General features: G+C 29.7%; 6 protein-coding genes and 2 pseudogenes across 8 annotated transcripts; 4 read left to right on the top strand and 4 right to left on the bottom strand.

Moving 5' to 3' along the window:
• The first annotated feature begins 3651 nt into the window (after nt 1-3651).
• On the top strand, nt 3652-5413 carry LOC111286909 (putative inorganic phosphate transporter 1-5). The gene has a single exon (XM_022877060.2). The coding sequence runs from the start codon at nt 3780-3782 to the stop codon at nt 5382-5384; it is 1605 nt and encodes a 534-aa protein (XP_022732795.2). The 5' UTR covers nt 3652-3779; the 3' UTR covers nt 5385-5413.
• An 826-nt stretch (nt 5414-6239) lies between these two features.
• LOC111286908 (uncharacterized) lies at nt 6240-6883 on the top strand. Its single transcript, XM_022877059.2, has one exon. The coding sequence runs from the start codon at nt 6370-6372 to the stop codon at nt 6712-6714; it is 345 nt and encodes a 114-aa protein (XP_022732794.1). The 5' UTR covers nt 6240-6369; the 3' UTR covers nt 6715-6883.
• Nucleotides 6884-17128: 10245 nt separating this feature from the next.
• On the bottom strand, nt 17129-26710 carry LOC149511053 (uncharacterized; annotated as a pseudogene).
• LOC149511054 (uncharacterized) lies at nt 26373-29676 on the bottom strand (annotated as a pseudogene). The gene is made up of 6 exons (XR_016334665.1): nt 29525-29676; nt 29219-29435; nt 28897-28952; nt 27997-28125; nt 27615-27799; nt 26373-26841 (listed from the first exon to the last, which is right to left on the bottom strand). The product of XR_016334665.1 is annotated as an uncharacterized LOC149511054 (transcript).
• Nucleotides 29677-32424: 2748 nt separating this feature from the next.
• LOC149511055 (uncharacterized) lies at nt 32425-33322 on the bottom strand. Its single transcript, XM_089756667.1, has 2 exons — nt 33165-33322; nt 32425-32850 (listed from the first exon to the last, which is right to left on the bottom strand). Exons 1-2 carry the CDS (start codon nt 33217-33219, stop codon nt 32672-32674), a joined length of 234 nt encoding a protein of 77 aa, XP_089612793.1. The 5' UTR covers nt 33220-33322; the 3' UTR covers nt 32425-32671.
• A 3092-nt stretch (nt 33323-36414) lies between these two features.
• LOC111279305 (uncharacterized) lies at nt 36415-41500 on the bottom strand. 2 transcript variants are annotated; one of them, XM_089756171.1, is made up of 13 exons: nt 41344-41500; nt 41128-41239; nt 40977-41040; nt 40274-40375; nt 40108-40172; nt 39851-39982; nt 39475-39554; nt 39169-39385; nt 38847-38902; nt 37947-38075; nt 37566-37749; nt 36675-36825; nt 36415-36594 (listed from the first exon to the last, which is right to left on the bottom strand). In XM_089756171.1, exons 1-12 carry the CDS (start codon nt 41403-41405, stop codon nt 36700-36702), a joined length of 1329 nt encoding a protein of 442 aa, XP_089612297.1. In that variant the 5' UTR covers nt 41406-41500; the 3' UTR covers nt 36415-36594; nt 36675-36699. The 2 variants fall into 2 exon arrangements, with proteins under 2 accessions (XP_089612297.1, XP_089612296.1); XM_089756170.1 differs by having other exon boundaries at nt 36415-36825.
• An 891-nt stretch (nt 41501-42391) lies between these two features.
• On the top strand, nt 42392-56415 carry BGAL9 (beta galactosidase 9). The gene is made up of 19 exons (XM_022866884.2): nt 42392-42692; nt 43125-43220; nt 43339-43451; nt 43648-43714; nt 44545-44637; nt 45526-45669; nt 45908-45996; nt 46851-46956; nt 47313-47400; nt 47550-47671; nt 48441-48644; nt 49719-49951; nt 50623-50738; nt 50953-51050; nt 51548-51658; nt 53332-53442; nt 54307-54515; nt 54718-55066; nt 55932-56415. The coding sequence occupies exons 1-19, from the start codon at nt 42504-42506 to the stop codon at nt 56070-56072; spliced, it is 2679 nt and encodes an 892-aa protein (XP_022722619.1). The 5' UTR covers nt 42392-42503; the 3' UTR covers nt 56073-56415.
• A 1597-nt stretch (nt 56416-58012) lies between these two features.
• LOC111279926 (WD repeat-containing protein LWD1) lies at nt 58013-59423 on the top strand. The gene has a single exon (XM_022866996.2). It carries the CDS (start codon nt 58143-58145, stop codon nt 59181-59183), a length of 1041 nt encoding a protein of 346 aa, XP_022722731.2. The 5' UTR covers nt 58013-58142; the 3' UTR covers nt 59184-59423.
• Nucleotides 59424-60948: the final 1525 nt, after the last annotated feature.

Below are 60948 nucleotides of genomic sequence, written 5' to 3' on the forward strand. Positions count from 1 at the left end.
ATATGGCCAAAAAAATACTCTTGAAAACGAATCACTTTAACCTTCAATTACGATAATAAGTTGAAATCATTGAATTTTTCAAGAAGCGAGGAAGCTTTTTTTTTTTTTTTAAATTGTTACTTTTATTATAATTAAATCCCTGTTTTGTCATGAGATTATTTTTTTATTTTTTAAATTATGTTTTAAATATAAGTGAAGTAAAATTTTTATATCAAATTTTAATAAATGGTAATATATAAATAAATTTAAATGCATTATTTTTTAATATAAATTACAACTTAATTATATAAATATTTTTTTTATTAAATTATGATATTAAATAATATTTTTATTAATATAATATTTATAAATATAAATTTAATAAATAATAAAATATATTCTTTTATATATCCAAATGAGGGTAGAGATAAAACATATCAAACTGAACTTGACTTAATCTAAATTGTTTAAAAAGATAAAACTTAACTTGATCTTTATTTAAAAAAAAAAAAAACATATTGATTGGATTATGATAAATTGAAACCTACTAGATATAGGTTGCTTTGTCATTTTTACTTTTATTGACTCTTTTCTTTATAAAATTTATCTCATAAAAAAATTTTAAAAAATAAAAATGACAAAAAAAACCAAATGAGGTGACAAAAAATTTATTAATTTAAAATATTAAATAATATATTTTTATTAAAAATACATATATAAATATAGAATGAATCAATAACAAAACATATATTTGGAGAGAGGGAGGGGTGGCACGTGAACACCCTCTCCTTCTTTCATTCTCTATAATATTAATTATATAAATTAGAAGTCACAAGATTCAAAAAGTATGTGTATGGCATTTTCTCCTATTTCCTACTCTAATCTCAATATTTGATTTAGTGCATGATGTTGCCATTTTGTTTTGTTTTGTTTTTTTTTTTTTTTTTCGTCTTGGATTGCTCTCATGAAACTTCTTGGAAGTGAAGATAGAGTTTCAATAGCTGGCAGCCAAACCCAACTCCAATGACAGCTGCATGCCCTATCTTCCTTGAAATGGAATAGAATACGCGTTATTGTTGATGCAATGAATCAACACTGAATGACACTTGTTATGTAATATATTATTCGTTGGGATCCGAAAGCTTACCTTTGTGATTTTGTTTTTTAAGGAAAATACATAGATAAAAAAGAAAAAAGCCAGACATATTTATTAAATCAATTATTTATTGCTAATATCACATTATCACCCTTAATTACTTCAATAATAAATGTTAAATGATCAATTAATCGTCTTCCTTTATACTAAAACAATTTTATATGAAATCAACAATTTGTAATCTGTTTGATCACTCGAGCTTCCATATAATTATTAAATCATTTAAATATCATACTTGTCAATTTTTTATCTTTTAAAGCCTTCATTTAAAAAAAATAATAATAAGGACAGCAACATATTTTATACTTACGTTGAAAATCATAATGAAAACCATAGTATTTTTTTTTTCCAATTATGACTTTCTTGGTAGTTCAATATGTATTGTGTAGATATGTTCTAGGAATCTGTTTTAGATATAGATATTCTTGTATATATAGAATTGCCAAGATAATTTGCATTAAACTATATAATTATATATTAAACATACTCCAAAAGGTGTGAAACTTACAATGTTAATTGATATTTTTATTAGATCTACTAAATTAGTGTATTTACGTCAAACATATATGAAAAATGAAAATTATCATGTCAAAATTCGTATTAACATATCAAATACAAAATTTATTTTTTTAGTTTTTTTTATCAAACATATATGATTTTTGTTAAAATTTTAATTATATCGCATTTATGTCTTTTTTTAATTGTATTACCATATCATATTTAGCATAATCAGATCTAACTTTTTTAACTATTAATAAATAATAATCAAGTATTTGTACTTAAAAATAAGAAAAAAAATGAATTGTACTAAAAATTAATAAGTTATCAAATTCATTATTATAAGTTAGGTCAATGAGCCAGCCAGATTTTCTTTCTTAACAGGCTGATTAGTTTATTCATTGGCTGTTTCTTAACAAGTTTTTAATTATAATCTCTACATTTCAAGCAAAATGTGAGACTACAAATATTATGTATGGCTAACCATTTTACAAAGTAATCATCAAATTAGTTAAATAGGTGTTTTGATGAGTGAATAGGTTGCATATTCAACTCTTTCATACGCGTTTAAATCACTTTCTTAGTACTAAGCTAAAAAAAAAAAAAAAAAAAACAAATATTATAGTTTTTCAAATCAACAAAAACACATTTTTTTAAAAAAAAAATTTGTTAACTTACTTCAAAATAATGGGTTCCGGCAATAGCAATCTGTCAATAAAATACTCGATACTTAAAATATTAAAATTCCATTTTTGACAGTACCAACATAAAAAATTGAGTTCCATCCTTTTGCAAAATTAGGAAACCATGCCTTTTGGTTCAATAGGGCAGCTGAAATAATGCCATACATCTAAATTATGCTAACATTGTTTTTTCTTTTTTTTTTTTAATTTAGAATTAGAAGTACTTGGAAAAAACTTTACGTGGTTATGTTTTATTAGTTTTAAAAGGGTGAAAGAACTTGCTTGTTGACTTCCACAAAATTTAACAAGATTTATCTAGCTGATCATCAGCATCATCAAGTTTTGATTATGATTGATTTGGAACTTCTCTCTTGTCTCCAATGGAAAAATGGGGTTCTTGATAGATGCACAAAATATTCCAAGTTGCATTTCTTGAGAATTGCTTGATCAATTTCCAATATGAATGCCCCTAAAGTTTGAACCCATCAATTGTTTAATGCTATTGTCTTTGCCACTTTTCAAAATTTGTTTCTGGTTCAAATAGCTTTGACATACATACATAAAATCCAAAACTTCTTCTTCTTAATAGATTTAATTATATGCTGGTACATTGACATTAATGATAAAGAAATAATCATTGAAAAAACCAAAAGAACAGACAAATCAGTTTGAAGATTATCCTCATGTCCATTTGTCTGCGACATTATTCAGGATACTGTTGCCGTGTGTTGGACAGAAAATGTGAATGTAATGTAATGTAAGAATAAACATATTTTATTGATGGACAGAAGCAGCAGCAATGAGAATTCTTGTCAAATTCCATTGACTTTCAAGGTAATAATGAAGGAAATATTCAAATGGTATATGCCATTATTTGATACCTTAGCTGATTCTTGGGGAACTTGAGAGATCAGATGTAGTTTAAATACCTTGACTGCTGATAACACTTTTCTCACACCTAAATCACCAAAAAACCTCAGGCCTGTTTTTCCTTTTGCCTGGGCCAAGGAGCAGGTATTTGTCTTCAAAAGGTCAGGCAGTTCTGAATCTTTAAGGAAGTAAGATGTATTACAAGGAATGCTGCATGTGAACTTGATGTTTTCCATAATTTTGATGAACAGCTGAAAGTATTAATTTGTTTCTTTAGAACGATTATTTCTTCTTGATTTGGAGTCTTATCCATTTCCTGAGTGAGGAAGTATAAAAACTGAATTGGTAAAATTAGGATCGAATCAATTTGATTTTAAAAAGGTTTGGAATTGGTTAAAATACTTCGATCCAAACCGTTGTCATCTCTATCAAGCTAAATTATATTTGTTATGATGATTTATCGGGCAGGAATAATATAGTGAAGAGCAGTAGGATCATTTGAATTTATGTTTTTTTAATTTTTTCATCATCTTGTTCAGGTAAAAATCAGCCATTTTGAGGAAGATTAGTCACAAGTTAAGACCGAGCTAGCTATGGCTAAAAACCAGCTTGGAGTTCTTAACGCATTGGATGTAGCAAGGACACAATGGTATCATTTCACTGCAATTGTAATTGCAGGAATGGGATTCTTTACGGATGCTTATGATCTGTTTAGCATCTCTCTTATCACAAAATTGCTTGGCCGAATTTACTACCATGTTGAAGGAGATCCAAAACCTGGAATATTGCCTCCTAATGTAGCAGCTGCCGTTAATGGTGTGGCCTTTTGTGGCACTTTTGCTGGTCAGCTTTTCTTTGGCTGGCTTGGTGATAAATTGGGTCGGAAACGAGTTTATGGGCTTACCCTAATCCTCATGGTGGTGTGCTCCATTGCCTCCGGGATTTCCTTTCGAAAGTCTCCAAATAGTGTCATGGCAACACTTTGTTTTTTCAGGTTTTGGCTTGGTTTTGGAATTGGTGGTGACTATCCCCTCTCGGCCACAATCATGTCTGAATATGCCAACAAGAAGACTCGTGGAGCATTTATCTCTGCAGTTTTTGCAATGCAAGGATTTGGAATTTTAGCAGGTGGAATTGTTGCTCTTATTGTGTCAGCTGCATTTGATCATGCATATAAGGCCCCTCCATATAAAATTGACGCAGCAGGCTCAACTGTGCCTGAAGCTGACTATATTTGGCGCATCATTCTGATGTTTGGAGCAGTTCCTGCTCTCCTCACTTACTACTGGCGAATGAAGATGCCAGAAACAGCCCGATACACCGCCCTCGTAGCCAGAAACGCAAAACAGGCTGCTGCAGACATGTCCAAGGTGTTGCAAGTGGAGCTAGAAGTTGAAGAAGAGAAGGTAGAAAAGATAGGGACAGCACCATCCAACTCTTTTGGTCTATTCAGTAAGGAATTTGCCCGGCGCCATGGACTGCACTTGGTTGGAACAACTACTACTTGGTTCTTATTGGACATTGCCTATTACAGTTCCAATCTGTTTCAGAAAGACATCTTTAGTGCAATAGGTTGGCTTCCAAAACCTGAAATCATGAGTGCAACTCATGAGGTTTATCGGGTTGCAAAGGCACAAACACTTATTGCACTTTGTGGCACTGTCCCTGGATACTGGTTTACAGTGGCTTTCATCGATTATATAGGCAGGTTCACAATTCAATTGATGGGTTTCTTCTTCATGACAGTATTCATGTTTGCTCTTGCCATCCCTTACCATCACTGGAGATCTCACCACGCTGGATTCCTTATCATGTACTCATTGACCTTTTTCTTTGCAAATTTTGGACCCAACGCCACCACATTTGTCGTGCCAGCTGAAATTTTTCCAGCAAGGCTGAGGTCAACATGCCATGGGATATCAGCGGCAGCAGGCAAAGCTGGGGCCATAGTTGGTGCATTTGGGTTCTTGTACGCATCACAAAGCACAGATCCATCAAAGACTGATAAAGGTTACAGACCTGGTATTGGAGTGAAAAATTCACTGCTTGTGCTTGGTGCAATCAACTGCCTTGGGATGGTGTGTACTCTTTTGGTGCCTGAGTCCAAGGGAAAATCATTGGAAGAGCTAACAGGTGAAAATGAAGACCATGGTAACGAGATCCAACAGTCATCTACTACTCAGACAGTTCCGGTCTGAAATGGCAAAGTTAAACTAGGATGTTTCAGATCAAAACATAATGTAGATTTAAAGCACTACAATAATGTCATTGCTGATAATCCAATACTTTAATCGCAAAGTTGTGTTTTCAATAATGATTTGATATTGTAATTGAATCCCCCGTATAGCCACCATTTAAGCTGAATGTATTTCTCTAAGAGACAAGCAATGATATCCTATCAATAGCAAACTCAAACAGGCTCTGTTAAACAACTCATCTACGCATTTGTAGTGTTCTGTCATAAAAAATATACACAATTTAAAGCACGTAAATTCAAACCGGTGAACTTAGCCATAACAATGGATACCACTCTAACAAGGTCTTAGGTGGTTGCGATATATTTAACAAAAAGGATAAGATTTAAAATTTTAGTAAATATTATACATAAATTTGACAAAAAAAAATGTGTTTCGTGTTTTAATGTGTCGATATAAATTCAACAAGATAATTTTTATATCGACTAAATGATCAATTTAGGATTTTTACTAATAATTGAAAAAGGAAGATTCAAACCATGAATGGCACCATATCTTATTACTAATAATTTTGACAATTTAAAAATAAAACAATATGAAAATGAGAAACGAAAAATATGTAAAAGCGACAAAACAAAAAAATTATTTCATGTTTGACATGTTAATATAAATTATGATATGATAATTTTTATATTTTAAACATATTTAATATAAATTATGGTAATCTATATTTTTTTTGTTGCGTGCAAAATCAAATAAATATGGGCCGCAAATGCATTTATAATTTGATTTGGCTGAATATGGGCCGGACACATTACGAAGTCCAAAACTATATAAAAAGAAAAATGGGAAAGAAATCCAATGGCGGTTCGAGTGTTTGAGCCCTAAATTATTTCAGCAAAAGGAATCCTGAATTCCTAGTAAAATCCAGAAATCATCATCAACCAGAAAGAAATCAGAAGGAGAAAAGCAGTGCCAAACAAGAACGATGTCGGATGCGTACGAGAGAGTGAAAGGAGGTAGACTAACCTTCAAAGGAGGAAGCTTAGCCACTCGCAAATCCATCGACAAAGGCAAGAAGAAGCACAAGAAGAAAAAGAACGCCGACGACGAATCTCAGCCTTCCCTCGACGCCGCTGCCTCTGCCGTTGAAGGCTCGGAGTCTGGAGGAGATGTGTACACCATCGATGCAGCTAAAAAGATGAAGTACGAGGAGCTGTTCCCTGTGGAGGCTAAGAAGTTCGGTTACGATCCCCAAAATCCTCAAGCCAAATCCGTCGAACAAGCCCTCGATGATCGCGTTAAGAAGAAAGCTGATCGTTACTGTAAATGAGCTTCACTGTTGTTAACAATTAAAGTTATGTATTATCATACAATTTCTTAGAACTTAATTCAATGATTCTGTTGATGGTTTCAGCCAATTAAAGTTCCCGAATTTTGATTGTTGTGGTTAGGGTTTCAAGCTTTCTAGTGAAATTACAAAATTATCACTCCGTTAAGTATTCTAGGGTTTCAAATTTTTGTTCCTGAAACTTGCCTTGGCCAAGCTCTTGCTTTGCACCGTTAGATTCGTCTGTTGAACATATACATTTTTTCTGTAGCTTTCTGGAGTTAATATGGTTTTTGTAAAACATTGATTTGGTAGACTTTTTGATTCTACAATCTAAAATCAGTTAAATGGATTGCTTCAATTGCTTTCATCCAAGATTTCAGAAACTAATCGTTAAACTCTTGGGTTTCTATGACTAGTTGATGATCATGATCACCATGACCAAGCTCTTGCTTGGACCATATATGAATCTGTTAGACATATGCATTTCTCTGTGTCTTGCAGTGGTTGATATGGTTTTTGTAATATATTGACTTGCTAGACTCTTTGATTCTATCAGCTAAACAAAGTTAACAGACAGCTTCAATAGCTTTCATTCGAGACCCAAAAACCTAATAATTAAGTTCTTGGTTTTCTATGTGTACATGATATTCCTGATCACCATGACTAAGCTTTTGCTTCTACTGTTGTAGATTCATCCGTTGAATATGTGCATTGTCCTGTCTTTTGCACTGGTTGATATCATTCTTTGATTCTATCAGCTAAACAAAGTTAATGGATTGCTTCAATTGCTTTCATCCAAGATTTCAGAAAGTGGTAAGTAGTTTTCCTATGTGCTCTTGCACTGGTTGGTACAGTTTTTGTAAGACATTGATTTGTAAGAGGACTCTTTGATTCTATTAGCTAAACAAAGGTAATGGATTGCTTCAATTGCTTTCATCTGAGATTTCAGAAACTGCTAACTAGACTCCTGGTTTTCCATGTGTGCCTGATATTCACGATGACCATGTCCATGACCAAGCTCTTGCTTGTACCGTTGTAGATTCATCTGTTGAACATATGCTCTGTCCTGTGTCTTGCAGTAAATGATACAGTTTTTTGTAACATACAAATATGTCAGACTCTTTGATTCTATCAGCTAAACAAAGTTAATGGATTGCTTCAATTGCATTCATCTAAGTTCCAAAATTTCAGAATCTAATAATTAAACTCTTGGTTTTCTGTCTACTTTTTTCCCCTTGTTCTTAGGATGGGAGAGAGATCAACTAATGTAAAGGTTGTTCTCTCCTTCCCAATTGTCAGTCCCCAACAGAGAACTTAAAGGGAAGCAATGATATGTTTCAGAAGGCTGTCCCCTTGAGAAAAAGTGTGCAAGAAAATCTTTCAAAAAAGAGAGTGAATAGCATCATTTGCAGAGTATTTTTTACATTTGAAAATCAAAATAAGAGTAGATTTTTGTTGGCAAACTTTTGAAAGTGTTTCTTTGATTTCATATTTAAATTTTAAATCTATGTTATCTCATCTATTAATTTGTATTTTCTTTTTTGATTTGGGAAAAGAGAAATTAAAATCCTCCTCTTTTAAATAAAAAATAATATGTATTTATCAGGATTTATAACTATAATATAAATTTAGCTATTTGTCTTGGCCACTAATTTTCAGGTTTGTCCTGTTTAGATTTATTTTAATTAGGTTACGTCAATCGTTTTCCTAAGCTTCGTTGACTTAAAATTGCTCCATGGCTTAAAAGCTAATATGACCATGGAGATATGTCCGAATGAATGTTCTTATCAAAGGTATGAAATCAAAATTTCACACAAACCAAATTTTTTTGATTGATTTTGTCGTAACGGTTTTGTGTCCGTTCGATAAATTTAAAAACGAAATAAAAAATAATGAAATCATTATTATTATTTTTTTTGTTAGATGCGATCGATCACTTACTAAAATATATTCTTTTAATATAATTTTAAAATTGATTAAAGTTTATTAAAAAAATAATTTAATAAAACTTCATCGAACTGATTTATTAAAGTAAATAAAGGTAAATAAATTATTGATTGATGGCTACATTTATTTTTTTTTTATTTTTTAAGTTATAATTGAGATTTGAATTTGATAATTTTTATCTTGGCTAATGAGATTTGAATTCGAGGTTTATATAAATATATATATATATATATAAATATATAAAAGGAGAAAGACACTACAATTTTGACTTAAAATATTTACACAAACCATAACTTATCTTTATCATTAGAAGTAAGAGAGAGCAAGTACATGATAGTAGGAAATAAAGTTGATATAAGCCAAGGGTGGATTATAAACACGAGTTTATTTCATAAGGATAGCAGAAATATGCATAGAAAATGCATGGAATCAACAAGGGTAACGACAGACGCAAGTATCATTGGGACTATTAATAGTGTAGCAAAATCCATGAGCAGCTTCCCCATATTTCGCCCTGCAACCATTGAAGCATTCGTTTATTTCGCAACCTCCTCCATGGCCAACCACGTCACAATTCACAATTGCATTTGCCATCTTTGACTCATTGCCTGTGCCAAATATTTCAAAATTAGTCACTAATTATAATTAAACACACAAACAGTGAATATAAACTTCAAATTTTAAAAATTAGATTTTCAATATATATTTCATGAAAGAATAATCAACAAATCAAACATAAAAAAGTAAGATATATACATATATATATATATAGAAAATTCAAAATCAAATCAAATTAAATACATGCTCGAACGGATAATATAAAATTAAAATTTTTCAAAATTTTCAAATAAGATAGAATTTAAAAAAAAAAAATTGAGCAAGTAATAAAATTTAAAAAAAAAAATTGAGCAAGTAATCATTAAAAAATACCAATAGCAATGAAGAGGACAAGAAGGAAAATGGCAGAAAATGAAACGTTTTTCATGGCTTTCTATTGCTAGGAATATAGAAACAATCTTTGAGGAATGAGGATGGTATATGCTTCTAAGTGGGAGTATTTATAAGCAATATTTTCGGAGAAGAAAATTCTTTGTGACTTTCTTACTATAGTGAATCAAAGTTTTGATTTTTTTTCCTATTTTGATATGAACTGTTTCCACATGGCATGAAAATTTAGTTAAAATTTTCCTCAGGATTTCTAAAGCAAATGTGAAATGTGATCAAGTAAATAATGATAAAATTTTCTAACCACATATACTAGAAAATTTCTCGGCTTCACTAAACTTCTATATTTCATGAAAAACCAATTCAATTCATTAAAAAATATAATATAATGAGTATTTTTTTGAAATAAAATCGCAGTAAAGAATATAAAAAAAAAGTAAAAGAAGAATTGCAGGTAGTGTTATTTGATTTTAGAGAATATCAAAGGTGATTATATGAAATAGGAAATTAAAACACTAAAGCAATCTATATAAAAGATATGTTATTGGTTAACTAGTAAGGCACTTTAAATTATAAAGATTAATATTCAAATAATAAAAATTATCAGTGAATAATGGTCAAATAATAGTTGGTTGATTGAGAATGAAATATTTTATTTTATTAACTTAATTATGGAGAATTAATTTGAAATATATGTTTTCTATATTCACATATGAAATACATCAATTATTTAAATGGATACCATATTTAGTCAAATATAATTGTATCAAATAATTTATTAAAGAATCAACTCTTTTATGATTGTAATTCTTGTATTTATTAATTTATTAATTATATTTCTTTAAAAATTTATAAATCATTAAACAAAATATTTTAGGACCATAATTATAATATTTATTAATTTTTTAAATCATTTATAAAAGAAAAATACCGTACATCTGAATGGATTGGACCACAGTTTATTAGAAAGATCATATGTAAACTGATTTTATTATTGTTTATTTTGTAATTCCAATTGATGGTGGAATTATAGTGGTTATTAAATTATTTGAATCATTAAAAAAGGTTTAATGACTGTAATTATAATGTTTATTAATTCTTTGAATCATTAAAAAATTATTTAATTATAATGTATCATTGATTTAGTTTTTATCTATAATTTAAGATTATTTAGCTTGTCCAAAAACTTTATTTTTACTTCAATTTCAACAAATAAATTTACCCTTAAAACCTTAGTGCCTATTAACACAATTTCTTATTACTGGATCCAATTTTCCATTCAATTAATGCTAACATATTTCTAATGCATTTTTCAAACTTAATAAACATCAATTAATTTAAAAGCCGATGCGCTACAATCTCAAAATTAATTTTGTTTTTCGGCATATTTCTAACACGTTTCTCAAATTTGTAACACATTTCTCAAAATTAATGCATTTCCCAATTTTAAAAGAAAATTATAATCGTAATTGACAAAAACTATATATTAAGTGATTACTGTGAATTTCAATTTCATTTTGAATTTTCAAAAGAAATGATCAAGCAAATCAATTAGCATAATTCTCATTAAATATAATGATATTTAATAAATCAATACATTTATAACTTAGATAACGAATTAAAATTTTGTTTTCATTGATATGTATAAGATAATTGAATTTCATTTGGTATTGGAATAATTGTAATTTATAAAATGTTAATCCCATGCAAACTATTTAGTGTAAGCTATCCATATCTGTTTGGACATTCCCTTTTATACCATATCCTACTTTCTTCATGGCAATGATCTTTCACTATGATATTTGAGGCCAAACATGTTCCTGGTAACAATTTATTACCAATTAAAAAAGCTGGTAAAATTTTGTAGTCAATATTAATCACATAGCATACATATATATATTTGCACATTAAAATTATAAATTACTTCATTAAAATATAAACTAAAAATCATATCAACATCATTGTATGAAATGTTTAGATTAATTTCTAAGGCATATCAACATATTTGTATATTATACTAATATTGTTCTAAAAACTGAAAGCATATTAATTTCTTCTTTTTTTTGGTAAAAAGTGAATTTTAATATTAAAAAAATAAAAGAAAACCACACTTTGAAATAAAGAGAAATAAAACAAATGAAAGTAAAAAGAAACAAAATCATGGAATAAATAAAAAAAAAAAAAGAAAAAAAAAAGAATCAGAAGATAATAAAATTATAGAACAAATGTCCAATACTATTATTTCTAATTGACGAAAACAATTTCCTATTTATAATATTGAAGTTGGTATGAAAAATTAAGAGTAAAATTTAATTGAGAGTAATTTAAGGTAAATAACAATTAACTTTGATTACAAATTGAATTGAATTTATTTATATAAGGTAAGAGTAATGAATATTTAAAAAAAATAAATTTAATAATTTAAATGAAATAAATTTTTTTTTTTTTACATTAAAAATTAATCAGATCAAATCAAGTATACTGATTTTTTTAAATTAAAAATGTATTTATTAAATAACACATGATGGTTATTCATGATTGTCACATGTAAAAAAAAAAATAGAACATCCACATTGAATTTTTCTTTTTTTTGTCTAACTCTTTGGTTTTTATATATTTATTTATAATTTTTAATTTGGGGAAAAAGAAATTGAAATGCACCTCTTTTAAATATAAAAAATTATATGCACGTGTCATTGACTCAGATGCAATTTATAGCTATGACACAAATTTAGCCACTTGTCTTGGCCACTAATTTACAGGTTCGGCCTGTTAGCATTCATTATAATTAGGTTGTGTCTGTTGTTTTATTAGGCTTCATTGACTTAGAATTGCTCTACGGCTTAAAAGCTGATATGACAATGGAGATGGGTCCGAAGGAATGTTGTTATCAAAGGTATGAAATCAAAATTTCACACAAACCAAATTGTTTTGATTGAGTTAATAAACTTGAGGGAAATTATCGTAATATCAGTGACGATAACTAATATTTAAATTTTATAAATATGATTGAATATTCGTTAATTTTAGATCCAATCGAGCTAATCTACTAAAATATCTTAATATCAATGATGGCATTATTTGGTCTTTTGAGTTATAATTAAGATTTGAATTCAAAACTTGACTAACGAAATCAATTTCAATATCACTAATTCAAATTGTCTGTAAAAATTTTATTCTATAAATTTGATGCAATTTATTAAAAGTAAATACTAAAAATTTTGCTACATGAATTCAAAAGGAAAATTGATTAATTTAACATTAATCATAAACAGAAATTATATATTTTTTAATTTAGGGTTTAATTCAACTTATTCATCCAACTATTATTAAGAAGTAACATTTAATAAGTTTAGATTCAAATTTCAAACCATATATAATGATTTTGCAATATGGATTGAAAAAGAAAATTTGATTAATTTAACATAAATCATAAAAACAATTTATATATTTTTTGTAATTTCGAATTTAACTTAGTCGATTCATACAATCATTATTAAAAGATAACATTCAACATATTTAAATTTAAATTTCATATCAAATAATTTCTTACATTATTCTTAAAAATATATATAAAAAATAAAAGAGAAAAAAACACTACAATTTAAACTTAAAACTTTTGCACAAACCACGCCTTATCTTTATCATTAGAACTAAAAACGATCAAGTATATGATAATAGGAAACTTAAAATTTTTACATAAACCATACATAATCTTTATCACTGGAACTAAGAGCGAGCGAGAACGTAATATTAGAAAACAAAGGGTATAAAACACGAGTTTATTTCATAAAATATAGCATAAACATGCATAGAAAATGCATGGAATCAACAAGGGTAACGACAGACGCAAGTATCATTGGGAGTATTGATAGTGTAGCAAAATCCATGAGCAGCTTGCCCATATTTCGTCCTGCAACCATTGAAGCATTCGTTTGTTTGGCAGCCTCCTCCATGGCCGAGCACGTCACAGCTTCCAATTGCATTTGCCATCTTTGACTCATTCCCTGTGCCAAATATTTCAAAATTAGTCACTAATTATAATTAAACCCACCAAAAAATGTACGTTTTCTTTTAGTTTGTGAGATTATATGTAGAAAATGGGATTTATATATATTTCATAAAAAAAGAACAAACGAATCAAATATAAATAGATAAATAAAGATATATTTATAAAAAATTCAAAATAAAATCGAATTTAATGCATGTACAGACGGTGAGTACAAACTTAAAATTTTTTGTAAAAGATAGAATTTAAAAAAAAAAATTGAGCAAGTAATCATAAAAAATTACCAATAGTAATGAAGAGGACAAGAAGGAAGATGGCAGAAAATGAAAGGCTTTTCATGGCTTTCTATTGCTGGGAATATTAGAGACGATGCTTGAGGAATGAGGATGGTATATGCTTCTAAGTGGGACTACTTTATAAGAAATATTTCTGAAGAAGAAATTTCTTTGTGACTTTCTCAGCAAAGTGGAAGAAAGTTTTGATTTTTTTTCCCATTTTTGAATTCTTTGTGAACTGTTTCCACATTGCCACGGAAGTTGAGGGAAATTTTCTAAAGAAAATGTGAAATGCGGTCAAGTCAATAACAGGGTTCTAACATATATAAAGTTATCAAGAAATGATTAATTTAACCGGTTAAAATTATTTTTTTTTTACGAATAAATTTTAAGTTCAAGTCTTAACGATTGTCATTTGTTATGGTCAACTTAAATACTCAATCTGTAATAACCTGTCTTAGAATGTCAAGTATGACACATTTTGTTTTAATCTTAAAACTGAATAACTTATTTATTTTGAGTTTTTTTTGTCAAAAAAAATATATAAATATATAGTCAAACATTAAAGTAAAACTTCTTTGTTTTTAATCAAGAGTACACTATTTGGCATTCTTGATGTTTTCAAGGATTTTTACACGAAATTACTCTATTCGAAATAATTAAAATTTGAAATTAATCCAATTTAAACTTAATTCGATTCGTTAAAATTTATATGTTTAAGTATAATTACCTTGAATTTAATCAAAAGTGACAAAAAAGTTTTTTATTGAATTTTTTAACATTTAAAGCCTTCGAAAATTAAATTTTGATTAATTAAAATAAAAAATTTATTTTTATTAAATTTTTTAGCAATTTATTTTAATTTGTTTTTAAATTATCTTTCATGTATATAGTCAATGAAATTACTTTTATAATTTATTTTTAAGTTTCATCAAACAATATTAAAGTATTTTCATATATTCTATCAACCTATTTATTATAATGCCTAAATCTCCGTACTACTTTAATTTTGTTGAGTCTTCCCCAACCTTTTAGGTGAGATGTCAATTCAATAGATGGAAAAACTATGTATTATTCGTTGAATCTAGAGTCATGGACGTATTGAAAGTGAAAAGGGCAACGTATACTCAACTTTAGTTTTTTGTTTGTGAGCGGACCTCTTCATGAGTTGGTCGGATCATAATCGAGTATAATTTGAAATGATATTTTAGTATTTTAAATAAGTTTAAGTTAGATTTGATCTGATTTTTTAGGTTTAATTTTTTGCTTAAATTTATTTTTATACCCAATAATAAAGTTTAAAATCATCTAAAATATTGGTATTTAAAATTTAAAAAAAAATATTTTTTATAAATTATTAATTTAATTGATGTAAATAATTTTAATTGAATTTATGGGTTATTTGAGTTTAGATTTAATTTAATTTTGTTAAATATAATTTAAAATTAAATTATTATTTTATATAAAAAATGAGTTTTATATATTATAATTAATAAAAAAAAAGCCTTATCTATTATAAAAAAAAAGTAGACGAACATTGTCCTATTACGATAAAAATTAATTTTTAATTTTTGAATCAAGCTTTAAATGATAAAACTTAGATTTGATCTTATTTTTTGATAAACCTTCATCTATTTATCCAAACTCATTTAACAGATTTAAAATTTATATTCAAACCCTTTAAAATTTTCAATAAACTCTTAAGTTCGAGTGAATCGCTCCACCCATGAGCAAAACTATTTGTGAGGATGAAAAATTTTATTTAGATAATTTTTTTAACTATATATGTTATGCTCAGTAACTCAATTAACAAGGTCAACTCTTTTAGCTATCGTGCACACCCAACTATCATGTTACCTCACTTTAGAATTAGCTCGTTTTTTATTAACAAAGACTCACTTGACATCTTTACTCAAATTCCATCAATACATCACTTCAAAATTAAACACTTGATTTTAACTTATTTAAAATCATTAAATATAATTAACATTTATTTTAAATAATTAAATATAACTTGCAATCATTCATACGGACTCTTCTCAAGCTTTACATAAAATCACTATCAACTCTTAATTATTTCAGTCAAATCATCATTCATCGTCTTATATATAAAGTAAAGAATAGATTTGTATACATAAAATTTAAGTATTATCTTTATTGTAACTTTTTCAACATACTTTACTTTTTTTCTTCACCAAATCCTAAGTATCTTAGTGATTTGAGTGTGGAAATATATCTAAAAAAACTAACTTTAGCACAGCCTAACCATATTGTCTGATTACAGGTCTAGATTTTCTCACCTTCAACCTCCCATCAATTTTCTTCAACTAACGCATCCAAAAATATTGTTAACAATATTATATAATAAAGAGGTGGCAAAATATTAAAAAGTTTTTTTTTTATTTTCATTTTTTCTATCAAATAATCTCAAATTATGTTATATTTAAAAAATCTATCAATATATCGATTTTTGTTATTAACTTTATTTTTATTTAATTATTTTTAATTAAATATTTTATAAGCTTCGTAAATGCTACGTATCTTTATATTAAATGCATTATCATTGCCCCTAGGTTACATGGAAAAAGCAGAGAAAAGCGCATTGGAAAAACATGTCCATTAGTAAAATATATTGAATAAAAATTATATTTATTGATTTCAAATTACTATGTTATACAGCCATTGTTTTTAACAAAATTTTAACCCTGAATAATTTTAAATTACAAATTTATCCAAAATTGTTTTTTCACCGTGAATTTTTTTAAAATTTACCAGCAAAATAAAAAAACTATCACATGTTTTATTTTTTATTTTTTTATTATACTTTAAAAATTATATCATATAAGTTAGTTTATTAGTACGATTAAATTTGATAATTTAAAATATGATATAAAAACGATAATAATAAAATATATAAAAATAATAAAATTAAAATTTTTTAAAAATTTATAAATAAATTTAATAAAATAAAAAATTATATGTTATATTTTCACATAAATACGTAATTTTTATATAAAATATAATCTAAATATAATATTTTATACGATACAATATCATGAGTTACCGAATCTGTTTTCGACTATTATTGTTATTATTACAGCGTGCTTAATTGTATCTATGTAACCATTGACCCTCAGTCAAACAGAAGACTAGTATTAAAAATTTCTTTCTATTAAAATTCATGGTTATGAAAAACGTATTAAAAAGTAATAAAAAAAATTAATCATTGACCCTCAGTCAAACAGAAGACTAGTAGTATAATTTAATCCTTTCACACATTCATGAACTGAGACAATTTGTTACCAGCTCTTTCAACATCGTTGCAATGGAGCTCTGGTTATGGAGGACCCAAAAGACTTAATCAGTCATTAATATTGTGAATGTGAACATAGAAAGATTTCTAATGACCAAAACATGTGATCTGTAACTAACATTATGAATGTGAACAAGAAAAATTCTTCAAAGTCACCACTGTATAACGTTTTAATGAGCAAATCAGTTATCATAATCAAATCACTAGGTGTTTTACAAGACTGGTTTAGGTCATGGGAATTACAGTAGTACAAAAACTATGTGATAGAAAGATAGTTAGCATTTCTCCAGAGATGTTGCTACTTTCTCTCTTGTAGAGGGGATCGATCCCGGGAATATCTCTACCATGATTTCCTGGGAATTTAGAACAGAGTTGGAAACTTTTAAAAACTATATACAATATTGAAGTTCGAGCTTACCGAGTGATATAGGCTGCATCACAGTCACATATCAGAGGCATCATCCGACTGAAGTTCTACGCGCATTTGTTCTAAAAGTAACTTTTCAATATCATCTGCCAAGGTTGATAAATTTTGTCGAATGTGCATATCCAAGGAATTTGCCATTTCCTAATGAATTAAATAAAGAAAAAGAAAGCAATTGAGTAAATATGGAATTCATCATATTCATAAGAGCAAAAACAGACACAGGAGAGCTGAAAAATCTCTTTTCATCCCACGATAAATGGAATTTGAAAGGCAATTTCACCATTCAAAACAATTTCTTGAGGACCTGAATAAATTTTAATGGAAAGGACCTATAACCAAAACAATTTATCGACATCCACGATGATTAAGTTAAATAAAGCATGAGCCTCTTCACAAAAGACCATAGATTACATAGCTACTTCAACTTTTACTCCTCATTTCTTCTCAATCATTCAAAAGAGTCGATAGTGATCTTTGTCAAGATACCTCTCAAAATTATCAATGATGGTGAACTAAAAACTTCTAAGGCTAAGCAAAATCCCAAGCTAACCTCCTCTCTCATGCCAAATAACAACCAGTTTTCTTCTTTTATAACTTTCGAGATTGGCGTACCCTTTCTATCATACATCCTGTATGAACTTATGAAAAACTACTACACACAAATATTCTATTTTAAGAACATCTTCCAGACATCCAACTTTCTGTTAGATATTTTGCCCTGCAAATGAAAACAGAAACACAGAGATAACTAGCACAACAAGAGATTTTACTGAAATATGTATTTAAGTTAGACTTTGGTTAACTGAGGGAAATGTTTCAAGGAGATAAAAGTTCTAAACGCACTAGAATCTTCCTGGTGCACTTAAAAGCCAAAAAAAAAGAACAATAACAGTATGAAATGCATGCCACTTACCTCAACCTTGCAAAGTAAGCTCAATGAAATTCCCATTGAGTGATGATCCGAGCTCTTGACAGATAACAATTTCATTGGGGATTTTGATAGTGGCCAACCTCGAGACACCTTTATGAAAGCATCAATTCCCCCAATCAAGTGAGCTATGATTGTCTCATCTCTGTCTACGTACTCAAAGGAACGCCTCCATCAGGTACCATGCAAGTGTAAAAAGCTTCTGTTTTTGCATTTCCTTTCTTCTTTCCCCCACTTTTGGTGGGTGAATAGAAATTAAAAATTTTATGACAAAAGGCAATGAAGTGCACAATTGATCAGCTACTTTAAACCTTTTGAAAATATTATAACATTAATACCGTGCATACTTTACCTATATGAATCTCACCTTGATTTATTTGTACTCTTTACTATAAATCGTCTCAAAGTACTTAAGATAATCCTGTCCTGCACTTTTCCCACAAGCCACCCCAATGAAGACCTTGTCTACTGTGCCATTAAGTTAGAGGATTGCTGCCTGCAAAATTACAATAGATCACGATCCTTAAATAAGGAATTCAAATCAAGAAGTACCATTTTCAAACTGGATAAAAAAGGATTCAGAACAACTGTCAGGTTTAATTAAGCTACATGCAGACTTTACATCTGGGTTGATTAAGGCCCAAGGAAAATGTACCTTTATAAATAATAGATGCATATAGAACAATTATTGCAAACAACTCAGCCAAAGGTGGCTGGAACTACATACTATGAGCGGTACTTTTAGCACAGAAACAACAAGGATAATAAAAACTTATACGTAATGGTGACGGCCTGGAAAAACAAGATCTACTAAGAAAGGAAAGATGAGCCAAAAGAAGGACAAACAGGTTGCTGTTATAGATTGAAATAACTGCATGTCATCACCGAAAGTCTGAATGAAGAATTTTGGTTGCTAATAGATGAATCATTTTGATGGGACCATAATTTGATAATACCTCTAAATGACAGACAAAATAGATGTAAAAAAGATGGTTGTAAAGTTTTATTTAGGGAGGATAGCAGAAAGGTTGAGAATAGAGATGCAGGTAATTTTAGGGTTGGAAGCTAAGACATTGAAATTTGAAAGAAGATAAAGAAGAAAGAGGATAGTCCTTTAGTAGACTTCTTCTTTTCCATGAAATCACATTTAGGGTTCAAATTATATTCCCTTTTAATGGCCTTCTACTACTACACATGCACATTATGCCAAAAAAATGTTAAAATGGGATTCAACCTTGAAGTCAGAAAAACCGAAAAAACAAACCTGAAAGACTTTGCAGCATCAATGATATCACCTATGTAAACATCATTTGGGAACAGCTGGACAACATGAACAAGCACTTCAAAACAATTGAAGAATTAAAAAGACGTGTAGAACCAATATGATTCTTCTTTTCCAAGCAAGTATTATTATTTTTTAATGCCTGTTTAACTTGAGCCAAAAAGAAAAAAGAATTGGCTTAATGAAGTAACAAATTATCATCCATTGAATATCTATTATTAAAAAATGTTTAATGACCATAATATTATAGTGTTTATTAATTCTTTAAATCATTAAAAAACTATTTGATTATAACGTATCCTTGATTTAGTTTTTATCAATAATTTAAGATAATTTAGCTTGTCCAAAAACTTTATTTTTACTTTAATTAAAAAAATTAACTTTAGTCTTAAAATTTTGTGCCTATTAACACAATTTCTTATTATTGGATCTAATTTTCCGTTCAATTTACTTCAATTAATTTAAAAGCCCATGCGCTACAATCTTAAAATTAATGGATACCAATTTCATTTTTTGGCACATTTCTAATATATTTCTCAAATTTATAACACATTTCTCAAAATGAATGCATTTCTTAAATTTAAAAGAGAATTATAATTATAATCGATGAAAATTGTATATTAACTGATTACTCTAAATTTCAAATTCATTTTGAATTATCAAAAGAATTGACCAAGCAAATCAATTAACACAATTCTCATTACATATAATAATATTTAAGAAATCAATACATTTATAACTTAGATAATGAATTAAAATTTTGTTTTCATTGATATGTATAAGATAATTGAATTTCATTTGGTAATGAAATAATTGGAATTTATAAATTGTTAATCCCATGCAAACTAATAAGTGTAAGCCATCCATATTTGTTTGGACATTCTCTTGTGTAACATATCCTCCTTTCTTCATGGCAATGATCCTTCACTATGATATTTGAGGCCAAACATGTTCCTGGCAACAACTTGTTACCAATTAAAAAAGTTGGTAAAATTTTGTAGTCAATATTAATCACATAGCATACATATATACATTTGCACATTAAAATTATAAATTACTTCATTAAAATATAAACTGAAAATCATATCGACATCATTGTATGAAATGTTTAGATTAATTTCTAAGGCATATCAACATATTTATATATTATACTAATATTGTTCTAAAAACTAAAAGCATACTAATTTCTTTTATTTTTTGGTAAAAAGTGAATTTTAATATTAAAAAAAAAAAAAGAAACCACACTTTGAAATAAAGAGAAATAAAACAAATGGAAGTAAAAAGAAACAAATCATGGAATTAAAAAAAAAAAGAAAAAAATAGAATCGGAAGATACTAGAATTATAGAACAAATGTCCAATAATATAATCTTTAATTAACAAAAACAAATTCCTATTTATAATATTTGAAATTGGTATAAAAATTAAGAATAAAATTTAATTGAGAGCAATTTAAGGTAAATAACAATTAATTTTGATTACAAATTGAATTAAATTTATTTATATAAGTTAAGGGTAATGAATATTTTTAAAAAATAAATGTAATAATTTAAATAAAATAAATTTATTTTTTTTTACATTAAAAATTAATCAAATCAAATCAAGTATACTGATTTTTTTAAATTAAAAATATATTTATTAGATGACACATGATGTTTATTCATGATTATCACATGTCAAAAAAATAGAACATCCACATTGAATTTTTCCTTTTTTTGTCCAACTCTTTTACTTTTATACATTTATATATGATTTTTAATTTGGGAAAAGAGAAATTGAAATTCAACTCTTTTAAATTTGAAAAATTATATGCATATATCATTGAATCAGATGTACATTATAGCTATGATATAAATTTAGCTATTTGTCTTGGCCACTAATTTACAGGTTAAGCCTTTTTCCATTTATTTTAATTAGCTTGCGTCTGTTGTTTTATTAGGCTTCATTGACTTAGAATTGCTCTACGGCTTAAAAGCTGATATGATGATGGAGATAGGTTCGAAGGAATGTTGTTATCAAAGGTATGAAATCAAAATTTCACACAAACCAAATTGTTTTGATTGAGTTAATAAACTTTGGGGGAAATTATCTTAATATCAGTGACGATAAATAATGTTTAAATTTTATAAACATGTTTAAATATTCATTAATTCTAGACCCAATCGAGTCAATTTATTAAGATATCTTAATATCAGTGATGGCATTTAAATTATTTGATCTTTTAAGTTATAATTGAGATGTGAATTTGAAACATTTAATTTTGACTAACAAAATCAATTTCAGTATCACTAATTCAAATCGTCTATAAAGATTTTACTCTATAAATTTGATATAATTTTATTGAAAGTAAATGCTAATGATTTTGCTATATAGATTCAAAAGTAAATTTGATTAATTTAATATAAATCATAAAAGAAATTATATATATTTTTAATTTAGGATTTAATTCAGCTGGTTCATTTAACTATTATTAAGAAGTAACATTCAACAAGTTTAGATTCAAATTTCAGACCATACATAATGATTTTGCTATATGGATTCAAAAGGAAATTTGATTAATTTAACATAAATCATAAAAATAAATTATATATTTTTTGTAATTTAGGATTTACCTCGACCGGTTTATACAACCATTATTAAGAGATAACATTTGATAGATTTAGATTCAAATTTCATACCATATAATTTTTTACATTATTCTTAAAATTTTATATATAAAAAAAAAAAAACACTACAATTTAAACTTAAAATTTTTTCATAAACAATGCCTAATCTTTATCATTAGAACTAAATACGAACAAGTACATGATAGTAGGAAAGTTAAAATTTTTACACAAACCATATCTAATCTTTATCATTATAACTAAGAGCGAGCGAGAATATAACAGTAGGAAACGAATGATATAAAGACGAGTTTATTTCATAAAAGTTAGCAGAAACATGCATAAGAAATGCATGGAATCAACAAGGGTAACGACAGACGCAAGTATCATTGGGAGTTTTTATAGTGTAGCAAAATCCATGAGCAGCTTGCCCATGTTTCGTCCTGCAACCATTGAAGCATTCGTTTGTCTGGCAGCCTCCTTCATGGTCGGGCGCGGTACAGCTTCCAATTGCATTTGCCATCTTTGACTCATTCCCTGTGCCAAATATTTCAAAATAAGTCACTAATTATAATTAAACCTACCAAAAAATGTACATTTTTTTTTAGTTTGTGAGATTATATGTAGAAAATGGGATTTTTATATATTTCATAAAAAAATAACGAACGAATCAAACATAAATAAATAAATAAAGATATATTTATAAAAAATTCAAAACAAAATCGAATTTAATGCATGTACAGAAGGTGAGTACAAACTTAAAATTTTTCGAAAAAGATAGAACTTAAAAAAAAAATTGAGCAAGTAATCATAAAAAAATTACCAATAGTAATGAAGAGGACAAGAAGGAAGATGGCAGAAAATGAAAGGCTTTTCATGGCTTTCTATTGCTGGGAATATTAGAGACAATGCTTGAGGAATGAGGATGGCATATGCTTCTAAGTGGGACTATTTATAAGCAATATTTCTGAAGAAGAAATTTCTTGGTGACTTTCTCAGTAAAGTGAGAGAAAGTTCTTATTTTTTTTTCCCTTTTTTGTATTCTTTATGAATTGTTTCCACATTGCACGGAAATTGGGGGAAATTTTCCAAAGTAAATGTGAAATATGGTCAAGTCAATAACAAGCCTCTATCCATATAAATATGTATATATAGTCAAACTTTAATGTACAACTTCTTTGTTTTATTCTAAAGTACACTCGTTGGCATTTTTCTTCATGTTTTCCTCGTTTCTAAAAGGGACCTTTACACGAAATTACTCTATTCGAAATAATTAAATTTTAAAACTAATTCTATTTAAATTTAATTTGATTCGTTCAATTTATATTTTTAAGTATAATTACTCTGAATTTAATAAAAAATAACAAATTTTTTTATTAAATTTTTTAGTGAAAATGAAAAAAATATTTTTATTAAATTTTTTAGCAAAATTTTTTACTTTTTTTATGAATTATCTTTCATGTACATAGTTAATGAAATTATTTTTATAATTTATTTTTAAATTTCATCAAACAATATTAAAGTATTTTCATCTATCCTATCAACCTGTTTATTATAGTACCTACATCTCCATATTTTATTAATTTGGTTGAGTCTTCATCTACCTTTTAGTTGAGATGTCAATTCAATAGATGAAAAACATATACTATCATTGAATCCCGAGTCACAGACGTATTGGAAGTGAAAAGGGTAAAATAAAATCAATTTTAGTTATTTATTTAAGAGTGGATCTCTTCGTAAATTGGATCGAATCATATTTAAGTTCAATTTGATATAATATTTTAATATTTTAAAAAAGTTTTAGATCGATGTTGTCTAATTTTTTAGATCTTTTTTTCGTTTAAGTTTATTTTTATATATAATAATAAAATTCAAACTCATTCAAAGTATTAATATTTAAAATTAAAAAAATTATTTTTTATAAATTATTAATTTAATTAATTTTAATTAAATTTATGAGTTATTTGAGTTTAGATATAATTTAATTTTATTGAATATAATTAAAAATTAAATCATTATTTTGTATAAAAAATAAATTTATCATATTATAAGTAATAAAATAAATAACCTTTGTTTATTATAAAACAATAAAACAAACGAATATTGTCTCATTATAATAAAAAATATTTTTTAATTTTTTAGTTGTGTTTTAATTGATGAGACTTAAATTTGATCTTATTTTTTTATCAACTCTCATTTATTTATTTAAACTCATTTAAAGTGCTTAATATTTATATCTAAATATTTCAAAATTTTTTATAAGCTATTAAGAGCGAATCACCCAACCATAAACAAGTTTATTTATGAGGATAAAAAAAAATTATTTAGATAATTTTTCTAACCATATTTGTTATGCTCGTTTACTCAATTAACAAAGTTAACTCTTTTGGTTGTCTAATCACCTCACTTTAGAATTGACTCATCCTTTATTAACAAAAAATTCAACTGACATCTCTACTCACACACCATCAATGCATTACTTCAAAGTTGAATACTTGACTTTTAATTTGTTTCAAATTATTAAATGTAATCAACATTTGTTTAAGATCATTAAATATAACTTGCAATCATCCATACGGATTTTTCTCAAACTTTACGTAAAGTTATCATCGACTATTAATTATTTTGATCAAATTATCGTCCATCATCTCATATATCAAATAAAAAATAGACTCGTTTACTTAAAATTTTAACATTATTTTCATTGTAACTTTCTCAAGATAATTTATTTTTTTTCTTCACCAAACCCTAAATATTTTACTGATTTGATCATCGAGATATATCTAAAAAAACTAACTTTAGCACACTCTAACCATATTGTCTGATTACCGGTCTAGTTTTCCCACCTTCAACCTCCCATCAATTTGCTTCAACTAACGCATCCAAAAATATTGTTAACAATATTATATAATAAAGAGGTGGTAAAATATTAAAAAGTTTTTTTTCTTATTTTCATCTTTTCTATCAAATAAACTCAAATTATATTATATTTAAAAAATCTATCAATAAATCGATTTTTGTTATTAAATTTATTTTTATTTAATTATTTTTAATTAAATATTTTATAAGCTTCATAAATGATACGTATCTGTATATTAAATGCATTATCATTGCCTACCTGGAAAAAACAGAGAAAAGCGCGTTGGAAAAACATGTCCATTAGTAAAATATATCGAGTAAAAATGATATTTATTGATTTGAAATTACCATGTTATTCAGCCATTGTTTTCAACAAAATTTTAACCCTACATAATTGAAATTACAAATTTATCCAATTTTGTTTTTTCACCCTGAAATTTTTTAAAATTTACCAGCAAAATTAAAAACCTATCACATGTTTTATTTTTTTATTTTTTATTATACTTTAAAAGTTATATCATATAAGTCATTTTATTATTACGACTAAATTTGATAATTTAAAATATGATACAAAAACGATAATAATAAAAAATATAAAAATAACACAATTCAATAAAATTTTAAAATTATAAATAAATTTTATAAAATCAAAAATTATACTTTATATGACACATAATTTTTATATAAAATATAATATAAATATAATATTTTACACAATACAATAACATGAATTATCGAATCTATTTTTGACTGTCCGAAGGATTATTATTATTATTACAGTGTGCTTAATTGTACCTATGTAGCCATTGACCCTCAGTCAAACAGAAGATTAGTATTAAAAAGTTCTTTCTATTAAATTCATGGTTGTGAAAACGTATTAAAAAGCAACAAAAAAAAATTAACCATTGACCCTCAGTCAAACAGAAGACTAGTAGTATAATTTAATCCTTTCACATTGTTACCAGCTCTTTCAACGTCACTGCAATGGAGCTCTGGTTATGGAGGACCCAAAAGACTTGATCAGTCATTAATATTGTGAATGTGAACATAGAAAGATTTCTAATGACCAAAACATGTGATCTGTAACTAACATTATGAATGTGAACATGAAAAACTCTTCAAAGTCACCACTGTATAACGTTTTAATGAGCAAATCAATTATCATAATCAAATCACTAGGTGTTTTACATGACTGGTTTAGGTCATGGGAATTACAGTAGTACAAAAACTATGCGATAAAAAGATAGTTAGCATTTCTCCAGAGATGTTGCTACTTTCTATCTTGTAGAGGGGATCGATCCCGGAAATATCTCTACCATGATTTCCTGGGAATTTAGAACAGAGTTGGAAACTTTTAAAAACTATATACAATATTGAAGTTCGAGCTTACCGAGTGATATAGGCTGCATCACAGTCACATATCAGAGGCATCATCCGACTGAAGTTCTACGCGCATTTGTTCTAAAAGTAACTTTTCAATATCATCTGCCAAGGTTGATAAATTTTTTCGAATGTGCATATCCAAGGAATTTGCCATTTCCTAATGAATTAAATAAAGAAAAAGAAAGCAATTGAGTAAATATGGAATTCATCATATTCATAAGAGCAAAAACAGACACAGGAGAGCTGAAAAATCTCTTTTCATCCTATGATAAATGGAATTAGCAAAAAGGCATTTTCACCATTCAAAACAATTTCTTGAGGACCTGAATAAATTTGAATGGAAAGGACCTATGACCAAAACAATTTATCGACATCCACGATGATTAAGATAAATAAAGCATGAACCTCTTCACAAAAGACCATAGATTACATAGCTACTTCAACTTTTACTCTTGATTTCTTCTCAATCATTCAAAAGAGTCGATAGTGATCTTTGTCAAGATACCTCTCAAAATTATCAATGATGGTGAACTAAAAACTTCTAAGGCTAATCAAAATCCCAAACTAACCTCCTCTCTCATGCCAAATAACAACCAGTTTTCTTCTTTTATAACTTTCGAGATTGGCGTACCCTTTCTATCATACATCCTGTATGAACTTATGAAAAACTACTACACACATATTCTATTTTAAGAACATCTTCCAGACATCCAACTTTCTGTTAGATATTTTGCCCAGCAAATGAAAACAGAAACACAGAGATAACTAGCACAACAAGAGATTTTTCCGAAATATGTATTTAAGTTAGACTTTGGTTAACTGAGGGAAATGTTTCAAGGAGATAAAAGTTCTAAACGCACTAGAATCTTCCTGGTGCACTTTAAAGCAAAAAAAATTGAACAATAACAGTATGAAATGCATGCCACTTACCTCAACCTTGCAAAGTAAGCTCAATGAAATTCCCATCAAGTGATGATCACGAGCTCTTGACAGATAACAATTTCAATGGAGATTTTGATACTGGCCAACCTTGAGACACCTTAATGAATGCATCAATTCCCCCAACCAAGTGAGCTATGATTGTCTCATCTCTCTCTACGTACTCAAAGGAATGCCTGCATCAGGTACTATGCAAGTGTAAAAAGCTTCTGTTTTTGCAGTTCCTTTCCTCTTTACCCCACTTTTGGTGGATGAGTAGAAATTAAAAATTTTATGACAAAGGCAACGAAGTGCACAATTGATCAGCTACTTTAAACCTTTTGAAAATATTATAACATCAATACCGTGTATACTTTACCTATATGAATCTCACCTTGATTTATTTGTACTCTTTACTATAAATCGTCTCAAAGTACTTAAAATAATCCTGTCCTGCACTTTTCCCACAAGCCACTCCAATGAAGACCTTGTCTCCTGTGCCATTAAGTTAGAGGATTGCTGCCTGCAACATTACAATAGATCATGACCCTTAAATAAGGAATCCAAATCAAGAAGTACCATTTTCAAACTGGATAAAAAAATGATTCAGGACAACTGTCAGGTTCAATTAAGCTACTTGCAGACTTTACATCTGGGTTAATTAAGGCCCAAGAAAAATGTACCTTTATAAATAATAGATGCATATAGAACAATTATTGCAAACAACTCATCCAAAGGTGGCTGGAACTACATACTATGAGCAGTACTTTTAGCACAGAAACAACAAGGAGAATAAAAACTTATAAGTTATGGTGACGGCCTGGAAAAACAAGATCTACTAAGAAAGGAAAGATGAGCCAAAAGAAGGACAAACAGGTTGCTGTTATAGATTGAAATAACTGCATGTCATCACCAAAAGTCTGAATGAAGAATTTTGGTTGCTAATAGATGAATCATTTTGATGGGACCATAATTTGATAATACCTCTAAATGACAGACAAAATAGATGTAAAAAAGATGGTTGTAAAGTTTTATTTAGGGAGGATAGCGGAAAGGTTGAGAATAGAGATGCAGGTAATTTTAGGGTTGGAAGCTAAGACATTGAAATTTGAAAGAAGAAGATAAAGAGGAAAGAGGATAGTCCTTTAGTCGACTTCTTCTTTTCCAAGAAATAACATTTAGGGTTCAAATTATATTCCCCTTAATGGCCTTCTACTACTACACATGCACATTATGCCAAAAAAATGTTAAATTGGGATTCAACCTTGAAGTCAGAAAACCCAAAAAAACAAACCTGAAAGACTTTGCAGCATCAATGATATCACCTATGTAAACATCATTTGGGAACAGCTGGACAACATGAACAACCACTTCAAAACAATTGAAGAATAAAAAGACATGTAGAACCAATATGATTCTTCTTTTCCAAGCAAGTATTATTATTTTTTTAATGCCTGTTTAACTTGAGCCAAAAAGAAAAAAGAATTGGCTTAATGAACGAACAAATTATCATCCATTGAATGTCAGAAGTTTAATTTCTTTCTCTATAAGAACAGAGATGCAGGAAAGAACAACAGATGATTTCAACCTTTTTCAGTGAAAACAATTAGTCATACCTCAACATTCTTGACCTCCATGGTTCCATCCATAATCTCTGTTAGCAATTCATGATTCATTTCAGATGGCTCAGCAATAACTTCAATTGTTTATTGGCACAATAGATCCTTTACTTTTGGAATATAAGTCTGTAATGACAGCCTAATGCAGTTTCCATCAAACCCAATGACTTTCAAACCTGTCAATGCATCTTCAATCTGCTCTAAGGCATCTAATCTGAAAATAAAAGAAAAAGAAAAGAACATTGTGGGCAAAAGGTAAATGATATAGAAAACAGATAACCAAAGCAAGAATAATTAAACTACCTTTTGAACATGGAATCAAGATCCTGCAAAGAGTTCAAAATTATATTGTTCTTCTCAATCTGACTTTCTAGTTCCAAAATCTGAAATGCAAATAAAGAAGAATATTGGATACTTAATGAAGTGAAATGAATAGTGCCATTTACTACTAAAAAAATTTAACATGCACTAGCATATTGACATAATCAATATCCTAATTGAATATATCAAACATCAAGATCATTAAGAAAAAGTGAGAACTTAGGCAGTCATCAAAGAAAAAGAGACTCTTATAAAGATGCTTACATAACCAGCAACCTATGGTAACTCGAATTGATGGTGGAATTATAGTGGTTATTAAATTATTTGAATCATTAAAAAATGTTTAATGACAGTAATTATAGTATTTATTAATTCTTTGAATCATTAAAAAATTATTTGATTATAACATATCATTGATTTAGTTTTTATCTATAATTTAGTATAATTTAGTTTGTCCAAAAACTTTATTTTTACTTTAATTTTCAAAAATTAAATTTACTCTTAAAGCCTTTGTGCCTATTAACATAATTTCTTATTATTGGATCCAATTTTCCATTTAATTTACTTCAATAAGTGCTAACACATTTCTAATGCGTTTCTCAAACTTAATAGCATCGATTCATTTAAAAGCCGATGTGCTACAATCTCAAAATTAATAGACACCAATTTTGTTTTTCAGCATATTTCTAATGCGTTTCTCAAATTTGAAACATATTTCTCAAAATTAATGCATTTTTTAAATTTAAAAGAAAATTATAATCATAATTGATGAAAATTGTATATTAACTGATTATTGTGAATTTCAACTTTATTTTGTATTATCAAAAGAAATGATCAAGCAAATCAATTAGCATAATTCTCATTACATATAATAATATTTAAGAAATCAATAAATTTATAACTTAGATAACGAATTAAAATTTTGTTTTCATTGATATGTATATGATAAATAAATTTCATTTGATATTGGAATAATTGAAATTTAGAAATTATTAATCCCATGCAAACTAATTAGTGTAAGCTATCAATATCTGTGACAATCCCTTGTATACCATATCCTACTTTCTTCATGGCAGTGATCTTTCACTATGGTATTTGAGGCCAAACATGTTCCTGGTAACAACTTGTTACTAACTAGAAAAGCTGGTAAAACTTTGTAGTCAATATTAATCACATAGCATACATATGTACATTTGCACATAAAAATTATAGATTACTTCATTAAAATATAAACTGAAAATCATATCGACATCATTGTGTGAAATGTTTAGATTAATTTCTAAGGTATATCAACATATTTATATATTATACTAATATTGTCCTAAAAACTAAAAGCATATTAATTTCTTTTTTTTTTTTTGTTTCGTAAAAAGTGAAATTTGATATTAGAAAAAAATTAAAGAAACCACATTTTGAAATAAAGAGAAATAAAACAAATGGAAGTGAAAAGAAACAAAGAATAAATTAAAAAAAAAAAGGAAAAAAAAAAAGAATGGGAAGATAATAGAATTTAGAATAAATGTCTAATACTATTATCTCTAATTGACAAAAACAAATTCCTATTTATAATATTGAAATTGGTATGAAAAATTAAGAATAAAATTTAATTGAGAGTAATTTAAGATAAGTAACAATTAACTTTGATTACAAATTGAATTGAATTTATTTATATAAGGTAAGTGCAATGAATATTTAAAAGAAAATAAATGCAATAATTTAAATGAAATAAATTTTCTTTTCTTTTTTTACATTAAAAATGAATCAAATCAAATCAAGTATACTGATTTTTTAAATTAAAAATATATTTATTAGATGACACATGACGTTTATTTATGACTGTACACATGTCAAAAAAATAGAACATTCACATTGAATTTTTCCTTTATTTTCCAACTCTTTGACTTTTATATATTTATATATAATTTTTAATCTGGGAAAAGAGAAATTGAAATCCAACTGTTTTAAATACAAAAAATTATGCGCATATATCATTGAATCAGATGTAATTTATAGCTATGTATAAATTTAGCTATTTGTCTTGGCCACTGATTTACAGGTTAAGCCTCTTTGCATTTATTATAATTAGGTTGCATCTGTTGTTTTATTAGGCTTCATTGACTGAGAATTGCTCTATAGCTTAAATGCTGATATGATGTTGGTGATAGGTTCGAAGGAATGTTGTTATCAAAGGTATGAAATCAAAATTTCACACAAATCAAATTGTTTTGATTGAGTTAATAAACTTGGGTGAAATTATCTTAATATCAGTGACGATAAATAATGTTTAAATTTTATAAATATGTTTAATTATTCGTTAATTTTAGACCCAATCGAGTCAATCTATTAAGATATTTTATGATATTTAAATTTTTTAATCTTTCGACTTATAATTGAGATTTGAACTCGAAACTTTTAATTTTGACTAACGAAATTGATTTAAGTATTACTAATTCAAATCATCTGTAAAGATTTTACTTTATAAATTTGATGTAATTTTATTGAAAGTAAATTCTAATGATTTTGCTATATGGATTCGAAAGGAAATTTAATTAATTTAACATAAATCATAAAAGAAATTATATATATTTTTAATTTAGGGTTTAGTTCAACTTATTTATACAACTATTAGTAAGAAGTAACATTCACAAGTTTATATTCAAATTTCAGACCATGTATAATGATTTTGCTATATGGATTCAAAATGAAATTTGATTAATTTAACATAAATCATAAAAACAAATTATATATTTTTTGTAAGTTCGGATTTAGCTCGACCGGTTCATACAACAATTATTAAGAGGTAACATTCGATAGATTTAAATTCAAATTTTAGATCATATAATTTCTTACATTATTCTTAAATATTTATATATAAAAAACAATAAAAGAGAAAAAAACACTACATTTTAAACTTAAAATTTTTACATAAACCACACCTTATCTTTATCATCAGAACTAGAAACGAAGAAATATATAATAATAGGAAACTTAAAATTTTTACACAAACCATACCTAATTTGTATCATTAGAACTAAGAGCGAGCGATAACATAATAATAGGAAATGAAGGGTATAAAACATGAGTTTATTTCATAAACGATCGCAGAAACATGGTCAGAAATGCATGGAATCAACAGGGGTAACGACAGACGCAAGTATCATTGGGAGTCTTGATAGTGTAGCAAAATCCATGAGCAGCTTGCCCATGTTTCGTCCTGCAACCATTGAAGCATTCGTTTGTTTGGCAGCCTCCTCCATGGTCGACCTTGTCACAGCTTCCAATTGCATTTGCCATCTTTGACTCATTCCCTGTGCCAAATATTTCAAAATTAGTCACTAATTATAATTAAACCTACCAAAAAATGTACGTTTTCCTTTAGTTTGTGAGATTATATGTAGAAAATGGGATTTATAATCACAATCAAATTTTCGATATATATTTCATAAAAGAATAACGAACAAATCAAACCTAAAAAAAAATAAATAAATAAAGATATATTTATAAAAAATTCAAAAAAAAAAATCGAATTTAATGCACGTACAGACAGTGAACATAAACTTAAAATTTTTCGAAAAAGATAAAATTTAAAAAAAAAATTGAGCAAGTAATCATAAAAAATTACCAATAGTAATGAAGAGGACAAGAAGGAAGATGGCAGAAAATGAAAGGCTTTTCATGGCTTTCTATTGCTGGAATATTAGAGACGATGCTTGAGGAATGAGGATGGTATATGCTTCCAAGTGGGACTAATTTATAAGAAATGTTTCTGAAGAAGAAATTTCTTTGTGACTTTCCAGTAAAGTGGAAGAAAATTTGATTTTTTTTCCCATTTTTTAATTCTTTGTGAACTGTTTCCACATTGCACGGTAATTGGGAGAACATTTCTAAAGAAAATGTGCAATATGGTCAAGTCAACAACAAGGTTCCATCCACATAAATAAATATAGTCAAACATTAATGTAAAACTTCTTTGTTTTGTTTTGAGAGTACACTTCTAACTTTTGGCATTTTCCTTGATGTTTTCCTCGTTTCTGAAAAAGATTTTTACACGAAATTACTCTACACCAAATGATTAAAATTTGAAATTAATCCAATTTAAACTTAATGAGATTCGTTCAATTTATATGTTTAAGTATAATTACTCTGAATTTAATCAAAAAAGACAAAAAAAATTTTTATTAGAATTTTTTTAACATTTAGATTGGTCAAAAATTAAATTTTGATTAATGAAAATAAAAAATTATTTTTATTAATTTTTTTACCATTTTTTTTACTTTTTTTTTAATTATCTTTCACTTACAAAGTCAATGAAATTAGTTTTATAATTTATTTTTAAATTTCATCAAACAATATTAAAGTATTTTCATCTATCCCATCAACCTATTTATTATGGTACCAACATCTCCTTATTTTCTTAATTTTTGTTGAGTCTTGCTCCACATTTTAGTTGAGATGTCAATTCAATAGATGGAAAAAAATATATTATTCATTGCTTCCCGAGTCATTGACGTATTGGAAGTGAAAACGGTAAAATAAAATCAATTTTAGTTGTTTGTTTGAGATTCTATCTCTTTTAAGTTCGATCGAATCATATTTAAATTTGATATAATATTTTAATATTTTAAATAAGTGTATGATCGATTTTATCTAATTTTTGAGATTTTTTTTTGTTTAAGTTTATTTTTATATATAATAATAAAATTCAAATTCATTCAAAGTACTAATATTTAAAATTAAAAAAATTTAATTTTTATAAATTATTAATTTAATTAATTTTAATCGAATTTATGGATTATTTGAGTTTAGATTTAATTTAATTTTTTGAATATAATTTAAAATTAAATCATTATTTTATATAAAAATAAATTTTATCATATTATAAGTAATAAAATAAATGAATCTTGTCTATTATAAAAAAATTAAAACAAACGAATATTATCTCATTATGATAAAAAATATTTTTTTAATTTTTGAGTCAGGTCTTAAATAATAAAACTCAGATTTGATCTTATTTTTTATCAAATCTCGTTTATTTGTTTAAATTCATTTAACGAGCTTAATATTTACATCTAAACCTTTTAAAATTTTAGACAAATTCTTAAGTTCGAGCGAATCGCTTAATTATAAGTAAATCTATATATGAGGATAAAAAAAAAATATTTGGATAATTTTTTTAACTATATTTGTTACGCTTATTTACTCAATTAATAAGATCAACTTTTTTTATTGTCTAATCACCTCACTTTAGAAATGATTCATCTTTTACTAATAAAATATTCAACTGACATTTCTACTCACGTGACGTCAATATATCACTTCAAAATTGAATACTTAACTTTTAATTTGTTTTAAATTATTGAATGTAGTCAACATTTGTTTAAAAATATTAAATATAACTTGCAATCATCGATATGGACTCTTCTCAAGCTTTACGTAAAGTCACCATCAACTATTAATTATTTTGATAAAATCATCGTTCATCATCTCGTATATTTTATCTCATATATAAAATAAAAAATAGATTCATATACTTAAAATTTAAGCATTATCTTCGTTGTAACTTTCTAATCACAATTTATTTTTTTTTTCACCGAATCCTAAATATCTTTCTAATTTGATCATCGAAATATATCTAAAAAAACTAACTTTAGCACACCCTAACCAAATTTTCTGATTACAGGTCTAGATTTTCTCACTTTCAGCCTCCCATAAATTTTCTTCAACTATCGCATCCAAAAATATTGTTAATAATATTATATAATAAAGTGGTGGTAAGATATTAAAAAGTTTTTTTTTCTTATTTTCATCTTTTCTATCAAATAAACTCAAATTATGTTATATTTAAAAAATCTATCGATATATCGATTTTTGTTATTAACTTTATTTTTATTTAATTATTTTTAATTAAATATTTTATAAGCTTCGTAAATGCTACGTATCTTTATATTAAATGCATTATCATTGCCCGTAGGTTACGTGGAAAAAGCAAAGAAAAGCGAGTTGGAGAAACGTGTCCATCAGTAAAATATATTGAATAAAACTTTTATTCATTGATTTGAAATTACCATGAGATTCAGCCATTGTTTCTAACAAAATTTTAACCCTACATAATTGAAAGTTACAAATTTATCCAAATTTGTTTTTTCACTGGAAATTTTTTTATTTTTTATTAAAAATCTATCACATGTTTTATTTTTTATTATACTTTAAAAGTTATATCATATAAATCATTTTATTACTACGATTAAATTTAATAATTTAAAATACGATATAAAAATGATAATAATAAAAAACACAAAAATAACATAATTTAAAATTTTAAAAAAATTACAAATAAATTTAATAAAATCAAAAAATTATATTTTATATTTTATTATTGACACGAACTATAATACATAATTTTTATATAAAACATAAAATAAATATAATATTTTACATAATACAATAGCATGAATTATCAAATCTATTTTTGATTGTCCAGAAGATTATTATTATTACAGCGTACTTAATTGTATCGATGTAACCATTGACCCTCAGTCAAACAGAAGATTAGTATTAAAAAGTTCTTTCTATTAAAATTCATGGTTATGAAAAACGTATTAAAAGGTAATAAAAAAAAATTAACCATTGACACTCAGTCAAACAAAAGACTAGTAGTATAATTTAATCCTTTCACACATTCATGAATTGCGACAATTTGTTACGAGCTCTTTCAACATCATTGCAATGGAGCTCTGGTTATGGAGGACCCAAAAGACTTAATCAGTCATTAATATTGTGAATGTGAACACAGAATGTTTTCTAATGACCAAAACATGTGATCTGTAACTAACGTTATGAATGTGAACATAAAAAATTCTTCAAAGTCACCATTTTATAACGTTTTAATGAGCAAATCAATTATCATAATCAAATCACTAGGTGTTTTACATAACTGGTTTAGGTCATGGGAATTACAGTAGTACAAAAACTATGCAATAGAAAGATAGCAAGCATTTCTCCAGAGATGTTGCTACTTTCTATCTTGTAAAAGGGATCGATCCCGACAATATCTGTACCATGATTTCCTGGGAATTTAGAACGGAGTTGGAAACTTTTAAAAACTATATACAACATTGAAGTTCAAGCTTACCGAGTGATATAGGCTTGCATCACAGTCACATATCAGAGGCATCATCCGACTGAAGTTCTACACGCATTTGTTCTAAGAGTAGCTTTTCAATATCATCCACGAAGGTTGACAAGTTTTGTCGAATGTGCATATCCAAGGAATTTGCCATTTCCTAATGAATATGGAATTCATTATATTCATAAGAACAAATCAGACACAGGAGAGCTCAAATATCTCTTTTCATCCTATGATAAATGGAATTAGCAAAAAGGCAATTTCACCATTCAAAACAATTTCTTGAGGACATGAATAAATTTGAATGGAAAGAACCAATGACCAAAACAATTTATCGACATCCACAATGATTAAGATAAATAAAGCATGAGCCTCTTCACAAAAGACCATAGATTACATAGCTACTTCAACTTTTACTCCTGATTTCTTCTCAATCATTCAAAAGAGTCGATAGTGATCTTTGTCAAGATACCTCTCAAAATTATCAATGATGGAGATCTAAAAACTTCTAAGGCTAATCAAAATCCCAACCTAACCTCCTTTCTCATGCCAAATAACAACTAGTTTTCTTCTTTTATAACTTTTGAGATCGGTGTACCCTTTCTATCATACATCCTGTATGAACTTATGAAAAACTACTACACACCAATATTCTATTTTAAGAACATTTTCCAGACATCCAACTTTCTGTTAGATATTTTGCCCTGCAAATGAAAACAGAAACACAGAGATAACTAGCACAACAAGAGGTTTTACTGAAATATGTATTTAAGTTAGACTTTGGTTAACTGAGGGAAATGTTTCAAGGAGATAAAAGTTCTAAACGCACTAGAATCTTCCTGGTGCACTTAAAGCAAAAAAAATGAACAATAACAGTATGAAATGCATGCCACTTACCTCAACCTTGCAAAGTAAGCTCAATGAAATTCCCCTTGTGTGATGATCTGAGCTCTTGACAGATAGCAATTTCAATGGAGATTTTGATAGTGGCCAACCTTGAGACACCTTTATGAATGCATCAATTCCCCCAACCAAGTGAGCTATGATTGTCTCATCTCTCTCTACGTACTCAAAGGAATGCCTGCATCAGGTACTATGCAAGTGTAAAAAGCTTCTGTTTTTGCGGTTCCTTTCCTCTTTACCCCACTTTTGGTGGATGAGTAGAAATTAAAAATTTTATGACAAAGGCAACGAAGTGCACAATTGATCAGCTACTTTAAACCTTTTGAAAATATTATAACATCAATACCGTGTATACTTTACCTATATGAATCTCACCTTGATTTATTTGTACTCTTTACTATAAATCGTCTCAAAGTACTTAAAATAATCCTGTCCTGCACTTTTCCCACAAGCCACTCCAATGAAGACCTTGTCTCCTGTGCCATTAAGTTAGAGGATTGCTGCCTGCAACATTACAATAGATCATGACCCTTAAATAAGGAATTCAAATCAAGAAGTACCATTTTCAAACTGGATAAAAAAATGATTCAGGACAACTGTCAGGTTCAATTAAGCTACTTGCAGACTTTACATCTGGGTTGATTAAGGCCCAAGAAAAATGTACCTTTATAAATAATAGATGCATATAGAACAATTATTGCAAACAACTCAGCCAAAGGTGGCTGGAACTACATACTATGAGCAGTACTTTTAGCACAGAAACAACAAGGATAATTAAAACTTATACGTAATGGTGACGGCCTGGAAAAACAAGATCTACTAAGAAAGGAAAGATGGGCCAAAAGAAGGACAAAGAGGTTGCTGTTATAGATTGAAATAACTGCATGTCATCACCGAAAGTCTGAATGAAGAATTTTGGTTGCTAATAGATGAATCATTTTGATGGGACCATAATTTGATAATACCTCTAAATGACAGACAAAATAGATGTAAAAAAGATGGTTGTAAAGTTTTATTTAGGGAGGATAGCAGAAAGGTTGAGAATAGAGATGCAGGTAAGTTTAGGGTTGGAAGCTAAGACATTGAAATTTGAAAGAAGAAGATAAAGAGGAAAGAGGATAGTCCTTTAGTAGACTTCTTCTTTTCCAAGAAATCACATTTAGGGTTCAAATTATATTCCCTTTAATGGCCTTCTACTACTACACATGCACATTATGCCAAAAAAATGTTAAAATGGGATTCAACCTTGAAGTCAGAAAAACCGAAAAAACAAACCTGAAAGACTTTGCAGCATCAATGATATCACCTATGTAAACATCATTTGGGAACAGCTGGACAACATGAACAACCACTTCAAAACAATTGAAGAATTAAAAAGACATGTAGAACCAATATGATTCTTCTTTTCCAAGCAAGTATTATTATTTTTTAATGCCTGTTTAACTTGAGCCAAAAAGAAAAAAGAATTGGCTTAATGAACGAACAAATTATCATCCATTGAATATCAAAAGTTTAATTTCTTTCTCTATAAGAACAGAGATGCAGGAAAGAACAACAGATGATTTCAACTTTTTTCAGGGAAAACAATTGGTCATACCTCAACATTCTTGACCTCCATGGTTCCATCCATAATCTCTATTAGCAATTCATGATTCATTTCAGATGGCTCAGCAATAACTTCAATTGTTTTTTGGCACAATAGATCCTCTACTTTTGGAATATAAGTCTGTAATGGCAGCCTAATGCAGTTTCCATCAAACCCAATGACTTTCAAACCAGTCAATGCATCTTCAATCTGCTCTATGGCATCTAATCTGAAAATAAAAGAAAACGAACAGAACATAGTGGGCAAAAGGTAAATGATATAGAAAACAGATAACCAAAGCAAGAATAATTGAACTACCTTTTGAACATGGAATCAAGATCCTGCAAAGACTTCAAAATTATATTGTTCTTCTCAATCTGACTTTCTAGTTCCAAAATCTGAAATGCAAATAAAGAAAAATATTGGATGCTTAATGAAGTAAAATGAATAGTGCCATTTACTACTCAAAAAATTTAACATGCATTAGCATATTGACATAATCAATATCCTAATTGAATATATCAAACATCAAGATCATTAAGAAAAAGTGAGAACTTAGGTAGTCATCAAAGAAAAAGAGACTCTTATAAAGATGCTTACAGAGCCAGCAACCTATGGTACAATTATTAAGTTCACCCATCAGTTTAAACCCAATGCAGTATTCAAGCGGCAAAGCGAAAAGAAACAAAAGAACCTCAAACGTTTGCTCTTCATTTGCATCTATCAGATTCGATTGATCTTCATAATTCATAGAAGAGTCCAGGCATTGATCTTCATCATTCATGGAAGAGTCCAGGCATGGATCCTCTTCTACTCTCTCCACATCCTATCACACAAAAGAGTGTAAAAAATGCTAACTGTTAAAATCCCATTTCCAAGTTAATTTCAAACTGAATGCCTTTCAACCCCTCAAGATTAATTCAAAAAGTAAACTAACATAGGAGAACCAACCTGAGATGCAATACAATCCAATGCACATTTCAACCCTTCAAGATTGCCTTCTAGAATATTTGATTCTGTAAAAATACAAGATGTCAAAGGTAAATCAGAGGAAGAAAAGCATTTAAGAGTAATTGCAAGTGAAAAAAAAATCAAATCTATGCCGATGAAGCCTCACCTTCAATGTGATTTCTTGAAAGATCTTGAATTTCATTAGAAATCTTAGCACTTTCAGCCTCCACTTGATTAAGCTCCTCTTTCAAGTGTGCCAGGTATTCATCTGCATGAATAAAAAAAAGTACTAATCTAGAATCAATACAACTTCTTTTAGCTTCTATGTTTTCCTATGATGTTGCCTTTCCCCTCAACTTTTTATTTCAGTTTTCAAAATATTTGCATTGCAGGCATGCATCATTCTACTAATCACACATTAAACATGTAATCAGAAAATGCATCACAAACCTTAAACAGGTCCTAAATTATCACAATCCCGTAATGTATCAGAAACCTTATCATTATCTAAAACCATTTTAAATTCTATATGCCACCAAACCCTAAAATTTTCACCAAACAAATAAATCCAACTCTATTACTAAAACTAAGTAACCCCAACATAAATACAATCCAAATAAATACTAAAACAAGAAAAAGATGTAATTACTTAATACAATAACCTATTGAAAACCCAATATTAGCCAGCAGTCGCACAATCAGATTGTAGAATGTTGGACTCCTAGTTGCAGTGAATAAAGTCAGGGATCAAATTCTTAGCAGAATAAAAATATGGATTTTTTCTTTAAGTTCAATTGTACATGTATATATGCAATTTATTTTCATAAAAAATAACCAAAAAAAAATCTAAAAGCCGAAAGGAAACATACCCAAATCTTCAATGCCTAAGAAACCCACATCAGAATATTCTTCAATAATTTGCTTCACTTTACTCTGCAAAATCCTACTCTTAATCCAAAAAGATCAAAAAAAAAAAAAAAACAAATTGTAAAAAAATAATTTTAAGAAATTGAGAATCACCTCGAAATGAAAAGTGCAATCTTTGAGCAACTTCTCGGAATCCGAAGAGAGAGCTTCACTCTCACCCTCATTTTTACTGCTATTATGAATCTCCGAGAGTTCATTTATTCGGCTACAAACAAGAGACAAAAAAAGATTAAAAACAATTAAAAAAAAAAAAGAAAATTGTATATAACAACTTACCTCACAGTATTAAAAAGAGAGAAAAAAAAAAACCTGCGAATAGAGTGAAGATTGAGAGGTTCTGATGAAGAAGAAATCTCCATTGGTTCCGCCATTTTCTTTAATTTTTTTGGGTAAATGAATCTGATCTCCCGCCTATTCGAAGATTGGGTGAGCTACTGAGCAGGAAATTTTAAAATTCAAAGGGGAAAGTAAGGATATTTGTTTGTTTGGGCTGGAATCGTTGGAGTTGGGCCCACTTTGGAATAAATAATTAAGATGTGAAAAATAAATTCATAAAACAAATAATCGATTAGAAATCAAAATATTTATTTTGATTTAAATTTATAGTTTGGTTTAAATTAAATTTAGATATTTAATATATATATATATATTAATTTTTAATTAAAATTCGAATCAAAAGGTAAAAAATTAAAATAAAATAAAATAATATAAAATAATATATTTTTATTATTTTTTTATATTTTAAAAATTTTTATAAAATAAAAATAATAATTAAAGAGTATCCATCACCAATATAACATTTTTAAAATTTAATGTTATAAAGTGTAAGGAAATAGTAATTATTTTTTAAAACAGTTAAATAATAATTATTTTTGAAAGAAAACATTGCAATCTTACAGTAGCGTAATATTACATACATGATAACAAAAAATATTAATACTTTTATAAAATTCACTTTTTAAGAAACTTTTGTGAAGTAAAAATAGTTTCAACTAAAAAGGTCAAAAATTTTCTTTTTCTTGTGATTTTCTTTTTCTTACTTTAATAATTTTTTGCAAAATTAAATTTAAAATTTTATATATTTGTATTATATTTTATATAAAATTACGTATAACAATTTATATTAATATAAAAATATTAAAAATTTTATTATTTTATTAAATTTATATATATTTATTAATAAATTTTTAAATTGTATTACAATCAAGTTTTATTTTTATAATTTGATTTTATATTATCATTTATTATATTTTAAATTATTCTATTTATTTCCAATGACCCGATCAGACCGGACGTAGGTAACTGTCCTTGTCCAGGAAAGCCTTACAATATACAGTTTGATCGGTAGCTGCCAAGCGGTGGCACCTTCGTCCACGCATCACTCTTTGTCTTCTCTCTCTTAACTTCTAGTTTCCTCCATTATTCTATGAATCAACAAATTCATTCTCTTTCTCTCTCGGTAATTAGAGATGGTGGTTTCAGAAAACAGAGCTTTTCTTCGGCTTTTTTCTTTGTATCTCTTCATCCAATTCTCAGTCACTGCTGCTAATTTCTTTGAACCATTCAACGTTACTTACGATCACAGAGCTCTGATCATCGATGGCAAACGCCGCATGCTCATTTCCGCCGGAATTCATTACCCTCGTGCTACTCCTCAGGTACCCTTTTCTCCTTTTAAGCCCTTTGACCTTCTTTCAACTCTTACAGCAATGATTTTTCTTTATTTTTTTTCAAGTTGTTGACTTTCTAATGTTTCCCCAACTATGGTTTTTTTTTTTTTCAACTCTTAAAACAATAATTTTTTAACTTTTTTTTTGTCAAGTTGGAAGTTTAAGTTTTTAACTATTGTTGAACTAGACTTTTGAATTTTAGGAGTAAAAGCTTAGTTTTTGGATAAGCTTTTGCGTTGTGGAATTCTTTCCTCAAGAAAGAAAGAAACTTACTTTTGTCTTTATTGTTGCTATATGCATTAATGGGAAATTAAGCCGTAGGTGAACATTTTACTGTTATTTTTCTCTTTAATTTTCCCCATTATTATTATTTGTTGCTGTTAAATTGCATTTCTTACATTGGTAGCATAATGTCGTCAGATGTGGCCTGACCTGATTGCAAAAAGCAAGGAAGGTGGAGCAGATGTGGTTGAAAGTTATACATTTTGGAATGGGCATGAACCAGTTAGAGGACAGGTATGCTGCCTAAAACTCTTTTGCAACCAGTCTATGGTAGTAAATGGGGATGGTTACCATTAATAGACTTATTTGTTTTAACTGGAATATTAATCTTTCATATGAACTGCTTGTTCAGTATAACTTTGAAGGAATGTATGATCTTGTCAAGTTTGTAAAGCTAGTGGGGGACAGTGGACTCTATTTCCTTCTTCGCATAGGTCCTTACGTTTGTGCTGAGTGGAATTTCGGGTCTGACCTTTTTTTTCCCATTTTAATTACTTATTAAGGTTATTTTCTGCTTTTAATAACTATGTGTTCATTATCATGCCACTAGATGAAAATGTTTTAATGCCTCAGTTTTTGGCTCTGAATCAGGCCAATAATTTATCATTTACAAAAGAATATCTTCTTTTGTTTCCTTCTTATTTTGGCTAATGACTTACAGGGGCTTTCCTGTTTGGCTGCGTGATGTCCCTGGCATAGAATTTCGAACAGATAATGAACCTTTTAAGGTATGGGATCCTGTGATTACAAGCATACTAGAAAACTGTTTGTTGCTTTCCCTAATGATTCTGAAATACAGAACATTTTTATTTTTTACACTTCTAATGGAACATTTTGGGTTAATTTTAGCATGTAACACCTAGAAAAGTATGGAGATTTCTTATCAACTTAAAATGTTTTCCATGCAATTTAGTTGTTTTCAACAGCTAGTTCTCACTGAAATAGGATTTAATGAGAGGCATGTTTAGAACACAAAATGAACATTACTGTCAACTTTTGTAAGACTTTGCCTTAAAGTGAAGATGCTTTGAATGTGTTTCCAGATTTCTTCACCTTTAATGTAGTCCTTTGATATGCACTCATGTGCTCCATAAAATACTAGTTTTCTGATGATATTTAACTAGCAAACCTTTGCCAGTTTCTATATCCACAATTCAGTTTCATGAAGGGTCAGTTTGTTGACACCTATGCTAATATTTGAATAACCATCAAATTGCTTGGTCACTCGTACTCTCTTCTTTCATTTCTCTTATTTATTTATATTTTTGCATGTGTTTGAGTGGTGGCATGTTTCTAAACCTTGACTAATTATAATACCAATTTATTTTTAAGTTTCCTTTTATGTTTGAGTTTAATATATATACTTTAGTAAGTTCTTTTTGCTATCTTGGTCAAATATTGGTAAGATTAGAATAATTTCTGGAGGTTGACAAGTGAATTTCTCAAAATTTTGGTCATCTATTGGTTGTTGGTCATTGAGATTTAACTTTGTTTCAGTGGCCATAACAGCTTAAACTTTCTTTTGCATCTTCATCTTTTCTGGTTTTTCTTTCTCCAGAGGGAGATGCAACGCTTTGTAACAAAGATTGTGGATTTGCTGCGGGAGGAGCAGCTCTTTTCCTGGCAGGGTGGTCCTATTATCCTCTTGCAGGTTGTACTACAATCAAGAACTCCATTTTATACATTATATAGATTAGTTTTTTAGATGAGACCTATGGCTCAACTTCTGTACCAAGGATCAGGGACAAAATTGGAATCAAATTGTCATTCTGGCCATTTCTTTCAATCTGAACTCATCATATAGAAGAAATTCTCATCTTGAAGAGGGAAAGACATAGGAAGTCCCAAAACTTTCATTTAGATGTCAAATAATTCCCACAACTATGAATTATTCTCAATAATTTATCATTCCATGTGAAGGTTTTAAAGTTATTTAACAGCAAATAAATTAAAATTGCCCAAGGTCTTATCAATCTGACTATCAACCCATCTAGACAACTTTGCCCTTAGACTATATTTGAATTGGTACTAATCTTCTCTTCTGGTTGATTTTGTATCAAAGACATGTATACATTTTGTACATGTTTATAATGGTACTGATTTTTTGCTCTAAACATATGGTCAATCTATAAGTAGTACAGAAAGCTTAAGCTTTACATAAGGACTAAAATATTATTAAAAAAAATGCAAGGGGATTTTGTGTACCGAAATGACAGCATTCCATTTCTAAGGGACTAAATTAGTTGTTCATCCTCAAAAGAATATTTGCCCTTGCTCAAGCTATGGGTTTCTTAGCTCTTTTTGTGGGCATTTTACCCCTTGGCCATTATGGGATTTGATTATTTATTCCATGAAATCCATTAATTACATTCCTTTCATCTACTGATTTTGACCTTAAGTTATATTCTGAAGAATATCGTACAGTCTAATGAACTCATGTTGATTCTAATTCTCTCTCAAATCCATGCATATCCAAAGATTGGAACAAGAATTACTCTCTTTCCCAAAGATTTCCATAACTTGGATAAAAATTTATCAGATTGAGAATGAATATGGAAATATGGAGAGTTCATATGGCCAGAAGGGGAAAGATTATGTCAAGTGGGCAGCTAACATGGCTCTGGGTCTTGGTGCTGGGGTTCCGTGGGTGATGTGCAAACAAACTGATGCTCCGGGTGATATAGTAAGGCCCTTACCTTTTAATCTTTGTTTGAGTTTCTTTGCAATGCTTGTGCATTTCTAATCATGGTGAAGTCTATGAACAAACAACAAGTTGTTATTACTTTTATTTCATGCCTTGCTTTTTTTAAAATTTTTAATATATTTACAACGCCGAGATTTGAAACTACAAATATTTGTTTATTGTTTCTCTATTTCTTCTTTACTTTCTTTTGTTTGTCTTCCTTTGTTTTCTGTTGCAGATAGATACATGCAATAGTTACTACTGTGATGGTTATAAACCAAATTCTCCTAACAAACCAACAATTTGGACAGAAAATTGGGATGGATGGTATGATAATGCCTAATGATTTACTTGTTTCTTTTTACTCCCCATAGTTCGCTTCTTCTTTCATTGTGCTCTTTTCCTTTCTTTTCCCTTTTTCTGGAAGGGGGAGGGTTGTCAAGGAGGCAAAGGAAATTTTATGAAGCACCTATGGACATATTTTGAGTTTGTCAAAAATAGAGGGAGTGCCAAATCCTTGTGGCTCGGGGAACTACAATTTTGGTCTTGCTTTATATTGGAGTTTTTTGAAATTGGTGATAATAGCTTCAATTACTCTGGTATCAATTATATAAAAAATCCAAGTTGGCTAATATTATGGTAGCATTGGTATTTTAACTGGTGTCATCTCATATTATTTAAGTTAGGGGTCTGTTGTGGTCTTGAGTCAGTTAAGCTTCCGCACCCTTTCTCAATTGGTTTTATTTTTTATCCTTTATGACTGGGTTATTTTTTGCTTCATTTGTTCTTTCTGTTTGTTGCTTAACTTTGTGTTCTGCAGGATATATCCCTAAAGTTGTGGAGGATTTTTAAGTCGTGTTGTGTTTCATTAGTTAGAAATATGGGGCTTGTCTGGACTTTTTATTTATGTTGGGCCTCTCTACCTTTGGGTGGATGGGGTGGATTTTAGGTTGAATGCTTTGATAAGTAGGATGGAATAACCATGCTTTTGGAGCTACTTTTTTTTTCTAAATTCCTACTACAGTCCATACATTTCAATCTATATGCCATTAGGTTTCTGTAACATCACCAAAAATTTTCTTCCACCTTATTTCTGAAGCTTTCTCTCTTGTTAACTATCAGATTTTTGCATGCTATAAGTTTATTAGCAATCCATCTTATTTTTAGGTTGATCTTTGAAGGTACACCTCATGGGGAGAAACATTGCCTCACAGACCTGTTGAAGATCTTGCATTTGCAGTAGCACGTTTTTTTCAGCGTGGAGGGAGCTTGATGAACTATTATATGGTACAATTATAAACAACTGAATATTTTATTAGATTGCTCCGGAAATGTAAGAAATTATATATTTTTACTAAAATGGTGTAGGAAAAGTCTCATTTTCTATGTAGTTAGCATTTGAAATGATAGTTTACAACTGAATATTTTATTAGATTGCTCCAGAAATGTAAAGAATTATATATTTTTGCTAAAATGATGTAGGGAAAGTCTCATTTTCTATTATGTGGTTAGCATTTGTGAGGCTGGGTAAGAGATATGGTTAGGTCTTACCAGAAATAGCAATCTTTATGGTCAAGTGCATATCTCATTATTAGGTTAGCTAGTCCAATTCTACATATTGACAGGCCTGGTGATGATTGCAGTATTTTGGTGGGACAAACTTTGGCCGTACTTCTGGTGGGCCCTTCTATATTACTAGTTATGATTACGATGCCCCAATTGATGAATATGGTAGGTGAAACAGGACAAAGCAAAGAAATGATTAATTGGTAACTCTTGGTTATTGAAGCATAAGTACTTGCTCATAAATTTATAAATTTAAGATCAAATATAACTGGAACATTAAGGCCCAAAACTGACTGATGTCCTTTGTCTTTTAGGTTTGCTGAGTGAGCCAAAATGGGGACACTTGAAAGATCTTCATGCTGCTATAAAACTCTGTGAACATGCTCTTGTTGCTGCCGACTCACCTCAGTATATGAAATTGGGACCAAAGCAGGAGGTTTCTTTTTTAATTCTTGCACCACTGTTCTGTATCAATTAAATTAAAGAAATTGTTCTAGAATGATGTGTCCATCTGGACTTTATATATAAAAGAAATATACCTTGTTCTTGCATGCAAGTTACATCAGCTTGCAGCTAGTAGTGTTCTCAGTGGAGTAAGGTTGCATTGTTTGCTAAAGGTGGCAATAAGGTGGGTTGGTCTGATTGGAGTCATTCTAGTTTAAGGCAGACCCACTTTGGATTATTTACCTTTCTTAGTAAGCTTTTTTTTTTTTTTTGTCTTTTCTTTTCTTGCCCTTCCCTCTGCTAGAGATAGAGATCAGTTATTTGTATTGGGTTTTGAGTTGAATTGGATGGGCTGTTTGATTGGGGTCAGCTTTTGCCACCACCAGTCCAACATGTTCTGGTTAAAGAATTTCATGGAAGAAAATGGTTACAGATGGTCAACTGGCCAAATGTTCCACTTAAATATCTCTCATCAATAAGTCACTAGACATCTGAGACAATTTTGCTTCACAAGGTTGCACTTGGGTGAAGCTTGAATGTTACCGTATACTAGTACTGCAGCATAAAAGTTACCAACATCCTTTTGGCTAATACATATAGACAAGGAAAAAAAAAGCCATTGAGGAAGCTTCTTTGTTTCTGCAAATGTTTTATCATATTATACTGTTCAACTGAAATTGTTTCCTCCTTTCTGGATTTTTTTTCTTTTTTTTTTTTTTAATTTTACATCTGGTTTAATGTCAGTCAGTAACCACATGTAGGCACATGTATACTGGGACAATACCCAGACTAATGGGCTGAACACTACTCTTTCGGAAAGTCAAAGCACGTGCTCTGCATTTCTTGCAAATATTGATGAGCATAAAGCAGCAACTGTAACATTCCGTGGTAAATCATACTCTTTGCCACCATGGTCTGTGAGCATTTTACCTGACTGCAGGAACACAGCATTCAACACAGCAAAGGTTTGCTTTCCAACTTTAGAAATTTGAGTTCTTAATGAATGCTGAATCAGTGAAACGTTTCTGCATTAAACACATGGCTGTTTTGATGCTTGTTTATCAATCTGCCTTAATCGCTAAAAATGAGTGCTTAATCTTGAATGCAGGACCCAATTAATGTAGTCCTCTATGAATTATTTCCCATTTATGAGGACTAAAAATTCTCCCACTTACATCTGCACATAAACAAAGTACATGCATTTACATTATTTTCTGTAAAAAATTCTTCTCTAGTAAATACCAGGAAGCTGCCATTGACACTTCCTTTTCTGTCTTAAATCGTGGCATACATACATGTTCACATAGCTTCTATTAAAATAGTATGCTTTGACAACAAACTGAGAATTCTGCTTGAGTTAGCTAGCTTCTTCCCTCATTTGCTAAGAAAAACCTACTCCTTTGCTTCTACAAATTAGGTTTTAAATCTGTATTACAGTTACAGTTGAGATATAGAGTAAATTGAAAAGAAATTTCATTCTTGTTATTTAAAACATTGCCTATCTGTGCACCAATTAGGAGAAATGAGCTTCTAGATTTGAGAGAGACCAAAGCTTCTAGAGGTAAACCATGAAAGATGTGGATGCAAGTAATAAAAGATGATATAAGTTAAGGAAGTAGATGAAAAGATTGTTTTTTATTCAAGAAGATTCAAAACTACAACTTAACATGATTCCTTTTTCGGCCTTTTATACAACTGACTCTAGAGTAATAGGATATAAGGCTTAGTTTGTTGTTGTTGTTGTTGTCGTCGTTAATTAAAAGATTGCAAGGAAACCCAGGGGAAGCATTAAATAACAATTTTCTTTCTTAGATGAAAGAACTAATGTGTCATTGACAGTCATTGAAATAGACTTTGTGTATATGCAAATCAAGTTCCATTTAGAAATGTAGATGGAATGAAAATGATGGTTTGAGCTAGCTGAAATTACTGAATTTTCTCCCTATAACTTGATTTAAAGCTTTTTTGCCTCAGCGGAATCGTAATTTTTGTTTCTATATATTTATAAGTCCTCTTTCTTCTTTCATATGTCCAAACAGGTTGGAGCACAAACTTCCATGAAACTGGTAGAGGATGCCAATGCCCCATCTCCAAAAATATCTGCACCTGAACTAATCATGACCAAAAATGAAGTTTCCAGTATCTCAGATACATGGATGTCTGTAAATGAGCCAATAGGTATATGGAGTGTGAACAATTTTACATTTCAAGGTGTGTTGGAGCATTTGAATGTGACAAAGGATACATCTGATTATCTGTGGCATATAAACAGGTCAACTATCGTCTACACTTCTATTACTCCAACCTAATTCATCTTTCCTTTTTCTGTATGGTTATTGTTTCTATTAAGTTCTCTTCCTTTTAGAACAAATTGTTTTAAGGACTAAAATGACACTTGAGTGTCTCTTATTATTCTATTGGCCAAATATTTGCAGTAAAAAGATTTTTGTTTGGTTTATTCAGGATCCACTACTTTTGAGAACTTAGAAGATTGCTTCCTTTCCTTTGACCCCTAATAAAAAGCTAACAAAGTCAGAAAAACCTTACACCTTGCCTAACTTTTATTCACATAGTTTACAATCTTTTTCATTGTACCATCTCTTCTTGAATCAACTCATTTCAACTCTTTATTAGTAAACTGATGTTTAACTTTACAGTTTACAATTTATTTCACTAAGGCACTTTAGTTAGTATGCAGTATACAGACAAAGTATTTTTTATGAATGAATCACATTTTGGGACCCCCAAATGAGCTGAAAGTATTAGTAGCTTAATGTATCTCTTTTCGGGTGGGGAAGGGCATGGTATTTATTTGACTATTTGCATGGACACAAAAGTGGTTGATTTTAGTTTTGCTGATGATAATCACTTGACTAAACTTTCTAGTTTCCATTTATTTTCAAATTGTCGTTGATGCCTCTTTATTCTATATCTGGAATGTAGAATATATGTTTCTGATGAAGACATTGCATTTTGGGAGGAAAATCAAGTTAGCCCCACTCTTGTGATTGATAGCATCCGTGATGTATTGCGGGTATTTATTAATGGGCAGCTTATAGGTAAATTCCCACATTATGATTGTATTCAAGTGCTTGCATGTCCATCTATTGAAATTCAAGTGACTGAAATTCTCTTCTCGCTGCCCCTCACTCTTTAATCTCTATTTATATACTGTATTGCTTTTAAAAATATGCATTTATTGAAATTCTTGTTGTCTTTATAAGTTTAGAGTACCTATCATAACTGAAGTTTTCACTACTTCTGGAATTGAAGGCAGCATAAGTGGTCACTGGGTCAAGGTGGTGCAGCCTCTTCAATTTCAGCAAGGTTACAGTGATTTAATATTGTTATCTCAGACAGTTGGTTTGCAGGTAAAAACTGGTGTTCACACTACTTAAGTCATTTTCTTTTAGTGTTTAGGGTTTAGTGCCTAGATTGTATTTGTAGTGTTGTGGACATGTTAATTTAGTGTCTGAAACTGTTCCTGCATAAGTTATTTGTGTTTGTAAGTTTCTCCAGAGTACTAATGTTTAGCAAGTTGGGGTATAGCAAAATTTAAGATCAGCTCCATATTGTTCACAACAAAGAAATAAAAATTTGATAGCATTGAAAATTCTATCTTCTTCTGATTTATACACATGAACCATATTCTGTTGTACTGAAGCAGATTCTTGCCCGTGGTTCATTTGTAATGTGCAATATATTTTGGATCTAATCGGTTTTACTGATTTCTAGCCACTTTAGTGACACAATGTTGTTAGTCTCAGTGGTTTCTCGATTTTATATATTTTTTAATAACTTGTCTCAAATGGAATGGTGATTATGAATCTCTAATGTCGCATTGCTAAATTTTGCAATGATGATACAGAACTATGGTGCCTTTCTAGAGAAAGATGGTGCTGGGATTAGAGGCCAAATTAAGCTTACTGGATTTAAAAATGGGGATATAGACCTCTCCGAGGCTTCATGGACCTATCAGGTCTGTATTTAATAATTTTAGTCAACTCTTTGATTATGATTTAAAACTGTTCTAACTAGCCTTTCTTTCTTTGTTTCGTTGTGCATACGCATACAATTGATTTGTTGCTTCATCCATTTCGTGATTATTCAGTAAATATTAGTAGGTTTTTTAACTCTAGGCTTTTTCTAGGATGCTGTTCATGTATTTTGAATGTTTTATAATAAACACAAATAATAAGCAATAATATAAGGGCATGTTGGCTAAATTTAAACCTCTTTTTTATACTAGATAAGAGGTAATAGTTGTTACAATAATATAGGGGCATGTTGGTTGCTTCATTTGTCTGTCTAAATTTTGATGGATCAGGCTCAAACATTCCACTGTATTTGTCCAGAATAAAACAGGCATAGTTTTGATGTCCAATCAGATTACTCCACAGGCATTTTTTTTAGTAAGGTTTTCAGCTCTAACTTTTGTGCTCCTAAGAATCTGTCTTGATTGCTCAGATTTTTCTTTCCTTCTCTATCAAAAAAATCTGTTTGCGCTGTCCATAGAAGCCAAAGCTTTATGTTCCAATAGGTGGCGTGTCTCGCTTCTGTTATTCAGATTAGATGGTCTTTTCCCCAGCTCCTTTTATGATAAGCGTGGGTCTGTTTTAACAATGCATCATATGTTTTTGTCCTGTTACATAATCAAAGTAGCTTTTCTGCATGTGTAGCCAAACATCGCCCAACCCATTTGGACTTTTTTTTTCCACCAATCAACATAATGAAGGCTGATCTTTATATAAAATTGAATCTAATCTTATTAGACCATGGATTATCAAAAGCTGACATATTCTATAATACAATCTCTTGAGACCACAAGATTAATTAATGCTGGTATATTAGTACTTTTGAACATGTCTATCCCAACACTGCTTAAAGCCAAGTAATAAGGGTATCCTTAGGTTAAATAAAATCCTATATTTTCTTGATGGATTGAACAGATATAGAATTGAGTTTTTAACGTGTTCTTTAGAATTGGAAGGTCACTGAATCTGGAAAGAGATCTGATTTTGTGGAGGAAAATCAGATTCTAGTACTTCCATTGTTTGTATTAAATTGATAAAACAGTCACATGCGTCTAACTATAAAAATGAATGATCTGTATTAATCCTTTCTAGAGAAGAGAACTTGGCTTCTGGCTTAAACAAATTTTGATGGAAGGGAACAATCTTGCTTGAATAATTCCTCTGCTAGAACAGTCTCTTTCATGAAAGAAAAAAAAATAGTCTTACTAGCCTTGTATTCATTGCCATTAGACTTTTTTAATAACACATTGTCATGTCAATCTGGAAATTTATGGTCTTGACTCTTGATGCCTGCCTGATTTTTTCTTGTGCTAATACACGAATTCTCTTTGAATGTGAAATGAGCCAATGCATCTATGATTAATAGAAACTCAAAGTTTCAAGGATGGTCTTGGATGTGAACATCTTTAATTTCAAATGGTTGCAACTCGGTAGGCAATGTTTGGTCATTAAACTTAACTTTGATTTGTATATCTGTCACCTTTTCATAGCACAACTTCATTGTGGTTAGTATCTTCTCTGAATTTCATGAATTGGATGTTTCTTGTTCTTTTTTCTCTTGATGGTAGAAAATACTAAGGAAAACATTGAGTTACAAGTTGCATTATTTTGATTCTAGGTTGGGCTGATGGGTGAGTTCCAGAAAATATTCACCATAGAAGAAAATGAGAAGGCGGGATGGACTGAATTGAAGCTTGATGCTACTCCCTCCACGTTTACTTGGTACAAGGTAAACCTATTCCTTGAACAGTTGTAATTATATTAGCATTTTTATTCTTACATGCTAATCCAATTTATTGGACATTTAACTCTCCTTGAAGCAATAAATTGGAAATATGGGTTTTTCTTACAATTTTTTTTTTTGGGCCTGAAAGGAAAGTTTTTCTTATTCATGGATACCAAATTGGCCATTAAAATATGTTCCATTTTCTGTGATGGAATGTGCTAAGACTTAAGTCTGCTTTTGCTTAGAATTAAAAGGTAGTCTGGTTGTCTTCTATTTTTGTGCCATTAGCTCCTGAAACACATTCTGAAATAGCTCCTCTAACACAAACCAGCCCCATAGTGGAAACCTTTCTTTCCTTCCTTACTTCCTGTATTACAGTTATCCTACTTTACTGACTTTTTGACTTTTTCTCCTAAATTGATTATAGACATTTAGGTTTTAGCTTTTTCTGAAGGATGGAAAACTGTGAAGATCAAAAGTTAGTATTGGAATGAAAGAAGAAAAATTCTTCTTTGAACTAGTTTAGGAAAGATAGAAAACAGCTTGAAATATCACCTTACCTTGGTGGGAAACGAAAAACGAGAGGAATGAAAAGCATGTTTTTTAAAATAAATTATTGGAACCACCATCGCTGCTTGTCTCTTATATACAAGTTTTTCACTAGTAGCATATAATTTGGTGCACCTTGCTTTTTCTAATTTGCTCCTGGTGAGGTGAACACTTGTTCCCCTGTTGCATGTACCTGAATGTATATCATCTCTTTTTTATTTTCTTTTTATTTTTGAGAAAGGACATATATCCCCTCATTTTTATTCCTTTGAAGAAAAGTGTACTTACATATATCTGTTCTATCCTCGATGCAAGCAGGCATACTTTGATACTCCTGATGGGACAGAACCTGTTGCTCTTGATTTAGGAAGCATGGGAAAGGGCCAAGCTTGGGTCAACAGCCAACATATTGGAAGATACTGGAATCTGGTTGCCCCGAAAGATGGATGTCCAGAAACCTGTGATTACCGTGGAGCATATAATTCAAATAAGTGCAGGACAAATTGTGGGAAGCCTACTCAAACCTGGTATTATTTCCATTGGAAGTTTATGTAAATCAATGGAAAGTTATCTAATATAATGTTTATCACACTATGAAATGTTGTCTTACTATTTGAGTGCCTTGCATGTATATCTAATCATTTATCTGCATTCAAAATTGGATTGTTGCTGTGGAAAATGGCATTTTACTTCCACCTTATGATGCATTTGCTCTTGGTCAATCACCAGGTACCATGTACCACGGTCATGGTTACAGGAATCAAACAATTTACTTGTGATATTTGAAGAAACTGGTGGGAACCCATTTGATATTTCAGTCAAATTGCGTGTGCCACGAATTCTCTGTGCTCAAGTGTCTGAGTCCCACTATCAACCTCTTCAGCAATGGCTCCATCCAGATGTTATTGATGGAAAAGTCTCCATAAATGATATGAGACCAGAAGTTCACTTGCAGTGCAAAGATGGGCATATAATCTCCTCCATAGAATTTGCTAGCTACGGAACTCCCCATGGCAGCTGCCAGAACTTTTCTGAAGGCAATTGTCACTCACCAAATTCAGTGTCTGTGGTCTCCAAGGTATATATGTTTACCTAAAAAAAGTTATATGTGTTTAAAAAGTTCTGGTAATTGATCAATATTTTCTTGAAAAATATATAATTACAATGTGAAAGAGAGTTGGAAGTATATAAACACATTGTGTCCATGCTGAGGTTGGCTGGATGTTTCCGCTTGCTGCTAATGTGGCCACTTTGGTTGAAGTCGTTTTAAGATACATCAATATTCATTAGAGATACATATTCATTCCTCCTAACAGCTAGTAAAGGAAGACATATCCAGACATGGAAACTGCTGAAAAATGGCTAGTATTATTACTAAGCTTTATTAAGTTCATCAATGAGACAATATGCATGCATTTGTAGTTTTGCACACATACATTATGTACCTTGAAAACATTTTTCTTGGAGCTTTTTCTGTGCTGATAGCTTCAATAATGTAGATCAACTTATTGAACTGAGTGAAATAGGCATTAGTTTCCCTTTACCTACTTCTTGGGTTTTTAAGTGGACCCTGCCTCTTCCAGAACTAGTGCAACTGCTGGCTCAAATGGAACCCTGGAAAATCATAGCGTTAAGCTACCTTTGTCCATCAGATATATATATAAATAATTTATTTTTGTTTTCCGGAAAGTTAATATGTCAATCACCTTTTCTGCGGTCCTTTCATCGTTGGAACCTCTATTGTATATTTTAAGTAATCTAGAGCAGTCTGAGGAACAAAAGGTACTGTCATGGAGGAAAACACTCTTTCACAATAGTTCTGTAAATTCATATGAAATTTTTGCTAGTGTTAACTCGTTTTACTGTTGAATGCTGCTCAAATATCTATAATTTTAGGTTTTTGCCCTTTTTTCCATTGAATACTATTTTTCCAACTTTTGCAGGCTTGTGAGGGAAGAAACAGTTGTTTTATTGAAGTTTCAAACTCCGGGTTTGGAGGTGACCCATGCCGAGGTGTTCTTAAGACATTAGCAGTTCAGGCAAGATGTGTGTCATCATCAACTATTGGAGTCTCCCAGCTCTAATTTGACAACCAGCTGGTGCAATGAAGATTGTTTTTGACTGGAAACCACCTCTATTTGTAGCCAACCAGTTGTGCTCAGCATTCACTTGCATCATTTGCATAAAATTTCTTGCTCAATCCTCTTCTGTTGGGTTCTCCAGCTTACATGTGCATGCTGGTTTTCTGAATAATGCTTCCATGAAGCAAATGATGTACCATATGGAATCATGTGTTAAACCTTATGTCTGAATAGACCTGGATTCTGGATTTGAGACAACAAACTCATGTTGTTTTTATGTTGTAAATCACTTGTATATGGTTGATACTATGACAATCAAAACGCAATAAACATGATTCTTCCTGCTTCTTTCTCTAACAATACTTTATTAGAAAATCTGGATGTGGGATAAAATTGGTTGCGTGCAGTTTCAGAGTTTTGTTTCAAATTGCTTACAGAATTTTGCATGCAAAATCATAAGCCAAGTCTTTGATCAGGCATCAAGTCAACACTAATGCAATAGTTTTGTACTTGAGGAACGAATAAGACTGGGTAGCTTCATCAGAATTTCAGGAAATTGATAACCTTGGGATCATCATGAAATGTCTTTCGATCAGAGAAAGCTAATAGTAAGAGTTAATAGAATTAGAGCTGTTCATGGGTCTCAGGTCAGGTTGAATTTGATAGATATTTTAGCATTTTATGTAAGTTTAAGTTTTGTTCGGTCTGATTTTATGGTTCTTATTTTTTATTTAAGTTTATTCTTACATATAACAATAAAGTTCAAATCTGCTCAAAGGATTAGTATTTAAAATTTAAAAAAATAATTTTTTTATAAATTATTAATTTAATTAATTTTAATTAAATTTATAAGTCATTTGAATTTAGATTTAATTTAATTTTATTAAATGTAATTTAAAATTATATCATTATTTTAATATTTTGTATAAAGAAAAAATTAAATTTTATCCTATTGTAACTAATAAAACAAATTGACCTTATTTATTATAAAAGTTAAAATAAATGGGTCTTATCACATTATAATAAAAATATTTTTTTAATTTTTAGATCAAGTTAAGTCTGAATCTTAAATAATAAAATCTAAATTCAATTATTTTTTTATTAGATCTCATTTATTTATTCGAACTTTTTTAAATAGTTTAATATTCATATCTAAATTTTTTAAATTTTTGGATGAACTTTTAAATTCAGACTAATTATCCAATCTATGAACAAGTTTAAGTAGAATGATATATTCATATTTTTTAAATCTTACATACGAAATTAAAAAATATTTATTATAATATTCATCTATAATTTATTAATTTTCTTCAAAAATCATACTTCTTTAATTTGACTCACCTAGTTGTTATTAATTCTCTTCAAAAATCGTACTTCTTTGACTTACTTAAACAAGAAGGCAAAATAGTATCCATTGGCAGTAAAACAGAAAGGTAAAATAACATCTAAGTACTTTTTTATTAAAAAAAAAAAGAAATTATATAATTTGTTGTAAGTAAAATTTTTAGATTTTACATATTAGTTGGGTGATATATATTTTTAAAATATATTAAAAAAATTATTTTATTCAGGGTGAAGTTTTTATATTTTACAAATGGATTAGGATGATGACTTATACTTGATTTTTTTAGATATATTTAAAAAAATAAAAAAAAATTAAAAATAATAATAAAATACAAATTAAAAATTTATAATCATATTAAAATATAAAAAATTAGTTTTTTACTCAAATTTTATTACTAAAATTTAAAAATAATTAAATTGATCTTTCACTTAAATTTAAAATTTTTGAATAATTAAATAATTTTTAAATATATTTTTTATAAATTTTTTTAAATTAAAAAGTATCTTATATGTCGATATAAAAAAAATAACATTTTTATTAAATTTTGATGAATATTATAATATAAATATTATATATGATATCTATAAAAAAATACCAACTTTTTTCGAAAAAAGTCCACATCTAACAGAAAGCAAATTGGACCACATTATCTTCTATGATCTTCATTTAAACCAATCTTTCTGTGGTGTCGGCTAGGAACAAGAAAAGAAAGACAGTGGCGGCAGGAGATGGGCGCAAGCAGCGATCCCAACCCGGAGGGTTCTGACGAGCAGCAGAAGCGATCCGAGATATATACATACGAGGCCCCCTGGCACATCTACGCCATGAACTGGAGTGTCCGCCGCGACAAGAAGTACCGCCTTGCTATCGCCAGCCTGCTTGAGCAATTCCCAAACCGGCTTGAGATCGTCCAGCTGGACGACTCGAATGGCGAGATCCGTTCCGACCCGAATCTATCCTTCGACCACCCTTATCCCCCTACCAAGACCATCTTTATTCCCGACAAGGAATGTCAGAAACCCGACCTTCTCGCCACCTCCTCCGACTTCCTCCGGATTTGGCGCATCTCCGATGACCATTCACGCGTCGACCTTAAGTCCGTCCTTAACGGCAACAAGAACAGTGAGTTCTGCGGCCCTCTTACGTCCTTCGACTGGAACGAAGCGGAGCCCAAGCGCATCGGCACTTCCTCCATCGACACAACTTGCACTATATGGGATATAGAGCGGGAGACTGTGGACACCCAGCTTATCGCCCATGACAAGGAGGTTTATGATATCGCCTGGGGCGGCGTTGGTGTTTTTGCTTCCGTCTCTGCTGATGGTTCCGTTAGGGTTTTCGACTTGCGTGACAAAGAGCACTCCACCATCATTTATGAGAGCTCGGAGCCCGATACGCCTCTTGTCCGGTTGGGGTGGAACAAGCAGGACCCCAGGTACATGGCCACCATCATTATGGATAGTTCCAAGGTGGTTGTTTTGGATATCCGCTTCCCAACACTGCCGGTGGTTGAGCTGCAGAGGCACCATTCAAGCGTCAATGCCATTGCCTGGGCTCCCCACAGCTCCTGCCACATTTGCACCGCTGGGGATGATGCCCAGGCCTTGATTTGGGACCTGTCCTCCATGGGTCAGCCTGTGGAGGGCGGGCTTGACCCCATTCTTGCCTACACTGCTGGGGCTGAAATCGAGCAGTTACAATGGTCGTCTTCCCAGCCTGATTGGGTTGCCATTGCCTTCTCCACCAAGCTCCAGATTCTCAGGGTATGAGTGAATGGGATGAGTGTATTGAATTGTATTATTGCTAAATTTGCTAATTCATGGTGTAGTAATTGTAGCTCAATCTATCTGAATAGCAAGATTGTTGCCGTCGTTGTGTCTGTCTGAGCCGACCCATAACTGTTGGTTTTCCTGTTGTTTAGTTTGTCTTCAAGAACATGTTTGATAGTTTACTGAAACCATCTTCCTCACTCAAGATTATACCAATGTTTTTGTTCTGCTTTGTTTTTATCGTTTCCCATTCCTTTACATCAAACCTTTCCCTGTTTTATTGTAGTTGTGAGAGCAAAAGAGCTGCAGACTCTTTTAGAACGCTTGGGAAGCAGTGATTTTAATGGACCCTGAAATGAAATACAAGAACAAGAAGTCCACTTTTTTATGTTTGTTTATGCAACATAATCATTGTTGTTATGTTTTCATTCTCTTTGCTTGTGTGAAAAGTGTGATTAGTTACTATCACAGTGACAGGAGGCATGAAGGTGTGGGTGAGTTAACTCGGGCTTCTTTGAGATGCTGTTGTTTGTGTTAAACTAGCATTAGTTATGAATCTGCTATGAGGATGACTAAATTCCTGAGTTATGGGATTGAAAATCAAATCAGTTATAGCCTTATAGATGGAAGAAGAGTTTTAGAAAGCAATATGGCTATGACATGAATGGCCAACTACATGACCGAAGGACACCCTTGGTTCATTTGGAGTGAAATCCAATGACTGGATTTCCGTAAGAAAGAAACATTGTAAAAGGCTGGCAGGACGAGGATGACTTGGAGATTGAAATGAAAGGGCTCAAAAAATATATCCATTATCATTGGTAGAACAGTATCAAAATTTGCTATCAGGTCTCTGAGCCCTAGCAGTTGTGTTCGCATTGGTTTATATGGATTAAATTAATTCACAAGTGGACTTTCTATCACCTGTTTCTGTTAAACATGCTGAGGAGGTTTGCAGATAAGCATCAGACAATTTTAAGTATGTTTATTCTCTGGAGAATTCATTGTGATCATATTTTAACAGATACATGATAAACTTTGGCTAATTAGTTTCTGTTATGCTTGGAACATATGGCGGCTATGAACAGTGCCAATTCTTATTAATGGCTTAGGCATCCTTGCTTGGGGAACTTGGGTGGATTTGAATATTCATCGTTGAGTGCTATCATAGTTGAAGGGTAAAGTTTGGTTTTGCATGTTTTGGTTGGCTCTCTGTGGGAGGAAAATGATTTAAGGTTGGCTTTGTGGTTTGTCATTTCCTTTTTTAACCACATCAAGTTTGATAACAGAATTCTTGTTCCTCCCAATCGCTTAACAGAATCCAATTTCAATCCCAAAAATATTGACATGCTTAAAAAGATCAGAAAATCCTAAGGAAAAGACAAGGAAAATGTCAGAAACACAGAGAATAGAAGAAATAAATTTGCTCGACAGTGTAAAAAAGGATCAATTTGTTATCCTGATTTCCGCCTATCATAAGTTGTAACTAATCCGAATATGGTAGCTAGAAAATGGTTGATAACAAGAAAATCTTTATCAAAAGGTTGCTTCAAGAACAACAAAAACATGATGATTCAAGATTAAACCACCCATTTTTACAATGTAAAAGTGCTTGGAATAAATAAATAAGTAAAATTTTCTCTCTTATGGAGAGGAGAAGGCTGAAGTTAAACCCACCTCTTCATTGGCCCCAAACATTCCAAATCCTCGCTCCAATGAAGTTCACAAAACTCCTTACCGAGCCCTTGTCCGTTCCTTCTTGGAC

This window comes from Durio zibethinus, chromosome 27 (assembly GCF_047325235.1).
Source record: "Durio zibethinus cultivar Kanyao isolate XHJ-2024 chromosome 27, ASM4732523v1, whole genome shotgun sequence".
Taxonomy (NCBI): Eukaryota; Viridiplantae; Streptophyta; class Magnoliopsida; order Malvales; family Malvaceae; genus Durio; species Durio zibethinus.

Bases quoted from the DNA above. Each gene is read 5' to 3' on its own strand.
- LOC149511055 (XM_089756667.1), bottom strand. From the start codon at position 33,219: ATGAAAAGCCTTTCATTTTCTGCCATCTTCCTTCTTGTCCTCTTCATT. The intron at 32,851-33,164 runs GTAATTTTTTAT...TATTTGGCACAG, and splicing joins TGTCCTCTTCATTACTATTG to GGAATGAGTCAAAGATGGCA.
- LOC111279305 (XM_089756171.1), bottom strand. From the start codon at position 41,405: ATGGCGGAACCAATGGAGATTTCTTCTTCATCAGAACCTCTCAATCTT. The intron at 40,376-40,976 runs GTATGTTTCCTT...TTATTCATGCAG, and splicing joins CTTAGGCATTGAAGATTTGG to ATGAATACCTGGCACACTTG. The intron at 38,903-39,168 runs GTATGACCAATT...CATGTTGTCCAG, and splicing joins TGGAGGTCAAGAATGTTGAG to CTGTTCCCAAATGATGTTTA.
- BGAL9 (XM_022866884.2), top strand. From the start codon at position 42,504: ATGGTGGTTTCAGAAAACAGAGCTTTTCTTCGGCTTTTTTCTTTGTAT. The intron at 46,957-47,312 runs GTACAATTATAA...TGATGATTGCAG, and splicing joins GCTTGATGAACTATTATATG to TATTTTGGTGGGACAAACTT. The intron at 47,672-48,440 runs GTTTCTTTTTTA...AACCACATGTAG, and splicing joins AATTGGGACCAAAGCAGGAG to GCACATGTATACTGGGACAA.
- LOC111286909 (XM_022877060.2), top strand. From the start codon at position 3,780: ATGGCTAAAAACCAGCTTGGAGTTCTTAACGCATTGGATGTAGCAAGG.
- LOC111286908 (XM_022877059.2), top strand. From the start codon at position 6,370: ATGTCGGATGCGTACGAGAGAGTGAAAGGAGGTAGACTAACCTTCAAA.
- LOC111279926 (XM_022866996.2), top strand. From the start codon at position 58,143: ATGGGCGCAAGCAGCGATCCCAACCCGGAGGGTTCTGACGAGCAGCAG.